This window comes from Lynx canadensis, chromosome C1 (genome assembly GCF_007474595.2).
Source record: "Lynx canadensis isolate LIC74 chromosome C1, mLynCan4.pri.v2, whole genome shotgun sequence".
In the NCBI taxonomy this organism is placed as follows: Eukaryota; Metazoa; Chordata; class Mammalia; order Carnivora; family Felidae; genus Lynx; species Lynx canadensis.
In genome coordinates this window covers 73,282,736-73,354,824 of record NC_044310.1, presented here as the reverse complement: position 1 = coordinate 73,354,824, position 72,089 = coordinate 73,282,736, and the positions used below count along the sequence as shown (strand labels likewise).

The 72,089-nt window shown below is 42.6% G+C and overlaps 1 long non-coding RNA gene across 2 annotated transcripts; it reads left to right on the top strand.

Annotated features, from left to right (window-relative positions):
• Positions 1–22,551: 22,551 nt before the first annotated feature.
• On the top strand, positions 22,552–28,686 carry LOC115521511. Of its 2 annotated transcripts, none has more exons than XR_003971085.1 (4): positions 22,552–22,816; positions 23,311–23,498; positions 25,531–25,620; positions 27,795–28,686. It is a non-coding gene; the product is annotated as an uncharacterized LOC115521511 (long non-coding RNA). The 2 variants fall into 2 exon arrangements; XR_003971084.1 differs by having other exon boundaries at positions 25,528–25,620.
• The last annotated feature ends 43,403 nt before the right edge of the window (positions 28,687–72,089 follow it).

Below are 72,089 nucleotides of genomic sequence, written 5' to 3'. Positions count from 1 at the left end.
GGGATTTTACTGTACGTTATTAATTAAAGCTGAAGGGAGTGAGGCACCAGGAGGAGGTGAGCCCATGTCTCCACAAAGCCACAGAACACTAAGGGTTGGCCACCAGGCAAGACTTGAAATCTGGAAAGACTTTCAAAATGAAAAGCATTAAAAAAATCTTTAAAGTTGTTGTCATTCCAGAACATGCTAGAATAACATAATGTCTCTGCCGGCTCCCCATTAGAACAATTACAAAATTCGAAACAGCTTAACTTTTTAAATTAGGTAAGTTCAGATTGATTGAGAGCAGAAGCAACATTTCTTTTCCTTTTCCACTGTCATTGGCTGTAACTATGTCTTTGTTTTCCTACCAGAATGAGCTTTTGTCTACCTAAAATATTATTACTACATTGCAGTTTGTTACTCCATTAGGTCTAACACTTCTTAAAAAACGTTTCAGAGATGACAAATGGAAAAGAGGAGAGGAATTGCATTTTAAATCAAGCAATTTTCTGAGTTTTATGTGGAAAACAAGCAAGCCTATCTTGAACCTCCCCTTTGATGAGGCCCCAAATATACTAAGGGATCAAACTCCATATAGACAAAAGGATTTTTTCCCTGACTTGGGAGTGATATCTTGTTACAGTAATGGCTCTTGCCAGCTATCATAGACCCTTCATTTACAATCTTCAGAAGTAGGGACGCAAGACTGCCATTTTAAACCTCAATGTATCCCAATCAGAAACATGCAAAGTTGCCTCTCAGAAGGAGACATGGACCAGAGCAAGAGAAAATAGAACCTTTTAGTGGAAGGGGAAGTCAAAAAATAGTATGTTTGATACGATCTCATTTTCATTTTTAAAAAACATAGTATCTGTGTATGTGTGTATCAGAAAGGGTAACAGACCAAGGTGTCAATGGGGGAGCCTTCTTTTCACTAACTATATGCAGTTATTTAGTCCTTTTCTATAATAAAAGATGAATTATGTTTATAATATGAAAAATATCTTTAAATATTTTTCAAGCGTGGAGATTTTCGAAATTAGTGACGTAACACTGTTCAGTTTCACCTCTGAAAATAATTCACTCAGGGATACAGCTCATTCATTCTAAAGGTTCTTGAACAGCATATAGAATAAAATCTCTTTGACATCAGTGCCGTTTGAATTCCTGTTTCACAGATAGGAAGACAGGACAAGTGAGACTCCCAACGGGGCCCTCCCTGGTGCCTCACGATAGTAAAAGGAGGCCATGCACAGACCAAGTCCTCTGTCTGCAGATATCATGTCCTTTATTTTATTTGGAGGAAGATCTGCATAACATTCACGAGGGCCACGGATTGGAGGGTCAGGATGGCATGTGAGTATCATTCACCCCACTACCTTCCCTCCTGAGTCAGAATTCCTAAATCAGAATCTTGGCTTCACCCCTTGCTAACTGGGTAAACTTAGGCATGCTATTTACACTTTCTCTGTCTCCATTTCTGCATCTGTAAAATGGAGATGAGAGTATCTCTATTTTACAGGGTTGTTTCAAGAATTAAATGGATTAAAATACATTAAATACCAGGGCACCTGCGTGGCTCAGCCAGGTAAGTGTCCAACACTTGATCTCTACTCAGGTCATGGTCTCATGGTTTGTGGGATCAAGCCCCACATCCGGCTCTGTGCAGACAGCACGGAGCCTGCTTAGGACTCTTTCTCTCCCTATCTCTCTACCCCTCCCCTGTGCACATGCACAAGCACGCTCTCTCTCTTTTTTTTCTTTTTTTTTTCTTTTATTTATTTATTTATTTTTTTTTTTTTTAATTTTTTTTTTAACGTTTTTTATTTTTGAGACAGAGAGAGGCAGAGCATGAACAGGGGAGGGGCAGAGAGAGAGGGAGACACAGAATCAGAAACAGGCTCCAGGCTCTGAGCCATCAGCCCAGAGCCCGACGCGGGGCTCGAACTCACAGACTGCAAGATCGTGACCTGGCTGAAGTCGGACGCTTAACCGACTGCGCCACCCAGGCGCCCCTCTCTCTCTTAAAATAAATAAGTAAATGAAATATGTTAGACACTAAAAACAGTTTCTGGTCCCTGGCAAACATTGGATGACTCTTGATCATTTTTATTCTTAACATAAGAGGACAATCTGTATCACTTACCTTAAATAAAAGGAATTTATTAATAAGTAAAAAAAAAATCATGTCATTAAATTATTGCTATATCCTGTTGTCAATTGCTATCTACTCTGGCAATGAGGCCTACTCTCTGTTAAAAAGAGAGACAATGAGAGGGGCGCCTGGGTGGCTCAGTCACTTAAGCATCCAACTTCAGCTCAGGTCATGATCCCACAGTTTGGGAGTTCGAGCCCTGCTTCAGGAGAGCTCCAGCCTCACTTCGGGCTCTGCGCTGATGTGCAAAGCCTGCTTGGGATGCTCTTTCTTTCCCTCTCTCTCTCTGCCTCTTGCTCACTTGCATCCTCTCTCTCTCAAAAAATAAATAATAAAAAGAAAATTAGACTTAAAAACCTTATAACCTACACCAGTCAGAATAGCTAGAATTCAACAAAGCAAGAAATAACAAGTGTTGGCGAGGATGTGGCAAAAAGGGAACCCTTGTACACTGTTGGTGGGAATTTACATTGCTGCGGCCATTTTGGGAAACAGTATGAGTTTCCTCAGAAAATTAAATATAGAAATACCATACAATTCGATAATTCCATTACTGGATATTTACCCAAAGAAAATAAAAGCACTAATTTGAAAAGAGAAATGCACCCCTATATTCATTGCAGCAGCATTTACAATAGCCAAGAGATAGAAGCAATCTAATTGCCCATTGATACACGAATGGATGAAGAAGATGTGGGAAACTCACACACACACACACACACACACACACACACACACACTGGAATATTACTCAGCCATAAAAATAATGAGATCCCACCATTTGCAACACTATGGATGGACCCAGAAAGTATTGTGGGAAGTGAAATAAGTCAGACAGTGAAAGACAAATACTATCTGATTTCACTTATATGGGAAATCTTAAAAACAAAACAAATGAACAAACAAATGAAAAGCAGACGCATCAATACAGAGAACAAACTGGTGGTTTCCAGAGAGGAGGTGGGCGGGGGGGGGGGGCTGGGTACAATAGGTGAAGGGGATTAAGAAGGACAAACTTCGAGTTATAAAATAAATAAATCACAGAGATGAAAAGTAAAGCATAGGGACTATAGTCAATGATATTATAATGTTGTATAGTGACAGATGGTGCTACATTTATCGTGGCAAGCAATGAGTAATGTATAGAAGTGTTGAATCATCATGTTGTACACCTTAAACTAATATAACATTGGATGTCAACTATACTTCAATAAACTTTTTTAAAAAATAAGAGAGACTAAGTTATTAAAAAGGTGTTAAAGACACACAGTATCAATTGAGACAGTCTGCTGAATTAATTAGAAGGATTGAAAGAGAATTTTAAATGGAATAATTTTCTCACTAAATGAAGCAATATACCTTGATACCTGTGTCCATGAACCACCCCAAATCACCTTAAATATACTGTCCTTCCCTCAGGATGTACTGATAAGCCGTCACGGCTAATATGAAACTGAACTAACGCGACAATATGTGGGTCATCTCAAGGACAGGAGCACTAGTTGATTAGACAGAGGATATTGGGTCGCACTTTTCTGGCTTCAAGGAGTTAAAAAGGCAGGTATTTGGGTAAGAGCTTATGCTCCGCAGCTGTGTTAAGGTGCGGTGCATGGGGGCGGCGAGCCCAGCCCTCCCTCTCCTTGTCCCTCTCCTGAAGTGTTCTCTCTGCTTCTGCGAGGCCTTCCAGGCACAGGGCTGATGCCCAGGACAAGGTGAGCCGCCTCCCTCCTCTGCACTGAGAGCGAGCTCACTTTGTCTCTCTGGCCTCCTTGTTATTGCCCACCGTGCAGGGGGTCAACCTTTGTAGCAACAGGACAGTAAGGCCCCGGCCCAGCTGCTGAGGGAGGAAGGGGCAAAGCCCTGAGCCAGCTGCAGTCTGAGGCTCCTTGGGCCTAGACAGATTAGAGGAGTCAGCCTTCCGTGTGGTCCAGCCCAGCAGTCCAGATTTTTTCAGGGCTAATTAAAACCACAGAGCTAGCTCATAATAAAACGAATGTTCCCATCCCATTTCCTCTTCTCTCTCTCTTTCTGTCTCTCTCACTTGCCTCAGAGTGAGGCTGAGTGGCCGACCAGGAAGATGCCCGGAGGGTCCCTGAATATAATATCATATGATACCATCCCATTCTCCCCCCAGCTTCAAACAACATGCTGGCACTTTGGGGGTCTCCGGAGCCAGTGGGAAGCCCCCCCACAGATCTGTCGCCGACGATGGGAACATCAGGCTGCCGGCAGGTTGCTGTAGCAAACCCTTGTGGCAGGCCACACTCCTGTGGGGTGGCTTCATTCCAGAGTATGGGCTTTTGGTACGCTTGGGGTGAAAGGCTTCCCGAGGATGCATTTGTGGTGGACTTTTTACTTTTGTTCCCCACTCTATGACTGGTGGAGGACAATCAAAGCCAGGACAGAGAATAGTCTGGAAGAAGAACCCTGGGCCTAGCCACATGCCTGGACGGTACCTGTCATCATTAGAGTGGCCTCTCTGAAAGTCTTTCTCAGTGACCAGAAACCAATTTGGTTTTTTAAAACAGTTTACAGAACTTTTTTTGTTTCTTTCGAAATGAAAATGGCTTTATTGAGTTCCATGGAAATGATACATATTTTCACAATCTAGATTGTGTACCAAGAATGTCAATGAAAGTATTGGAACTGCTTTTCGCCCACACATCCAGGCACATGTGACACTGATGTGTCTCTGTTGATTTAAAACATGTTCATGCCATCCCATCGTCCTTGGTGTGAAGACCCAAGCCACTGCCATGACATCCCTTCAGCCTTGTCTCTGCCCTCCCCACTGTGTTACTGCCTGAACTGAAGCTAGAATGAGTTCATTCCCTTCAAAGCAGCATCCGGGGGGCACTTCTCCATTTCCTGCTGTGTACTGGGTCAGTTGTTCTCTTGGGCCTCCTTTCCCAAGGTTGACAAGCTCTTCCAGTGGGCTGGGCAGGCAAGGGAGTCCTACTACCCAAAGAACCCATTTTCTGGAAGAATCTGCAGCCAGAGGACTCTTCTACCAGACAAGTGACCAGTGATTCTGGAAAGCTCCCTCCCTGTATTTTCCCTTCAAACCTCTTTGCTCCACCTGACCTGAAGTTAGGCCCAGCCATTAGAAAGCAGGAGGGCTGACTCTGCTTGAGAGGCAGCTTTGGGGCTCTCTGGGGACTTGGACGTCCACTCACCACCAAGCCTGTCTCTCTGCTCATCTGTGTTAGCTTCCAGATCAACAAAGACATGAAGACAAGAGCTGCCACCTGACATACTGTCCACATTCTCCCTAGAAACTTCTCTCCAGGATGAGCAAACAGAGCACCCCAAACCCTCACGCCCCCAAAATGGAACCCGATCAGTATCCCTAGTTTACCACAGGAGGGCTATTAAAAAATCATCCCCAGGGCCACCTGCCCAGGGTCTATCTCCCTTCAACCTTTTGCTATCCAACTGGTGGACTCAGACACCACGAGAAACCCCATCCCTGAAGTTTGAAAATCTAATTTGTGCTCCTGTTGTTAAATGCTGGTAAGTTACAACCACTGAATTGGAACTCATTAAAAGGGCGGCATTAAGGAGTTGCTGCTGCATTTGAAATCCATTTCTAGGGGGGAGTCTGCGTGCGGTCGGGCACTTTCTCATGGGGTCATTGAAGTCACTACCTTCAGAAAACAAAGTATTCTATTCAACACCTCAAGGTCTCTGCCTGCTTTCTTTTAGGTATTTAACAGAGGATTATATAAGCTCCAATAACTCAATTAATTAAGAGTAAAATGAAGACGGTGACTTCATATTTCGTTGGTCAGTGAAAATTTTAACATTCTCATAACCCTTTTCACTCCCTCTTCTCGTTGTGAATGCTAATAGAAAAATCCTTTCAAAATGGTATTTTGTTAGCAAGGGATGTGCCGACAATTCCGCCGTATCTTCCCACAGATCACTGCTCACATCATTCAGATGTTGAAAATTTTAAATGAAATCAATACTGGCCTATTCATGTCAACAGCACTATCCCTGGCAATGTAAAAATATATAGAGAAATTGCAACCCAAGCGACTTACCCAGCGCTCTTTTCATTACAGGTCGTCAATTAAATTATTTCTACAATATGGTATCTGTCCACAGAATGTTACGCAATATTCATGCACATTACTTCAGCTGCACAGAATTCTTGGGAAATAAATGCAGGCGGGCAGGAGAACTTCAGAAATCTAGTAGAAGAGGAAGGCATTTACGATAAGTCCAGTCACAATTGCCCCCAAGATGATGCTTTTATTGTCACTCAAGGAAGAGCAATGTCTTCATTCTTGTGGCTATGACTTATTCCATACTATGGGAGGGAGTATGCCCACAGAGATTCCTTGTAAGAGCTCAGGATGCAGGTTTGGAGGAACTTTGGACTTGGAGGTTGAGAGTCAAGTCTGCCTCTTTTGCAGTGGATCAAGCTGACGGGCCCGGCCTTCGGAACAGCCGGCCGCGTCACAATTTCCCTGGATTCAGTAGCTGCAGCTGGCTTGGGAACCGGAGTCCATTGCCAGCCCAGTCCTTGGTCTTCGTTGCTGACTCCCCAGGAGTTTCTGCAGCTCCAGTTGCCCTCGGCACCAAGTGGAGGAAGCCAGCGGACCGTGCCGAGGCTCGGCCCTAGAATCAGTGGTCTAGCCGAGATGCACCAGGGTAGGAGGATAAACGGATTGAATCAATAATTTCAATCACTCCCTGTCCCTGATAGGCACCAGGGAAGGCAGAGGAGCGGCGGGGGGGGGGGGGGGGGGGGGGGGGGGGGGGGGAGGGAAAATCCACAAGCCCAGAGCAGGGAGCTAAGTCCTGCCTGAGAAGAAAACAAGAAAAAATACCTACATAAGGCAAGGGTCAGAAGGAAGAAAAATGGGCTAAATTCATTTAAGTGCTAGGAATGGTCCTCACCCAGAGAGAGCCATCCTGCCAGCAACCTGTGGTCTGCAGGTCTCCTCCTCCTTCTGTGAGCCTTTAAGTCTGAGGATGGTGGTTGCTATGGGCCGGGAAGTGGCCCAACCCTTCCTCACAAAGCCTGCTGCTCCCTATGCCTCTGGCTTCCAGGGCCCTGGCCAAGGGCCATGAGGCACCAGGCGGAAGCCTAACTCTGGTGCCTCCCCGGCTATGTGGCCACGGCTAGACAGCTAAGTCTCCGGGACTAATCAGCTGACACTTGGGATCCGACCCTCCCAGGACTAACACCGGTGAGTTCTGCAGACCAGGGTCATGGCCAGCCTGCTCCTGATCACTGTCCCTCTGAGTGGTCTGGCGCTTTCCTCAGCGGACCCTGGGCACGGATGTTGGAAGCGGCTGGGGCTGCTTCTCTTCAGAAGCCTGGTTGTCTTTTCCTGAGGGCTTACCATCCAGGATCACCTATCAGCCTCCGAAGAGCTTCATGGGGCATTATTATTTATGTCCACAGTTTAAAGACAAGGAAAGTGAGGTGCAGAGGAGTTAACTAACTGTGCAGCATCCCTGAGAGAGTCCCCAGCGGAACCAAAATCGAAATCTGGTTCTGTGGGGCCCCAGAGTCAGATCTCTCAGCAGCCAGAATGCACTGCCTCTCTCCTCGCCCTTTAACGGAAGCAACACCGTGGGGATTAAGTTTCTTCTTTTTCAGGGTGGCCTTCAACCACCAGAAATCCAACAAGGGACGTCTCCCAGTTTATTGTAGACACAATCAGGAAGCAGAGGGCCCGGAGGACACATCTCCTCACCACCCACCTTCTCTATCTTCTGTTCTCTTATGATTGAGACCGCCTCGTCCCATCATCCATGTCCTGGCCCTCTTTGCCGACATGGTCTTCTCCCCACACGCCACCCACATGCCCACCCCCAGTCACAAGCTGCTCCTTCCAGGGCCCAAACCTCTGATCTAGCTCTCTCTCTGCCATGAGGGTTCCCAACAAGGCATGCCAAGGGGAACTGGGGTCATGGAGACAGCCTTTGTCAGTGTGTCCCATGATTCCATCAGTTTAGAACTTCGGAAGACGATGCTTTTAATCTAAAATTGTAGGTCAAAATTTCTGGGCCTCAGCGAAGGTCATTTGAAGGAGACCTGGGAGAGAAGCAAGTCTGGTACATCTGCCACCATCTGAGGCAATGACAGAGGACTCCTGCAATCACCCCCGGGACTCAGGCTCCCCAGCACTTCAGGCACACTGCAGCGAAGGGAACACGCCGAGGAAGGAAGGAAGCCTTCAATCAGGAAAGCTGTGGTTTGAGCAGCGGCGAGCAGAGAGCAGGGGTGGGAGTGGGGGGGACAGATGAAGCCAGAGGCGCCCTGGCTCCATTTCTAAATTGCCATCATGGGAGTGACCCCCAGCCTTCTGGGAGAGCCACCTGGCCATGCAGCTTGTTGTTAATGGAGCCCACTGCTCCGCCACATTGTTTTTTAATTCAATTCACCAAAACATTTTTAAGAATTTATATGCATTGAAGTCCTGGTCTTGCATCTGGAGACATGGAGATGAATCACACATAGTCTCTGACCCTGAGAACCTCGGAGTCTAGCGGGAGAGTCAGACACACACAGAAGCAACCACGATACAAAGCCAGCGGCGATTAGTGCTAAATAGAGATATATACACAGAGGGCTGGGGAAGCTCAGAGGCCAGCTGATTATACTGTCCACTGAAGGAATTTGCAGAGGAAGGGACCCGAACCGGGCTTTGAGGATAAGAGATGCAAAAGAACTTGTCACTCTTTGAAGACTTCATGCGTACCCAAATTTTGACATGCATCCCCCTAGAAAATCATCACAGCACCCCCACCTTACACCTGAGGAAGCCGAGCCTCAGAGACCATGAGCAGCCGAGCTTGGAACCACCCAGGCAGGAGCGCAAGAGCCCTTCACAGGTCATGAGAACAGCTGGAGAGAAGGCCCCGCAGCTGGCAAGTGCACCGTGGGTTTGGAGAAGGGAGGTGGTGGCGGGGGGGCGAGTTTGCTATGGCAGGAGTTCCCAGGGTGGGCAGCAGAGGTGGGAGTGGGCAGAGGGGGAAACAGTGTCACCTGGGGGAAGGGGCGACCCTGCAGCCCACTGCTTGGGTTGGTAACTCCCTTCCAGCTATGGAACCTCAAATAAGTTGCTTACCCTTTCTATGCCTCAGTTTCCTCATCTATAAAGGGGGGATATAAGAAATGGACCCCCCTCATGGAGTTACTATGAGAATACATGAGCTAACATCCATATTATCATAGGATAGTGCTGGGAGCATAGTAAGTGCTCTATGTGTTTGTTGCCGCTGCTATTGTTGTTGTTGCTGTTATTATGATTAAAAGAGGCAGTGTAGACTCTGGCTTAGAGCGCGCATTTTGGAGCCAGGCGGCCTGTTTCGAATCCCAGCTTTGCCACTTAGTGGCCGTGTAATCTTGGTCAATTCCTATCACGCTTCTGTGCCTCGGTTTGCTCATCTATAAAATAGGGACAATGGTGCTAATCTCACCCAGTTATTGTAAGGCCTCAAGGAGACGCCGTTTATAAAAACAGGAAGTCTGGCTCCATGTACCGAGTGATTTCCTAAATCATAATCTTACTGCTACACCTCTGGCTTGCCGGTTAGAGGCTACAAAGTTTCTTCGCAATAGTTGTGCAAGTATCCTCACGGGAGGTCAATAAAAAGTTCAGCAAAAGAACTGTAAATTCTTAATTGTGGGGGATTAATAAGGCTTTGTTATGGTAAATTTACCTCACACGTGATTTAATAGGTCAAAACTACATTTGTAATTAAAAACCTAAGAAATCATGCACGCCGAGGCTTATAACACACAAATTTTAGTCTGAAACAACTAACTCAGGAAACCATAAAAGACAAAGCAGTGTATATAAATCATGGCTTGGGAAGAAGCAAGGTTTTAAGAGGCAGGCGGCTCGATTTGGGGATTCATATCAAGCCCGTCAATATAGGTGCCCAACCCTTTGGCATTTGGACTGTTCGGCCAACTCCATTTTATAGATGACGGATCCAAGGCAAAAGGAGTTCTCCTCACATAAAATAGTGGCCCCACCGATGCTGACACACAGGCTCAGTTTCCACTTTGGTGCCCAGCCTCCTGCGTTCCTATCCACAGTCACTTGAAAGCAAAGCCTTCAAAACAGATGCTAACCCCACATGACTCCATTTGAGTCTGTAGATCTGGCATTAATCTGCATTTGAGCTATGGTTTCTTTTTGCTTATGTGGTAAGAAAGGAAAAACTGCGGTAAAGCTCTAGAAGATTCTCAGAGCATACCGCAATCAGAAGACAACATTGTGTAGCAGTTAGGTAGGCACTCCCCTGCTGGGTGGGACCTTGTGGCAGTGTGCGTAAGTTTCTTCTTCTGTAAAATGAAAATATTAATAGTTCCCCTCTCTTAGGGTTGTCTTGAGGGTAGTGTGGAGCACCCTGCCTGCCACACAGTAAGCACTTAATACGAATTATTGTTATTATTACTTATTTAGGCAAAAGGGTCAGGATGGGGATGGAGAAGGGGAAACCCTAAAACCTACACCACTCTTGCCCTGAACCATAGCGATATTTTCTTTCCTGAAAAAGAGATGCCTTTCTGAGTTAGAAAACAACAATTTAAACATTCAACAAGTTATTGGGGCGCCTGGGTGGCTCAGTCGGTTAAGCATCCCACTTCGGCTCATGATCTCACGGTCATGATCGGTCATGATCTCACGGTTCATGAGTTTGAGCCCCGCGTCGGGGTCTGTGCTGACAGCTTGGAGTCTGGAGCCTGCTTCCAATTCTGTTCTCCCTCTCTCTGCCCCTCCCCCACTCTCTCTCTCTCTCTCAAAATTAAATAAACATTAATTTTTTTTAATTCAACAAGTTATCTAATAAGTTTTGCTCTTTGGCATGAAGGTTGAAATTTCGCTTCATGTTGTGCCAGGCATTTCTTTTCAGAGTTAAGTAAATCGGGAAAGTTTGTATCAAAGCTATTTTAAAAAGAAAAACAAAGCAAGGGATTAATTGATTTGAATGCTTTGGTAGTAAAATACCTACAAGTTGAATTTGTAGTTGTTTCCATTTTAAATCACATTGAGAGGCAAATATTTATGCGAGTATGTGTATATACACTTTAGATATATTTATATATCTGGTCTGATGTCATAGAATTTAAAGTCCATTGTTCCTATGTGAACAAGAAGAGGACCTTCTCACACTGTGACTGCCCCGGGGCCAGGGCCATGAAGCCCTCCTGAGACCTTATGTTGTCCCCCTTGATTTCAGCCCTGGGAACAGCCATCTCTAGTGGTAGGGGGGTAAATAGGTCTCCATTTGTTTGACAAGGCTTCTAGCTGGGTGTCATCACCTGTCACTCACTGGAGCATTGCTGCCTCTCGTCCCCCGCCTCTCCCACCCTCCTCCTCCTGGCCCCCAGAAGGAGAGGTGGAAACCAGTCTCAGCTCGCTGTGGTTCTTCGTTCCCTGCTCTCATCCTCCGGCCGCAGTCCTGCCTGTCTGCAGGAGGGCAATTCTGCCACTGCCTCTGGTTCGTGTCCTCGGGAAGGTGTCCCGGTGTGTCCTCACCTTCTGCTCAGGTTTCTGGGTGGTGAGGAGTAGAGCGTACAGTTCATCGTGGGGAAGACAGCCCTTCTGCATTGCCAGCAGCACACCTTGTAAGAGTGAGAACTTCCATTCCAAGATAAACAGATATTTTCCCTCTTGGGTGTTCGGCAAGTGGTTCCATGAGACTGGCCCAAATGGGCTCCAGTCATGGCCTCAGTTTGGGGGTCTACCAGCCAGGAGTTAATGAAATCAGATTCATTAATAAGCTGGGAGACTCAGAAAGCTGAAACCTATAAATAGAAAAAAAAAAAAAGAATTGGGGGCTGAATGGGCTTCCTGCAGCAGTGTCCTTGCTAAAGAAATGCTAGGCTCATCTATTTTTCTCCCTGAAGAGTGGGAAAATGTTTTCAATAAAAGAGTGAGAAGGGAGTCCTTGTCACTAGAACCATCCATGAGGAGGTCTGTGTGCACTGAATGCTTCTATTTAAAATTCAGGCCTGAATACTACACAGGTGTTTCTTCCAGAATTGACAGTCTCCTGTCTGCCCCCACCACCCACCCCCTACCATGCGCCCCTCCTGGCCTTAAACATTCGCTTGAGTTTGGATTGGAATCCGGCTACTCTTTGGCATTGCCGTAATTATGTTGGTCAAGGCCTGTGTTCTTGACAAAGAAAACATTCCTCTAACTCAACCTGAGTAATCCTTAATGAGTCCTTGTATCTTGTGATAAATTTCATAATTATTCAGCCCCTACCACTAACACCGAAATTCATCAGTCAAAGCAAATTAGCCGAGATTCATTAGAATAAGACATCTAGTAGGCACATGTACTTTATTAGCCTCTTACACCAATAGTTTTAATTAGGTACATATTTCACAGCTCTCGAGCTACTCCAGTGAAGGGCTGCCTTTATCTCTTTTATTTACAGTAACAAGCTATCAAACAAACACCACCATAATTAAACTTGGATATAAAAAAAAAAACTTGTTTTATTAATGGCAGCGTATTCAAGCCTTGGATTTCTGAAACCTGCACCAGACAGATATTTTTATTAATTAAATAAGTACTATTCAATTAAACTGAAAAGATGAGGTGAAGCGCAGGGGGCCATGAGCTTGAGTTAGGAGTGAGATTCTCATCTTCCTTCCTGGCTGATGGTTTCCTCTATCTCACCTTCAGCAGAGGAAAAAAACATCCCTTCATCAGATATTTCAGTGATGAGAAAAGTGATTAAAATCCAGAACATTTTTAAATTATTAATAAGGAATTTAAATGATGTTATAAAAAAGGGAAATACAGGAGAAAATGTTACACATTCATGGAATTTTGGCTCATGCATAATAAACAGTCAAAAACACTTCACTTATAATACTACCCAAATTAAAGAGGCAAGAAGCCGTGCCTCATGCTTTCATACGCGGGTGTCAATGAATGATAAATGGCGCCATCTGCTGGCCTACACGTTAAACACTTGAGAGCCCAGTTGTTAGAGCCATCAGGTCTCAGGTTGTCAAAAAAAAGTATGATAAAACTCTGTGTCTATTGATACTTTCATAGGGGTAGACAAGGTACAACCCTGTAAGAAAGACAACGTTTGAGCTTAACTGTAAAAGCCTTATCCAGAAGCTTCAGACAAGATGATGTTTGGGGAGAGATTGCTACCCTTTCTGAGTCAACAGGAATGAGGTGCCCCGGTGGCTCAGTCGGTTAAGCGTCCGGCTTCAGCTCGGGTCATGATCTCACAGTTCGTGAGTTTGAGCCCCACATCAGGCTCTGTGCTAACAGCTCAGAGCCTGGAGACTGGTTTGGATTCTGCGTCTCCCTCTCTCTGCCCCTCTCCTTCTTGTGCTCTCTCTCTCTCTCAAAGAATAAATAAACATTAAAAAAAACAAAAAAATTTAAAAAAGAGTCAATAGGAGTGAGACATACACAGAAGGATCACAGCCAGATCCTCAAAAGGCAACAGGGTATGACAGAAAACTGCAAAGCGCACACTCAGTGGAAAGCCTGATATGGCCTAATGCCTTTGAACCCCGAGTTTCTCAACTATGAGACGAGGGAGACCCACTGAGTTCCAGGAAGGTACCACTTGCTCTCCCTTGCAGAGACTGTGACACCGTCTTCATCACTCACACGTCATTCCCTGGAATGTTTGTTTCTTTGCTTCCATTCCTACCCCTGCTCTTTCCTATTTGTGTCTCCCTGCATGGATATGAATTCCTCACTCTTTAGACTTCCCAGGGGCTGGTTTGACACCAATGAAATAACATCATTTTAATATAAATGAGCTATATTGATTAACTAAACCAGTTTATATAAATCACTGAACAAAAAAAAAAAATGTGCAAAACCTTTGAATATATCTTGATTAAAATTCAAATCCTCAAAAAGAGAAGATCTATGAACCCAACATTTGCAGAGTCTCCCTCTTTTTAAGTCTGACCAACTAAATCAGTCCTTCAGAGGCCATCAATACTTACCTGCACATTGAAAATCTACGTTGCCAGACACCACAGTCACTGGGACCTTTGTCCCTGGCCATGTTTTGGAGTAAAACGTGAAATTAGATCATTTTTAGATTCCTTTATTGTCGTTATAATATTGCTCTTAAGTAACAGATAGCAGAGAAGATAATTTACATTTTTATAGGATATCATTTAGAGGTTATTGCGAACAAAGATGTTATTAACAAAATTTGAGTAAACTTACATTGCTTCTGCTCTCTCTGGGACGTAGGACTCAGAAAGACTCTTCACATGGGACTGCTGTGAGTAAGGAGAGCCTAGCCATGCGCTGTCAGATTATAGTGTGGGTCACCCATATACTATGGAGCGATGGAGTGTGTGTGTGTGTGTGTGTGTGTGTGTGTGTGTGTGTGTGTGAATCTCCCCATGTCCATCTTCTGGGGGGCTTAAGTCTCCTGTGAAAACAGAAAACCTGACCTAGTCCTTATTATAGGTAAATAGGCCATTTTTTAAATCGAAGTATAATTGACATACATTATATTAGTTTCAGGTACAATATAATGATTCAATATTTGTATGCTTTGTGAAACGATCACCACGATCAGGCTAGGTAACATCTGTCACCATACATGGTTACAGAATTTGTTTCTCGTGTGATGAGAATTTCAAGCTCCACACTCAGCAATTTTCAAATATGCAACACAGTACGATCAAGTATGGTTGCCATGCTGCACATTCAACCCCGGGACTTATTTAGTTTATCATAGGAAGTTTGTAACTTTTGACTCTCTCGGCCCATTTTGCCCACGCTCTACCCACCCTGGCACATCGTTCATTTTGATTCCACAATTTTCCTGCCAGGGTTCCGCCTTCCTGAATGGCCTTCTGCCTTAGGTAAGGATCCATATATTGATGCGCAGGCGTGGCCCACTGTTTCGCCCTGGCTCTGGCCCTCATGCCCTCATGCTTTTCTCAGCTTACCCTTTGGAATCACATATCATTCACAGCTCTGGGAGCTCTGAATAGCCAGTGCCTCCCACCCTCAAACAACAAGATCCCCGCCCCCCTTTTCTCTCTTCCTTATATCTCTTACTGGTTACTGACCCCTCATACCTCATACCACCCTTAATCTAAATTCTTCCAGGGGCAAGAGGGTGGCTTAGGATCCAGCCTCTGCTCATGCATGTCAAGGTATCCCTGCCTAGTCTCAGACTGGCCTAGACAGGTGGGGGTCAGTGGGTGGCATTGATATGGCAGAAACAAGAAAGAAGGTTAAGAGGCTGACATGCATGGAATACCTGCTGTGAATCCAAAACATCACACTCTCATTCAAGGTAGGAAGAAAGATGGAGGGGCCATGCCAGCTATAGAAGAACTTTACCAGGGAAACAAAAGTATTCTTAGAAACTCTCAGCAGATTGCTGCTCACGTCATTGGCCACAATGGTCACGTGCCACTCCTGAGGCATCTGGGAAGGCAAGTATTTGACTGGACGCCTTTATTCATGAATTCAACGCATATTATCAACAAATATTGTCACTTCCTTGGTAAAACTGTGTGGGTAGAAAAGATACCTGTCACGTCCTCCAGCAAAACAGAACCCTGTAACTTCCATCCCAATTTTTCCATCTGCAACCTCCTCGAGATGGGCTAGGTCAACTTCACGTAATGAAGATACAGATGAGGGGAAGGAGGAGAGGAAGAGGAAAGTCAGTGAGGGTCTGAGAAGAAGAGAGTTTTCCAGGAACTGTGGAGAGCAGCTTCTGGAATAGCCAGCCATGAGAACAGAAATGACTAAAAGAGGAAAAGGAACGGTGTTCTTCTTTGAGTCTTTGCCAGGAGTTTTGAGAAATCTGAGTAAAGAAGTTGGGCTATTCACAAATTCCATGTAACAAAACATGGGTGGTGACACTGCCCTGATACTGAGCTACATGGGCCTAAACTTTATAAGGGTAATATATTTGCAGCTGATATTTGCAGTCATCATTTCCTGGTTTTGCATTGTGCGATCTCATAATCACCTCCAAGCCTCCCATTAATTCATGGCTGCATCACTCTCCCCTCCCGAAAACCCTCTGTCCTCATTCTCAAAGTTAGTCCTCCATCAGTTCTGCTCCACTTCCCAGGTTGTATATGCCACTTAACCCCTTGTAGCCCATCCAACCTTCTCCACCAGTCCCATCCCAGCATGGGCACTGTTCCCCCCATTCCTCCAACCTTTGGCTAGGAGAAATTCCATGGCCAGACAAGACAAAAGCAATAATCCACAGTCTATTTCTCAAAGTGTAAGTCTTTCAATCTTAAGCCCATGTCAGGGAACACTTCTCTAACTAAATCTTTTCCAGAAAAATCTTCTCTCTCTCTCTCTCTTTTTTTTTTTTTTTTTCAAAAACAGCAGCAAAAGATTCACCGGGTTTAAGCCACTAAGTAGAACATTCTGCGTCATCTACAGAGACTCCAGGTGGCTTCACAGTTTACTCCAAGGATAATGGGTGGAATTTGCCTTTTATTTGTGAGTCAAAAACCAATCTTAGCGAGTTTCCCAAAACAAAGAAAGTCAGAGAACCAGACAGCAAGCAAACAACACCCCTCTACCCATAGATGTATCTTTACTAAAATTATAAATAATATAAATACAACAAAGGGGACACCTGGATGGCTCAGTCAGTTGGGCATCCGACTTCAGCTCAGGTCATGATCTCCCAGTCTGTGAGTTCGAGCCCGCGTCAGGCTCTGTGCTGACAGCTCAGAGCCTGGAGCCTGCTTTGGATTCTGTGTCTCCCTCTCTCTCTGCTCCTCCCGTTTGCTCTCTGTCTGTCTCTCTCCTTCTCTCTCAAAAAATAATAAAAACATTTTTAAAAAGAATATAACACAATTACCCTTCTCTGGAAAACTAACTAGAAGATTCTGGTGTATTTTTTTAAAAATCAATTTTATTTCCTGGAGCCATCCCTTCCCTGTACATACACACACCCATGCAACACTGTATCAGTTGGGATTAGGTTCTTCCGGAAGTAGCAGAAAACTCAATTATGAGCCTTAAACAAGATAGATTTTTTTTTTTCTACCTCAGGTAACATACAGGCAAGCATGTCAGTCCAGGGTTTCTTTGGAGCTCCACAGTGTCAGGAACCAAGGCTTTTATCTTATTGCACCACCATGTGTGGTCTCCATTTCCAAGGTCATTTTCTTGTCCAAGATGGCTGCCACAACTCTAACTTCAATGCCACATTTCAGCAAATGCATTCAAGGAAAGAAACAAGTAGTACCTGTCACTCCTGTTCACATACCACCGGCTAGATTTAATCATATAGTCATACCTACTTGCAAGGTACTTTGGGAAATGTAGTCTTGCTCATGATAGCCATTTATGCAGCCAAGTACTTACTTGCTTTACTACTATAAAAGAAGGGAGCAACAAAATAAAGTAGTATTGGATTATAACCCATAGTGAAAACAAATATCCATCTGTCCATACAAATATAAATAAATGATTGACTAAGTAGTAGGAGAGAATGAAAAAAAATCTGATACTCCACTCTTAAGGAGGTCAAGCATAATTCTCCACTCCTTAAGTGTGGGCTACAGATAGTGAATTTCTTCCAAAGATGACAGTATGGAAAAGGAGGGGGAAAACAAAGAGTAACTCTACAGTGGAGAAACCTAACAAATATTACCTCCAGCCAGGTAATCAAGGTTAACATGAACAGTGATCAATCATGTTGATAGTCGATATGATGTGATAAGAATGGCACTTTACCTCTGTGGTCTTCCCCGAAACATGTAACCTTCAATCTAATCATGAGAAAAACATCAGACAAATCACAATTTAGGGACCTTCTACAAAATACCTGACTGGTCCTCCTAAAAACTGTCAAGGTCATCTAAAACAAGGAAAGTCTCAGAAACTGTCATATCCAAGAAAAGTCAAAGGATACATGACTAAGAAGTATAACGTGATATCCTAGGTGGGATCCTGGAATCAAAAAACTAACAAGCAAAAAAGATATTTGTAAAACAAAACAAAAACACCTGAGGAAATTTGAAAAAAAAAATGTGAACGTTAGTCAATAATAATGTATCAATATTGGTCTATTAATCATGACCAATGTACTATATTAAAATAAGGTATAGCAACAGAGGAAAGTAGGCTATATGGGAACTCTGTACTGTCTTTGCAACATTTTGTAAGTCTAACACTATTCTAGAATGAAGTTTATCTTAAAAAAGAAAGAGAGAGAGAGAGAGAGAGAGAGAGGAAACTAGGCATTGGAGGATAACTAGCAGTTTTTCCTCCAACCCCATACATGAGCCATCTCTTCTCTTTATATCCCCAAGTCCAGAGATGGTCACACCAGAAAGGGCCTTTGAGACCACGGCTTGTCCCACAAAATGAGGGAAGGAAAACGTAAAGAAATCTCCAAAGAGGGTTGGCCTGTTGTTACCCAGCCAACTGGTAGAAGGGCAAGAACCCCCCGACGTCTTGACAAGGGGCCAAGCACTCCCCCCACTTTCCCACCCTGGTGAGGGAGATACCTCAGCACAGTGGAAGCGGCTCTGCCATTAGCTGTCCTTGTAACAATGGCAAGTCACCCCATCTCTCTGAGCAATGGTTTCCTCACCTTTAAAATGGAGATAGTGCCAACTGCCCAGCTTATCTTCACAGCACTGTTGTGAGGAGTGAAACCCGTACAAACATCTGGCATTTCTATGTTGTAATAGTCCAGCGGGGACCTTTTGACGCACTGAAATTTGTGACACGGCCCAAGAGACTTGACCCAAACGTCACATGTGTCCATTCAAACACATAGGCGGTATCGCCTTCCAGAACCGGGATACAAAATCTGGTCACGGCACTTTTCTTTGTTTCTGATGAACTGCTGGAGGCTTGCTGTTAACAGGATCTTGTGGTGTCTCTCTCACACCTCCCTGCTCCCCGATCAGCCGTCCAGGAAGCCTGGATTCCCACACAGCCCCGCCAGAAAATACAGGAGGCCACTCAGGCCACCACCCTCTGCTTCTCCTAGCAACACGCTGTCAGTCCTGTGGGCTCTGGCGGATGGTACCGATTCCTTGGGGAACACTGCCTTGCAGATCCAGATCTCTGCGCAGGTCTGCCAGGCTTCTCCGAGGGGGGACAGTGCCGTTTCCTCAGTGCTGACCCCAGCGAAATCTCCCACACCTGTGCCCCTACCATGCAGCGACTCTTGCCCAGCTCTTTCCATTCACATTTTTTGGGCACTGGTTAGCCTCCGAGGCACTGAGCTGGTTTTGGTTCCAGTGTCTACTACCTCAGGGGTTCAGAACGCCATTCTTCTTTCCCTCCACAGCTCCGCCTTTGGAGTTCAATTGCTTTGCTTTTTATCTTAAACCCTCAACACTCAAAATATTCTACCCCCTTTCCTAGATATTGGAGCTACTCATTCACTCTCCCTTATAATAAGCTGAGTTGGGTACCTCCGGGGTACCTTACATCCACTCTTTGGAGGGAAATCCTTTGGGGGATGTGATGCCACTCTCAGGGATGCAAGGAGACTTTTTAGCATCCGTGACTGAAAGTATAAACCCCTCAATGGGAGAGAGAGAGAGAGAGGAAATTGTATTATCTGGCAAGGCATTTTACCACGAACAAACAAAAACTAAACTTGAGTGCCTAAAATTTCCCAAGCATTGGGACACTGGGAATCGAGAAATTGACCAGTGTTCCTGCCTCAAGAAGGTTAGAGCCAGGAGGGGAAACAGATGATTGCCACGCAGTTCGCAAGTATCCTAAGTGGCTCTTTACTAGAGGATATCACGCTGACACGAAGGAGGGGCCCCAACCAGTCTTGCAGAAAACAGTGTCCCGCCATCACTCTAGGTCCGAGAGGGTCTCCCCGTGGAGATGGCTCTCTGGGCCTGGGAGATGGTCACACTGAGCTCTGGGTTTCATGTGGAGGAGAGAAGGACAAAGTGTGGGGTCTCCTCAGAACTAACATTATGAAAAATAAGCTCAATATGACATCGGGTGAAAACAAGAAAAAGGAGCATTTCTTGAATGAGTCTAAACTCTCTTGGTTGAAAGTGACAGAACTTGAGTCCAACTGATTCGGGCCAAACAGAGAATTAGAAAGATACAGGACCACAATCAGGAATAAGGGCAGGGGCCCAGGAAAAATCTGAAATTGGGGTTTGACCACCACATGGCTCTGTTCCTCTCTGAGAGAGGCTTCCTTTTCTTTCACAGATTGACTGCCTTCACATGCTGGGGACCACAGCTCAGAGAGCTCCTGGGGTTGGCATCCAGGGGCCACCTCCTCCACAAAGAGGTACACAATATTCTCTCGTTTCCAGTTTAGAAAACCCCAGGGGAAGATGCTGCTTGACGTGGTTTGGGTCAGTGTTCACACTCAGACCCATAAACCAGAGCCAAAACTGAGTGAGGAGAGAGTCATGCTACCCAAAAAAAGCCCTTGGGGACTTGTTGGTGTCAGTCTGAGAGGAGAGAAAACTGTGAGCCAAGAACCACCCCAACAGTCGCCTCCTGCTGATTCAATGCTCAGAACACCCAGGACCACAAGGTGGATTTGACTAAGAAATTGCATCCATTTTTATCACTCCGAAGTCAAACCCCTAACCACGCTCTGAAATACTGCCTCAGACAGGCGAAATCTCTGTAATTACAAGCATACGGTAATATTCTCTTCTAGCCACCAGGAAGTTGACTGGAGTAAATAAACAGGAGCTGTTTGCATCTAGCTAGCATTTTGCTGAGGAGACATTGAGGGGATGGGCGGGGGACTAGAGACCGGAAGAGACAAGGTTCGGCAGCTGCCCTCAAGGACCTTCCGGCTCCTGGAGTTACCGTGGATCTCAAGTGGATCTGGAGTAGGTTCCTGGGAGGCCACCTGAGAAGGGGGCTGGGAACCAGGGTGGTGGTGGTGGAGGATGAGCCCTAGGAAGCCGAGCTCCTGGCCTCCTGCTTCTAGAGCATCGCCTGCCTCAAGGGCTCTGTACATCGGATCTCACGTAAAATCATGTTTGTAAAAAAGGTTCTTACATCTTTGAAGATGTGTGAACACTTACAGCTATAGTCCAGCTGCCTTGTTCTGCTCCTGGAGACCCCGGGGTCCAGGAGATCTGCTTATTACATGCATTTAATCCTCACAACCATTCCAAGATCTCTCTGGTGAAGGCAAAAATGAATGTGGAGCCTTTCCTCCTGACCCCCAGGCTACCAGCCCTTGCTTCAAGTGCATAAAACTGCCAGATAAAACCACAGCTGAGAGTCCACATGTGGAAATTCAGAGAAGAGAGACCATTCTCTTGAATTGTTGTCTAATGGCGTATCGACTAGCCCGTCGTGTAGACTGCGGGAGAGGCAGACGCGAGGATGAGAGGAGGGGAGAAGAGAGCTAGCATGGACGGGACAGCGCCCCAAGAATGGTGCAGGCGAATGATGTGCGGAGGAGCAGGGCCGAGAAGTGGGCAAGGAGAAGAGAAGGAAGGATTGCAAAGGAGAAGGGAGAGGGAGGAGAGGAAAGAGGGGAGGGAGATACAGAGGCCAGACCTGCCCGGAAGTCCCAAGAAGTACGCTTACGCTTACAACAGCTGAGTGTCTCCCCTTGCCTTCATGCCACAGATTGAAGTCCTGAAGTCGCCGATGCAACATTTGCTCGGGAACTCGTCATCAGATGCTTTCACGTAGGTTAACGTGACCGCAAAGGCACACGGAGAGTTTCCGCGTGCTGGGCACTGACTGAGCTCGGGGCCAGACAGAATGTGGGGAGCCCGAAGGGACTCACGTGGTGTCCCCGCAAGCCAATATCCTATTGACCGTCATTTGCTGAGAAGGGGAAAAACCGATTTGCGACGAATATAATTCACGTATGTCTTTCTCGATGTTAAAAACAAGAGAACTATCGCATGCACTGAAACATTTTAACTTGATCATAGAGTTGCCTTCCATTTCACTTATTTTAGTCCAAGAACCGAATAGTATTTCTTTCAAAGCACAGAGATAACTTATATTGATAGAGTTACAAAACCTTGTTCAAATTTTGCTTAAAAACCTAATTTCTCTGACTTTCATGCTGCCAGAATGCTTCCCATGTTTTTGTTCTTGTATTCTCGCAAGATTCTCTAAGTCAAACAACTGCCTGGGAAGCCTGGTATCGGGACTCTGATTTAGATAATGGCATAATTCTCCAGAATACAGCCACAGGCCTGGCATTATTTTCAGCTGCCCACAACTGCTGTTCTCAGGGTGGGTGATGGCAGCTGGAAACGCAGCAACACTGGCAAATAGGGATTTTTTTTTTGTTCTCTCTCTGAAGGATGCTATCTATTCTAGCAGGATAGGATCAATTCCATGTAGCCGGATATATCAGGAGCATGCGCAGAAGGCACCTTACTGGCACCACGCTTATCGTTTACTCCAGGGGTGTCTGGTGTCCCTTCCCCACACCACGCCCTTCCCCACGGGCAGCTGCCTTGATGGCCCAGCTCTTAATCTGGCTTTGGCTGCTCCAACTGTTCACAAGTATTTAATGCTCCCAACAATGCTAAGAAAATAAGTCATATTATTATACCCATTTTACAGATGAAGAAAATGAGACTTAGATTAAGCAACTTGCCCGAGGACAAACCGACCGGAAAGCAAAGGAGCCATGGTTAGACCAGAACTTCCAAGCCTGTGTTCTTATGTACGTCGTTGTCTACTGACTCCTCTAGAAAAGGTAAGCACACCTTTCACTTACATTCGTGTTTTCGAGTTTCCGCCAAAATGGCTATTTTTGACCTGAGACCTACAAACTCAGAAGCACTGACTGTGGGTCAATCATCCCACGGAAGCAGTGTGTGGGTGGCAGGAAGAACACTGGTCTAGAAGACCTGCTCTGTGCATCATGGTACCTGACACATAGTAGGTGCTCATCAAACACTCGTGAAATTGAGAACCACAAGTCAGTATGTACGTTTGGCCATGCCTTTCTCCTGGATGTTCAAGAGGGCACTCTAATTAAAGACCCCACGGTTCACGCCAGCATCTCAGGGGCTGCAAAACAGCTCAGTGTAGCATCAGAACTTCCCACCATTTACTGAAAACCCATTAAACTTCCTTCCGGTATAGAATTTTGGGGACAAGGATAACGTAGGAGCCTTTTGCTCAAAGTAGCCTCTGCCTTTAACTGCTATTTTGCTCAATTTGTCTTAACTTCTAACTTTGTCCCAGAAAAATCCCAAAGGAAATGAAATTAAGCTGTTTCCCAGATTCGCTTTTCAAAATTAGTCCTGGGCTGGCCTTCAATACTGCAAACACATTCTGTGTGGCCACAAGGGAGGACTGCATAGAATTCTTGGACCAACTACGAAGCTTTGGGGGCCTGACAAGCTGAGAAAGTGCGAGAAAAAATGACACAGGTGGGTGTTTTGCGCTAATTACTGCCTGTCTTGCTGGTCTGTCCAGGGACCGCCACCTCTTTCCCTTGCCCTTTGGTTTGTCCTCGCCCTTTCCTGCTCTTGGAAATAATGTCTATTTGCTGCCTCTGCTTGGATTTGGGGCTGGGTAAAGTTATCCACAATTACTAAATCAGGCCAAAGTTTTGCACAAGTGCCCAGGGACCATCGTCAAAGTCCCTGCAGTTTCCCAGTCCACATGGTCCCTCTCCATGGAGGTGGGAGGTGGCAAAGTTTTTACTTGACACTGTGGCCGCCTGCTGGGGTGAGTCATCCCTTTGGAGAGCCCATCTGTAAATGCTAGACTTCGGCAAGGACTTGGTTTTATCGTTTTCTTGGGAACAGAGGCGTTCAATTTTAAATCTGCATATTCATCATTCTGGAGAAATAAACACAGTATGAAACTAACTAAAAGATTTAATAGTCAACATTTAATAATTCCCCAGTCATATGCGGGACAAGATTTTGTTCTGAGGAGCTTTAACACGCCTAGGTACATAATTGTGCAGGCAACATTCAAGAAGGCTATCTTTCTTTCCCACAATAGATTTTCTTTCATTCTATGTAGGTTTTCAACAGATTACCCCCAAGAGGAAAATCCTGCCTACTCTGTCTTTTCCTTATAGTGCTGCAGTCATGGTGTTTTAAGCATTGCTGGGAATTTCATTTGTATCTGAGTCTGTCTTATCTTTTCATCCTTACAGTCATCTTTTCAATGACGTTCTCTCTTTAAAAAATTTTAATGTAAACTAGAAGAACTACACCAGACGTGAGTCTTCATCTCGAGGCAGCCCTCTGTTTTGTTTCTTAGCCACACAAAGATTGCTTGGGCCCTGGGAAAATGTAGTCTACTGGTTTCAATAGAGACATTGAGAGAGGAAATTTTAGGAGTCAAACATCCTGAAACTTCCTGCCAATAAAAACGTGGATTTCACCAAGGCTTTAAAAAAAATGTTGAAAATTGGCGGACTTGGAGGCACTGTCCATGACCAAATTACATAGGTGCTAGTCACGAATGCCACTTCTTTTCCATTATACAAGAAATTAGCACACTCTAAAGCAATCCCTCCTGCATAGACATTATTCAGTAGTAACAAGTCCCAATGTGAAGATCCAGGTTTCCTTCTGTCTAATCATATGGCCATTTTCCCAACTGTTTCACACATGCTAATGGAGTGTGGCAAGTAAAACACATTTGGCTCCATATATGCGGTCCAACATGAAATGGCTTTGCAACCACGAGGCCCTAATCATTTTTCTCCTAATCTACCACTGCTCTAGGGGGCTAGTGTCTTCCCTGTCATGAGCGATTTCAGTGCGCTGATCAGGCTGGACTTGACAGATTCTTTATCAATGTCAAGTGTCTTTTGTGGTTAAGTCCAGTAACGCTAAAACAAAACGCCTCATAGATATTAGATATATGGTGGCATTACAGAGTTCTCTTGCAGGCAATATTTTTTGGTCAACCTATGAAAAGAAAAATGGAGTGAGGGCTAAAATCAAAGGAAGAGGCAGCAAAAGTCTTGGCAGTTATTTCTGTGAAAGTCAGACAATGTGACTGACATGGGGCCAATCACTCTCCCCTCCTCCACCCAAGTTAGAATAGAACAAAGAGAAATTGCCAACAAAGAAAGCAATGATCTAGGGGGAGGGGACTGAATCTCAATAGGTTTTTAATTTCGGGAAAAAGAGAAATATTGCAGAAAAACATGGGACCCCTGCACAGGCACACACATACATCCATAAGTACATGCCTAGCTTTATCAGTTAAAATCATCTATTTTCCCCATGAATTTTTCTTCTGACTTGTGAAGTTAATCTGTGAGGCATCACTGACATCACCAAGTTGCCCAATATCTCACATTAGTGCAAACTGGCTTAGAAAAAAAAATACAATCCAAGCATCTCTGAGTACAATAGAGACTCTGATCCTGGTGACGCTTGCTTTTGGTAAAAAGAGTTTACAGTGCTGTCTATATTGTGTCTTCTCCAGCAGTCTAGCTGTGACAACTTCATGATGAAGAATGTTCGCTTTCTCAGTTCGTAACAGCGGCTATTCTACAAGCAAATTTTGAAAGACCCTCTCGTAAGTGTACAAAGTGAGGCCTGCCAATCCCCTCTCCCCCCACATAAAGAAAATGTCCCAACCACTTGCTAAATCTGGGGTGAATTGTGTTAATCGGATGTTTCAGAATACCACCGTCCGGAATAACATGGGCTACAAAAAGCCTCACTGTCTTTTAGAAACCTGCAAGCCAAGAATAATGACATTCTCATCAAAGATGCAAATGGACGGTAGAAAGGGCTGCTCCGAGTGTTGTGGGTGCTAACCTGGAATTGTTATCTGTTACGCGAGCAAATCCGGAAGTTAGTGCAAATGAACTCGACAGACTGCACACCCCAACTCCTCAGCCATCGGCTGCTCTTCTGAATTACACAGTTAGAGGCTAAAGCCATTTCAATACTTTATCTGATTCTTTTTCTTTTTGCACTAATTTAGAAAGTTGGTTCTTTAATGTAATTGAACTCACTGAAGCTAAAAATGTCCAGACCTTTTTAATAAGGTACCCTTCAATATTAAACTTTGGGGTCTGTTCTCTGCCCAAGGAGCACTTAACTCCCATTAGCACTAATGGCAGTTGTACAAACATTGAGTAGAAAATATATATCTCTTTGTCTCTTTGTACTGGGCTCCAAGTCGGGGAGGGGGGTAGGAGGGAAGAAGAGGAAAAACAACTTCGAGACTGAATAAAAGAGGTAACGTTGTTGGTTCATTTACAGAGATGAAATTAGTGCTGGGCACCCCCAAATTCCAGGGAACAGAGACTATTAATAAGTGAGATGAGAAAATTTCTAAATCATTTTGAATAATACCCAAACCATCTTTCCCCGAGAAATCTGTTTTCCCTCCATCCCCAGCACATACATTAGACCCATTTTGCACTTGTTATGTACATAATGATTCTAGACAACATAAGACAATTTCATGATTTTTTTCTTATCATTTTTACTTATCTACCAGCGAGCCAATTTATGCAGCTTAAACCATTGCTAAAGAAGATGCATCAAAAATTGTCTGTAATCATTACGAATAATAGCGCAAAATGTTCACAAGAAGCTGTTTTCTTATCATATTTTCATTAAAACATCTTTTCACCTGCTTTGCTTTTCCCACGTCTGAAACCTGCATTGTAATCAGTCTTATTAACTGAGAACATAAATATGATTTATTATGGTCTGATAATGGAAGCTACGTGGACCCAGAGAAGGGCTATATTGTCCTTTGATAAAATGGCTCTTTTCTCTCAAATGGAGAGCTCTATCATGAGAACATGCAGAATGTAGTGAGTGATTATTTCCTCAGGGTGAGTGATGGCAAAACCCGACAGAAAATCTTCTTGTTGACCATGACAGCCTCAGAGGGTCCCCAAACCTCCCCGAGTTTGACAACCTGCAGACACTTTTGATGAACTGTATTCTTCTGTCAGAGACAGCCTGTCTGGGAGGAGAAAAGAGACCTTTATTGTCTGATCGGCTATTATTGTCTTGATCTTTTATAAGCAATCTCTAATGCACATGAATATAATATCCTTTCACACAAGTGCCAAGCATAATAGAAATGTAGTTATAGGACCCTCCCCCTGGTTATGTAAATGTCCTTACACCATAATTAAGAGAGATGGTTGGTGACTGATAGGGGAAAGAAAGAGTGATCAAACTGTTTTCGCATTTCTCCCTATTTTAAAGACCTCAACCCAGGGTAAACAGCATTACTGGTAGATGCAGGGAACCAGGTTATTTCGAAGTCTTAGCCTAAAAGGAAAAATAGTTTTGAATTTGGTATTGGTGTTATATTTTTATTAAACATGCAAATGGCAGCTGGTTTTCAGCCAAAGTGATTACTATGCTGATATGACTTAGAAGAAAATGAGTATGTCTCTCAAAATACCTGGCTGAGGGTTACAGCAGGAACAAAGACCTATTAATAAGGAATGTACTTGCACAAATGGGTCCTCCAGTCCAAATAAAGTTCTCTAATAAATTTCCCTCTTATCCATTTCCAGGAGCCCAAATATGGCAAAAAAAAATTTTTTTTTTCAATTAACAAATATATTTGCAGGCACAACTCTTGCAATTATTGGGCAATTAAATCTACTTCTTAATGTGGCCCTTGGGAGCCATCTCTATTTCTGAACTGTGAAGGATAGTTCTAGATGGTGTTTGTGTGGATTTGGTGACAAAGGTTTTCTGATCTTCCAGATCAAATCCGACCAGACTTGCCGCAAGCAGGCCAGCCCATGGAAGCCAGTGGCTTGATGCTCAACTTCAGCTGCTGGCAGAAAGGAGAAAAAGACATCACCCATCCGAAAAATTTTAATCCCCCAGCAAAATACAATACTCAATTTTTCATTAACCTTCTGACACCTGGACTCACAGAGTATCCCCACACTAATCACTAATGGGTTTTGCATTACCAATTAGTGTAGCAAATTATCCAGCATTGGTGCCAAAGGGTTAATCATTAGTTTCACACCACTGGGTGGTCAGAGTTAGAAGAGCAGCCCCTGAACCCAAAAGAGTGGAGAGTGAGGGGCTGGGGGGTGGAGAGAGCTCTCATTATCAAGAAGAAACATGCAGCTCATAGGCATTGACCTCCGTATCTCTCTCCTGGCATCTTGCCTCAAGGTGGATTTAAGTATTATACAAGTATGCACGTGTGCACACACATGCATACATGTTTAGACACAGTTCTGGGCCCAGAACAAATCACCAACCTAGCCAGTTTCTATTGAGTCTGTCCCATCAAAGGTAGATCAGGCCAGAGGAATTCTCTCTCTCTCTCTCTCTCTCTCTCTCAGCACCTCTGTCTATTTGCTTCTCTAAGCAATGACTTTCCCATGGGAATGAAAAAATTTGCCATTTCAGAGGGAGCTGGGTTTTGAGAAGTGTTTGATCTCTCTTAAGAGATACTTCTCTGAAGTTCTGCCAACCCTCGATTATCTGTACAAATGAGGCTTACAGAAAGTATGGAAAGATTCGATTCACAGATAATCTTCAAACTCCGGTTTGGTCTATATTTTAGTTTCTTTCTGAACAAATTGTACCAGAGCAATTAACAAACAAAACTGATTGGATGTTTCCTTTCTCCTTTTATGGTCAATTTTGTGGATGTCAGCAGCATGAGGAAATTGTCAAAACACTGGCAAAGAGGAGAGAGGAAAGGGAAGAAACAAAATACCCAGATAGTCTGCAAGCTAGATAATCTGCTCCTGAATAATTGAGAAGAATCTAATTTCAAAGATAATAAAAGAAGGCTCAGAGAGCAATTCCATCTTGAAAATGCACAACCCCTTCCCCCTAACCCCAAAATAGCCGGTAGGAAAACAAATAAGTAAACAAGAAAACCGCAAGAAAAATTTGAACCTACTGTCCCCATCCACATTTTCCCTGATCTAATCTACATGTGTTCTAAGTTAAATTATATTCTAAAGAGGGGCAGGGCGGGGAGGAAGAGAAGGAAACACAGAAGACACTTCTCACTTGTGTCCCGTCTAGCTGTCTTGCTTTGTCGTCAGGTACTGAAAGCTAACACAGTTGCTTTCAAAACTATATGGTCTAAAACTTCTGAAAGTGACCCACTTCCACACTTCTCTCTCCTCTCTCTCTCTCTCTCTCTCCCCCCCCCCTTTTTTTTTAGAAAACCCAACATTCAAAAAAAAGAACAGCAATGACTCAGCACTTTATTATTTATTTTTTAGTCCCAAAGTTTTGACTCCTTACACACACACACACACACACACACACACACACACACACACACACAATGCTTATGCGCATTTGAACCTGAAATGGGAAACTTTGCCACACTCGATTCTCCACGGTGCTTCCACTCAAAGCCAGAATTTAAAACTTTTCAGTTAAGGGAAGAAAGACTCTTAATGAGCCTAATCATGCACATTATTTTGGCTGGAATCATTGACTGACTGCACTTACTTAGTTCTGCTTTAGAAATGAAAATCTAATAAAGTAACTGGCAGTTTAAATGTCACAGAAATTTTCTCCAACATCCCAACTGGAATTGTGAAAACAGGCTCAAATTCCTCTAATCTCTCTCTCTTTCACCTTCAAATGCCACTCTTCTAAACCAAACCATTTCCTAAGAAATAGCAGAACTCGGCTGGGTTCAGAGGTCGGGGCAAGGGTGGGGAGGAGGAAGACTCTTTCTTCAAGTTGGAAGGGATTTGCTTTTTTCCACACACTAAGGCAAGAAGGACCGGAATCTTGAGGCTGGGAGTGTTCTGCCTCTTGCAAGGGAATTCAAAGGAGTCATTGTATTTGATACTTTGCTTCCCAATTGGCCTCTGACAGCAACATCAGAAGCAACAGATACTTCAGTTCTACATCTGGAAAGAGGCATTTCTTTTTACAAAGAAAAAGAAAAAAACCCACTCCTAAAGACATTGAAGCCTAATTACTCTATATCCCATAATCTTAAAGATTGAGATCTCTCTGATACTATGTGATAACCCCTTGAGGAATGGGAGCAGCTCCATTAGGACTTGAACAGATAGCATCTCTATACTTTCCCCTCTATAAAACTAATATTCAAAATAAATATACTGGCTGGATGCTTTCGTTTCCCCTGCCACTGAATTGTAATGATCTTTGTGCAGGGTACAATACCATTTATTAAGGTATCAAGTAGACAATAAACTCTTCACTAAAATGTAACAGCAATTTTTGTACAGGACTAAATGTTCAAGGAATCAGTTTAGGCTAATCACTGGGCCACTTGCTTTTCAAGAAGATGTATGCACCAAATCCTCATATTTATGATGGAGCCTTTAGAGTTCTGAATGGTGCCGAATAGTGCTTTAGAGTTCTGAACGGTCTATGGTGTAGACCATACCATCATAAATTCATGCTAAGGAACAGAAAGTATTCTGAGCATCATGGTTACTACAGTCATGGTGGTTGGGACCACTACATAATATGCCCTGGAAGAAATATCCCCCATTTCTAGGGCTGCTGTGACCCAGAGATGAGCTAAAGAAAGGAAAAAAAAAAAAAAAAAGAGAGAGAGAGAAAAAGGATGGTAGTAGCAATCTGGGAAGCACTGAGGGAGGTACAGGAGAGAGGGTGAAGCAGGAGAGAGGGCAGTAGTTGGTTTATGAAACCATTAGCAAGCATCATAAGAGAACAACAGACAACCACTGCGAAAGCATCCATTCCCAAATTTTAGTTATACGTGAAGACCCCTAGGTAATTTTGGTTGTTCTGTCAGCCAAGTCAAACCAGGCCTCTCAGAAGCCAATGGAAACGTCTCAGGTTTTCTCATTCTGCTATTCTGATGGAAATTAAACTTGTAAATCAATAACAAGACAGAACCAACTCTGTGTAAAAGCACTACTCCTTTATCCTCTATTCTCCAGCATTCTTGCCCAAATGATTTAAGATTCCCAAAGGCAAGTGAAAAGATTTAAGTTTGAGACTTGTTTGTAAAATTTCAGCTTAAGTCTCCTATCGAAAGAACATTGTAAAGTAGACATGGAGGAAAAAAAATGTATGGCACTCATACACTCATGGGCTAGTCCTCAAAAACTTTTGAAGTGACTGACATGGGCATCCCAGGGGAATCTCGGATTATACACATGACAAACATCAACAGACTTCTCCAATTTGCCCTTGTTCATCCTTTGCTGGCTCTCCTCCACCTCTGCCCTTCTCCTGGGCGTCTTTTTTCCTTTTTTTTTTAATGTATGTCATCTGCTATTCTTTCCTCTAGATTTACCATCTGTTATTCAGCTTTATTTTTTCCTATTGTATATTTCTGTCACAACTTCTTTATTTTTATTATCCCACGATAAGCACTGCATTCCTCTAGACCACATGCACAACACTAAAGAAGTCCTCCAACTAACGATATTGATTCCCATTATGGAGACAGCCACTTTCCCCGGCTCTCAGTTGTCTTTCTCACTCTACCAGTTAAGACTTTCCACATCTTGAGCAAGATTAAGAAACGTGTGCTCATTGCTGGCCCCTTGCTGGTGCAGAAATGATGATGTTTGCTGAGAAATCTTGAAAAAAACACCAAGCAAAATGAGAGTATGACATTCCCAGCTAAGATCAGAACCCATACTTGGGAAGAGTGTCATCCAATCCCTGATTCTTGAACCTCAATCCTGAGACCCCAGGAGCACCCAGTGCATCCATGTTTCTCAAAAGACTTCAGTCTGGCTCTTGATTCTTAACTCCATACCTCTGCTTACTGAAAAATTAGACTGAAACCTAATTTGGGGCAATCTCATTTCCTAGTGACTTTGCAGTCACTTACTCTTTTGAACACTTTTTTTGGGCTTTGCCAAAATCCTGCATTTTCATTCACTCCATTGTAAAGGCTTCTTTTCAGCTATAAAGACTTATGTCAACAAAGAAATGGAAAAACATTCCATGCTCATGGATTGGAAGAACAAACATTGTTAAAATGTCTATACTACCCAAAGCAATCTACACATTTAATGCAACTCTTATCAAAATGCCGCAAGCATTTTTCACAGAGCTAGAGAAAACAATCCTAAGATTTGTATGGAACCACAAAAGACCCCAAATAGCCAAAGCAACTCTGAAAAAGAAAAGCAAAGCTGGAGGCATCATGATTCCAGACTTCAACTATATTACAAAGCTGTGGTCATCAAGACAGTATGGTACTGCAACAAAAACAGACACTCAGATCAATGGAACAGAATAGAAAACCCAGAAACGGAACCACAACTATATGGTCAACTAATCTTTGAAAGAGCAGGAAAGAATATCCAATGTAAAAAAAAGACAGTCTGTTTTCAACAAATGATGTTGGGAAAACTGGATGGCAACATGCAGAAGAATGAAACTGGACCACTTTCTTACACCATACACAAAAATAAGTTCAAAATGGATGAAAGACCGAAATGTAAGACAGGAAACCATCAAAATCCTAGAGGAGAACACAGCAACCTTTTTGACCTCGGCTGTAGCAGCTTCTTACTAGACGTGTCACTGCAGGCAAGGGAAATAAAAGCAAAAATGAACTATTAGGACTTCATCAAGATAAAAAGCTTCTGCACAGTGAAGGAAACAATCAACAAAATTAAAAGGCAACCTACAGAATGGGAGAATATATTTGCAAGTGATATATCTGATAAAGGGTTAGTATCCAAAATCTATAAAGAACTTATCAAACTCAACACCCCCAAACCAAATAATCCAGTGAAGAAATGGGCAGAAGACATGAACAGATATTTTTCCATAGAAGACATCCAGATTCCTAACAGACATGTGAAAAGATGCTCAACATCACTCATCATCAGGGAAATACAAATCAAGACCATGATGAGATACCACCTCACACCTATCAGAATGGCTAAAATTAACAACACACAAGAAACAACAGGTGTTGGCCAAGGTGTGGAGAAAGAAAAAGAGTTCTGCACTGTTGGTGGGAATGCAAACTGGTGCAGCCACTGTGGAAAACAATATGGAGGTTCCTCAAAAAGTTAAAAATAGAACAACCCACGATCCATCAATTGCACTACTAGGTATCTACCCAAAGGATACAAAAATACAGATTCGAAGGGATACTTGCACTGTGATGTTTATCATTATCAACAATAGCCAAACTATGGAGAGAGCCCAAATGTCCATTGACTGCTGAATGATAAAGGAGATGCGGTATACACACACACACACACACACACACACACACACACACAAAATGGAATATTACTCAGCCATCAAAAAAATGAAATCTTGCCATTTGCAATGATGTGGATGGAGCTAGAGTGTGTTATGCCAAGTGGAATAAGTCAGAGAAAGACAAACACCATATGATTTCACTCATATGTGGAATTTAAGATGAACACATGGGAGGGGGAAAAGAAGAAGAGAGAGGGAAACAAACCATAAGAGGCTCTTAATGATAGAGAACAAACTGAGGGGTGATAGAGGGAGATGGGTCAAGGGTTGGGCTAGAAAGGTGATGGGTATTAGGAGGACAGTTGTTATGATGAGCACTGTATATAAGTGATGAACCACAGCATTCTACTCCTAAAACCGATATTGCACTGTATGCTAACTCACTAGAATTTAAATAAAATTTCAAAGGAAACAAAATACAAAAACTTCTAGGAGGGTGATGTCATTAGAGTGATAAAGAAAAGAACAAAGGCAGAGATTGTATCTGCTTGGTTTACTGATGTACATCCAGTACCTAGAGCAGGAACTAGATCATAGTAAGCTAAATCAGTACCTGTTTAATGAACATGCACGAGTTGTTCATGAGCGCGAGGGACAAGACCAGTCTTAAAGGAGGAAAGGATTCATGTTTGTTGAGAGGGTAAATAAACTTCCATCCCCCCCTCACCTGAGGATTTAATTTTTCTTTAAGATATAACTGATAAACCATAAAATTCACCCTTTTAAAGACTATAAATCAGTGGTTTTTAGTAAATTCACAGAGTTGTGCTACCATCCCCACTAATTCCAGAATATTTTCATCATTTCAGAAGGAAATCCCACACTCATCAGCAGTCATTTCCTATTCCTCCTTACCCTCAGCCCCTGGCCACCATACCCTACTCTTGGTCCTCATGGATTTGCCTATTCTGGATATTTCAAATAAATGGAATCATACAATTAAAAAAAAGACCTACATCAATTAAAACTATATTTCTCATCTTCTTGGAGGCTTCGCACTGGCAATTGACTGTGTGATTCCATCTGCCATGGTGAGTGATCTCTCAGCCATAATCACAGCCTCAGGAGCACATCATTCCCAGCACCACATTTTTTTTTTTTTACAAGTGTGAAAATATTAAAGCAAAATGTTCTGCAACAGAGTATCTTCATGTGCTAATCATCCAGTTTAAAGTTAAAAAGGTACAAACCTCATTCATGTGACAAAGATTTTAAAAAGGAATGAAATCAAAAGTATGGGGAGGAACATTCTGTCCTGGGACTGTCATTCAGGTGCGGTCAGACAACTCTTGTTGATTCCTGCTCATGGAGGGAGCATTAGCCAGAAAAAGCCAAACCTTTAGATTCCACTCTTACACAATCTTTTCTGGGACTACTGACAGCAGAATCCAACCAGTGAGAGATCATCTGTCCCAATACACAAATGCACGTCATCTGATGGACACACTAAGGAAGCCTCACAAAATGAGGTGGACGGACAGTAGAGAAAAAGAAAAATCACAAGTCGAGTACCCCACACTGGGGAGTCCAACAGTCATGATGACATGAAACTCAATTCAAACCACATAAACATAAAATGGCAATCTCTTGCCCATGTAACTGGGAAGCCAAGATGAAGTCTAGCTTCAGATGTGGCTCACCCAGGTGCTCAGACAGTGTGGTCAGAAATCGATTTCTTTTTCATGATCTCTTACCTCTACCTTATTCTGTGTTAGTTTTAGTTTCAGACAAGATTTTTTCTACCTGGTGGTAAAGAAAGTCATCAGTAGCTCCAAGCTTACACTGACCTTTACCAAGCCATCCTAGGAAAAAATACATATACATGTCTATTTCCCAGAAATTATATCAAATCCACCAAAGGACTCTTAAGAGTGCTACTTGGGTCACTTGCTGATTGAGAAGCCTGACCATTTGACTGGCAGCCTTACCAGAGTCATGAGCAATGTGGGTAGGGTAGAGCTCAAGGAAAAAAGGCTTTTATCAGAAGAAAGAAGAATGGAGGCTGAGTAGTCCAAGGCAGATGTCCTTCAAGCAATGCTTTTCCTGTCACTTTGAAGCTAAATCACTTGTGAGAGCCTTTGGCTCTCATTAGCCTCCCCCGGTCAATGGGAAAGTAGTGCCTCACCTTGCTCCAAGTTGCTGCAGCTTTTTTTTGTTTTGTTTTACTTTGCTTTGCTTTGCTTTGTTTTTGTCTGAGAACAGACTTCAGCACCTTATGAGCCCCAACTACATGGATGAATAAGATCTACTCAGCAGCTTGCAATGATTCCTTTATTGCCATTACCGACCATCATGTAAATAAGCAGTTACTGGCTTAAGAACTCACCATTTACTCAATAACCCTTGATGGGAACTATGATCCCTTTACACACTGTTATAGAAGTACATAATTATAGACTTTTCAAATGGGTATTTCTTTTAGGCATTTGCCTGTAATAGCTTCTTCAAAGCTGTTAAACTTTTTTCATGTGAAGACCCAATGAGAAAATATTTAGTTCACTCCTCATTGACCTAATAGAGAACAAACTCATCTTTAAGATGGTGTTAGCTTCCTGCCAAGAACACATGGACAGCCTTGTAAAAAAAAAGGTCTGGCTTGGGCTATCTGGGAAATCACATTGCTATTAGGTCATACTCACCTCGTTTAGTAATTAAATATTGACACTAACTCATCATTGGTCATTGTTTCTACAGTCCTTTTTAAAGGAAACCTTGTCACATCCACTTGTCCTGACTTTATTAATATCTAGTGAGGGTCCTATAAAAGTAAAAATCCAGGTAGATCCCCTGACTTCAACCTATTTATTCCATTACTGAAACACAGAGCATAATTCTTTTTTTGTGTGGAGTTATTGCTATTAATGTCAATTTATTTTCTCAGAGGTTGTTGGGGTACAGTGACCACCACACTATACAAGTGCCAATGTTCTACTAAAGAAACAAAGAAAGATCATAGCTAGGAAAAGGATAAGCTGGGACCTATTCAATGGTGTTGAGGTTGCTTTCCGCATGAGAGGGTGATTGGGCAGTAATGGTGGCCCAAACAGGAAGCAGCTGTGCTGTAGGGAAGGCTCTAGACTTCATGGGGACTCTAGAGCCTTGGGAAAGAGCAAGGTCTCAGGAGCCTCACCGACATTGTTGACATCTCAGAGAAGACGAGAATGGACCTCAGATTTAGAAGAAATAGGCATTACTCTACACAAATTGATTTAACACCTCCCACAGTCTCTAGAACAGGAATAACTTGAGATTTCCAGAGCCATGCCCAGTGCCAACAGGTCCAAGTCACATTTGTCCCATAGCCCCCAGTGCATAAAGGAGCAGAGGGCTCACCTGCTTCTTCTAGTTCAGAGCATAATTCCTAATTAATGGACAGTAAGTTTTTTAGGTGTATTAAATAAATTGGTCCTACCAAGGAAACCACAGAGATCATTGAGAGATACCTGCTGAGGTCGTGAGCTCAATAAAATTCTGTGATATATGTTGTAGTGCAACCCACACGTCTAACGCGATCACGATATGTAATCTCTATCACATACAAAAATTATTGGCAAACCAGGGTGCCCGGGTGGCTTAGCTGACTAAGCATCTGACTTTGGCTCAGGGCATGATCTCACAGTTCGTGTATTTGAGCCGCACACCGGGCTCGGTGCTGACAGTGCGGAGCCTGGAGCCTGCTTCGGATTCTGTGCCTCCCTCTCTCTTTCTGCCCCTCCCTGCTCATGCTCTGTCTCACTCTCTCAAAAATAAATGAACTTAAAAAAAATAGAAAAACTTATTGGTATATCATGTTCATTCAAGTGGGTCTTAAGGATATAATAGTGAAGTTTAACTTGCTTAGTTCAAATCAAGACACTGCCAAGTGTTCACAACTCTAGGTAGTGCTAGGTGCTAGGCTAAGTGAGGGAGATACAAAGGTAAAGTTTATTTTCTTGCTTGCTTACTTACATCAGGATTTTATGTTTACTAGCCCCATGTCCTAGCATTCTCACTCTCTCCTGTCTTCACCACTTAAAACTTCTCCCTCAGTCTCAGATACATGCAGCTCCTTTTTCAGCTTTCTACCTATGCATAAACAGCTTCTTCTGATTAGAATCCCCCTCCTTTCTTCCACCTAGACCTTACTAAAATGCCATATCCTCAAAGAAACTTCCCTAATTCATCTAGGCAGAACTAGCCACATCCTATCTCTGTTTCTGAAGCACATTCTACAAACACCCATTTGTACCATATGCATTTGTTTATATGTTTTCTCCCTAGTATACTTGTGAACTCTGTAAGGGTCAAGGTTATGTCTGATTCACAGCTGTCTCTTTAGGACCCTTGCAGAGCACAAGGTACAAACAAGCCTCTAGTAAAATGCTGAGTGATGGTCATTTATTTGACTGCATTCCTTCTGCAGAGAAAAGCAATGTTGCGCCCACTGAATTTCTGCTGTTTGGGTCTCATAGGCTACTGGGAAAAGAGATATAGAAGCATAAACAGGATTAGATGAACTCAGTCAAGGCTGATAGAGAGTCAAGAACAAGCAACGGGTGGGAGGGGACTTGGAGGTATGAGGGAAAGAGGAAGGAAGAGTGGGAGAGAGGGAGAGAGAAGTGGAGAGAGCAAATGAGAAAGATGGAGTGAGGCATTACAGAAGCAGAAGGATGGCATTAGCTGAAGGGAAGATGAATGGAGTGTGAGGGAAGGAGAAATACTGGAACTTTGAGGGGAAGGAGCTTGGGGGTGGTGTGAACTGCAAGGGTTAAGACACAATGACGCCATGTCAGAAAGGGAGGCTGGAGTAGGACCGAGAGTTTGGATTGCCAGGATGAGCAATCTGCATTTTGGACTCGGCAACGGTGCAGAGCTGAGGAGAAGAGAGAGTGACATGGAAGCCTCTGGTTCCACCTGGGCTTTGGTAGACCAATGAGGAAGCTATCAAGACTTGGTCTCCAATGCTGCAGAACCAAAAACTCACAACACACTCTGCAAGAATCTAATCTCTCAGTTAATTTTAGTGAAACACAGGTCATCCTGGATGCACCCGATGGGAGAACAACTTGCTGGAGATCAGTCCTGGCATTCAGTTGTCTCCAGATCCTCAAGCATGCCAGGCACTTGCTGAATCCTCTGCCTGGGACTCACTTATCCCTGGGCATTCTCATGGCATTCCCTTCCACCATTAAGGTCCCTGCTCAAATATCATCTTCACAGAGAGGCTTTTCCTAAGTGTCATGTCAAAACAGCGCCCCATCACTCTACCCTTTTGTCCTGCTTTATTTTTCCTCAAAGCGCTATTGACCACCTGACATCATATTATATGTCTATTTGTCTATGCCCTTATTGCCTATATTCTCCAATATAGGGATTGTCAAAGTTTCTATAAAGAGCTAGATAGTAAATATTTTAGAATTTGTAGGGCATGTTGTCTCTGTAGTAACTACTCAATGCTGCCATTGTAGCATGCAACTAGTCATAAATAACTCATAAATAAATGAACATGGTTATGTCCCAAATATCTCAACTTTTAAAAATAGGCTGTGGCCACATTTGCCCATGAGTCATAATTTGCCAATCCCTGCTTCACTAGAAAGTTCCATGAGGTCAGTAATACTGTTGATCTTGCTTACTTGTGGATTTCCAGAACTTGGCACATAGTAGGCACTCAGTAAGTGATCTTTAACGAATACATGAATGAACGGAGTCCTATGGAAAACAGAAGTGTAGGAATACTACACTTGTGTGAATGTATATATATTCCCTTTGTGATGGTTAATTTTATATATCAACTTGGTTGGGCCATAGTGTCTAGAAATATAATCAAACATCATTCTGGATGATTCTGTGAGAGTATTTTGCAATGAAATTAACATTTAAATCAGTGGACTCTGACTAAAGCAAATTGCCCTCCATAATGGAGTTGGCCTTACCCAATCAGTTGAGGAACTGAAGAGAACAAAAGAATAACCTCTCTCGATCAAGAAGGAATTCTGCCTGCAAATGGCCATTAGACTTGAACTGCTGTATCAATTCTTCCTTGGTCTCCAGCCTGCTGGTCCATCCTGCAGATTTTGGACTTGCCAGCCTCCGTTATCATGGATTACGCAAACCAGTCCCTTAAAATACACACGCATGCGCGCGCACACGCACACACACACACACACACACACAGATACACACAGACTCATCCTATTGGATCCATGTCTTTGGCTAATAAACATAAATATACAGCATATTTACCCCATTGGCAAAGTAGGGAACCAGTTGGTTCTGTAGAACTGGAAGACTTCAGCTCAAATCATTGTCATATCAGAGCTTTCAGGGATGCCCTATGGTCTTCAGGAAAACATTCCTCAGGACTAAAGAACTTTCTGAGCCTGGTTTCCACTCATCTCTACTTCTACATCCAGTCAATTTGGGTGTGCACTGTACATGAGAGCCATATAACACTACTCACAGCTCCCTGGAGGTCAAGCTCTGTCAAGTTTCTAAGCCTTTGCATATGCCATGCCCTCTGTCTGAAATGCCATCCCACTACATTTTCACCTGGCTAATTCCTATCCGTTCTTCCACAGTTCCCCTTGAAGCCCCCATAGGAAAGGGGTAGGTGCCTCTCCATGTTGATTTGCTTCTTTCCCCCTAACTGGCGTGAGCTCCAACCTCCTTGAAGGCAGAGACTCCCTGCTCATCTCTCTACTTACCTCTTCCCACTGTCAGTCTGTATCTGGCATGCAAGGAGGACACTGATTGGCAAAGATCAAGAAACAAAATATTTTAAGAAATTAAACCAAGAATAAGACAGTGTTGCTTACTTGTGATCTGTGAAAATACAGCTTAGTATCACCCAAGGGAGATGCAAAGCCAAATTCTAGGGGTATTAAGTATCTGTTCTGGGGGGAGGGAGGAGCTCTGGCTGAGCAGAACTCCTGGTGACTTAAAGGAAGATTGCTCAGAGTGAACACCAAAGGGGATAAAATACTGCATTGTCCTCTCAGCTCCATACCATCTTTCTTCCCAACTTCTCAAAACACTAATGAGGTGGGAGTGGGGTGGGAGGTGGAGTGATTAAAAATAGCCAAGCCTGAGTAACCACTTTTAGCTCTCTCCCATGTCAAAAATGTTGAACTCTAACTATGGGAGTAATTTGGGGGCCCTTGTCTTTTCACAAGACATGAATAGAAACATGGGATTTACTTTATAGCAGTGAACAGGCAACTTAGCCGAAACACATCTGATCCATGAAGGCAAGTTCGTCTGGTTGACAGGAGCTCTCATTAGCATGAGTGTCCTTAGTAGACGGCTGCTAACTTGATTGAATTTAGTTCCATCAGATTATAAGGCCTCCCTATTCTATCACTGACCTGCTCTAGAACTTTCACGCTTCTGCTTCGTGCTTGTATTTCTCACTACCTCAGTTTCTGCATCTGTAAAACAGGGAGAATAATTCTTGCCACCTGCCACACAGGAGGGTAATGCAAATAAACAAGGCAGCATCTGCAAAGCACTTTGCATTTCCATTACTTCCTCTTTATGAATCTGAAGGAGGATTATTATTACTGAAAATGTCAGCTATCATCTGAAAGGCTTATTTCAATCAAAAGTCTTTCTTGAGGAACATTTCATAAAGGAAAAGTGAAAGCATGCACATTCTCCTTGGAACTATCATAATTAGTCCCAGTAACAGTTGGGCCATTTTTTCTTTCAGTTCATTTATAGTCAGATTCTACAAAATTGAAAACATCCAACATCTGGGCTGAAAAACTTGTACAAAGCCAGAAAGCCCCCCCCAAATGGGCATGTGTGGGCTTCAGTGACATAGGAGCCAGATGTACTTTTTGCCTCAACTACTCTTTTCAACCTTTAGGAAAAAAAGTTACAACTGAATTTTCACACTTACAAAACCCTTGGTTTTCCTCTCTATTTTTTAAAAGTATCTTTTCTGATTAGTCATGCATTTAAGACTCTCCCCAAATAATCAGAAATCTCTAGAAAAGGAATCTTCTAATGAATGTATAAAAGCATCTGGGGCTCCAGTTTTAACATGCAAACTTTTACAGGGACAAATAATAGTTAACATTTATTGTCCCTACATTTTGGGCAGGGCCTGTTTTAAGCACTGAGCAGGTATCATCTCATTTAATCACTGCATCCACTCCATAAAGTAGGTACTATCGTCTTCCTCATTTCATAGGTAAAGAATCCAAGAAACAGGTAGATTAAGTAACTTGCCCAAAGCACCATTGGTACAGAAAAAAGCAAGGTATTTTGGTCATTTCTTGATGTTTCAAAGAAAACTTTACTTACTTCTACCTAAATACAGCAAGAATCTAAGACAATATTTGATATAATAAATTTTCCACAACCAGATTAAACCACACTCATTCCTGGGAGGGGCTGCTCAGAGCCTATCATACAGCTCCCGGAGGTCAGATGGTTTGGGCTCCAACAAACAATGCCAATGGAGAATGTGCCCCTGTTTCTGCCATCTTTTTTGATATTCTAGGGGAAGAAAACCACATACGCGCGCGCGCACACACACACACACACACACACACACACATACAGTAACTTATTTTAGCTATTTGCTGAAGGAAAGCAGTCTTCAATTCCTGTTGTTTGCAGCATGCCACCCAACAGCATCTAGAAGCTTCCTTAGGGAAGCAGGGGAATTTGCTGGGTTGCCAAACAGCCTTAGAAAATCTGCTGGGAGACTCCATCAAAGGGCTTTGTGAACAAAGATAAAGAGAGCACATTAGCGTTGCCTTGTTTCACGAAAAAAGGAACACACACAACAAAACTTGATTACAAAATCTCATTTTACAAACTCAAGGTAATATGCACCTCCCTGGGGCCATGGCCCACCCCCCCATAGGGTTCTTCCACCATGTGCTCTCTAAGTAAAGACCTGAGTCGACTCCAAGGGTTGGGTTAGATAAAACCAGAAGGGTTTATGTGCACAGCATTTAACTTTAAACATTTCTTCATGGAAATTTACAATGCACATAATTTACATATTCAATACCAGTGACAATTTACTTCTCCCATCTGAACAGGGCTTTCAACTATGCCACTTGAACTAAATTAATAAACAGTAATTACAGAATGTTGTGTGAGCTAGCTGTTGATGTTGAGCAGATTCTAATCAACACCTTCTTTTAAGGGCCAATTAAAGCTGAATGTATGCAATATAAACATCTTCGAGTATTTAGACATGAACCGCAGAACAAGGTAACAAAAAAATTAAAATGTGAACAATTAGACTAGGGATGAGCCAGTCAAACCTTGAGAGATGGACCCTTTTCAGCCAGTCTCTAAAGTCATGTTAATTTCTTCAAATGATGAGAATTTTGTGAAATGGGGAGGGGCTCCGAGGACTCCTTAGGCCAAACCCCATCCGTTTTGAGATTTCTTCAACATCTTGTATTATTTTCCATATGCTTTAAGTTTCATGGCATTTCTTTTTAAATTGCCTCAAACACTTTTCTCCTTAATTCATGTGCATCTCAGCGAAAACTTAATCTCCATATTTCTGACTCATTTATGTATAAATCATCTATGTGTTATTTGGTATCTAAGAAACCTCTCCCAAGGCCCCTTCCTTGGCCATCCAGGAGCTACACAAAACAGAGTATGCCCCAGGCCCCTCTGTGGGGGATTTCATCCCAGATAAATAGAACATATACAAATTACTGAGGAAAGGGATTAGGAGCCATGCGGAGGAGGAATCAGACAGCATTTCAATCATCAATTGTCCTCGGAATCAGTTGCCTCTGCTTCCTAAGATGGCAGCATCTGGGGCTGGCTTCATGGCTTTGGGAAAGAGAGTAAAGGGAAGACGTTCTAGTAATGGTAAAAAGTTCCGGATAATGTACAGAACTCCAATAGTGACCAATCTATGTGGTAGTGTATGGGTTTCTCCAATAGCTGGGAGAAAATGGTAAACTTGCTTCTTCCAAAATAATCATTTCAAGGGCTGGAAAGGGAGCAAATCACCCATAGATGCCACTTTATATAGAAAAGATGGCATCCCTGTGAAAAGTCTAGGATGAGCCTAGTCTGAGTGGATGCATGACAATGCAATTATGGGCTTTCTGACCTGTAACTCTTCGTTTGCTTTCTAACTTAGCCTTCAAGGCTATTCCTCGCCAGTGCCCTGCTTCCCTTGGGCTAATTGGCTTTTAAAACACACCTGGGCTATCTGTCCTTTTTCTTTTCTACTCAGATTCCCCTTTTCTTTCTGCTGGAATTGCCTTATCTCTGACTATCTAAACCAAACCCAATCTCAAGGCTACCTTCAGGCTTCTTGACTGTGGTTAGTCACCCACTCCATTGAAAGATATGCTTATCATCCCCTCTTAATAGATTACAAACTGCCCGAGGATGAGATTTTGTACTTACCTGGCTTCTCCATTGCACCTAGCATAGGACTATTTATGTGAGCAAGTGTTAAATGAATACTTGTAGATGAATATGAATGAAGCTTTTTTTAAAGTCAACAACATGAAAGTCTCTTTTGGCTCCAAATATTTCCCAATAAAATTTGGAAGTATAATGATAGACTCTGTGCCAAAAATCAACATTTCAAGATAGTTCTTATTCACTAGTTACATATTAAATTGGAGGATTATGGAGCCATGGAGCTGGGAAGGACCACAGGAAATCATGTTATCCCATATTCCTGCCTCGGAAGAGGACTGTACTAAATATACCCTTGAAAAATAGTTGCTGATTTTTGCTCCATGCAGAATCATAACCACAGTAATAATAATAGTGATCATTTATTGAGTGCTCACTACAGGAAGAAAAGGACCCCTTGCTATTGTCACTCAAGCCTGTCTGAGGCCTGGGAGCCAAATTTCTGCGGGTACAAGCCAGCTGGGCCGATGAACTGATGCCACCAGGGAAGATGCCCCAGACTCTTCCACCTTTCATCTTTGATCCATTTGAGCAATTCATTTTTTGTCCTCCCTCTCTTCACACTCCATATGGTTCCATGGGCAATCTCAGCTGTTTCCCAAGGCATAACCCAACATCTTAGCTCAAGAATAGAAAAGAAGACAGTCTTACGGTGGTCTTAAGTCCTTGTGTCTCTCCTGAGCTTTGCTCCCATATGTCTAACCTCGCAGAGGTCATCTTCACTGGTGTCATCACAGCTACTTCAAAAGAGCTGGTTAAAACCAGCTCTTTTTTTCTCTTCTTATAAATGGTATCAGTACTCATTTTCTCACCTGTACCCAAAATTTGAGCTTTATCTTTAACAATATGGTGTGGAGGAAAGAGTAGGAGCTTTGTGGTCTAAAAGGACTGAATTTGAAACTGCCTTAACTGTTGACTAACACCTCTGTGGCTTCGGATAAACTTGTCTGAATATGTTTTCTCACCTGAAAATAGAAACATATTAACAGGGCTATCACATGTTAGACCTTCAAAAAATGTTTATTTCCTTTTCTTTCTTCCTTTTTCTCTTCCGTTCTTCTCTACCTCCCTCTGGTCTCTCCCTCTCTCTCCTCCATAACAAATCAATCATCAGTCCTATCACATATGCCTCCTGTTTAACTGCCCTCTTTTCTCCATCCCTACTCTCATTATCTTACCTGCAATAGCTCCCAATCCATGCCTTCTGCTGTTGTTTCCTTCTTCTCTAATCTGTCCTGCTCTGTGCTACCAGTTATATGAACACCTAACTCCTTTACATAAAATCATTTGTTCACAGTTGCTTCCAGGATAAAAACTCCTTGACAATACATACAAGGCCCTTATACCCCCAACTTACTTTTCCAGTCTTTTCTCCAGCTAGTTCCCAAAGCTCCCCCTGGGTTTCATCTGGGCTTTTGCCATTCCTTGACTATGCCATGTTCTTTAGCACTACTAGGTCTTCATGCATGATATTCCCTCTAGACTCTTTCCTACCTCACCCAACACACACACGATCTGGCAAACTCATACAGACATTTCCTGACACTGATTAAATGTGAGTTTCTTGTAAAAACCATCCCTGAACCACACAGGCTAGTTAGGTTGCTTCCTCTGAGCTTTCAAAGGCTCTAATTAATTGTGGTGTCTTGTCATCTTTCCATTCTGACTGTCCCCTGGGTCTTGACATTGCTTTATTTAGTTTCACATCCCTACAGATTGTATCCACCCTGACTCCAAATGTCTTCCATCCTGGCACTCCCTGCCTATATAAACCCATACCACAGCCATCCCTCCTGGGAAAGCAGAGGATTTATTAGCTTTCTAGCCTGAGCTTTGGTATCAGACAATCCAAGTTTCCAGCCTTAGCTTCACTACATAGTAACTGCATGATCTTCAACAAAATGCCCAAAGTCCCTGAGCCTTAGTAGTACCTTCTTCATATAACTGTTATAAAGATTAAATGATGGCATAAAAATAGACATTTAGGTCAATGGAATTGCATTGAGAGTCCAGAAATAAACCCTTACAATTTTATAGTCAATTGACTTTCTACAAGGATGCCAAGACAATTCAACAGGAAAGAATAATCTTTCAACAAATGGGGCTGAGACAACTGAATATACACATCCAAAAAAAAAAAAAAAATGAAGCTGAACCCCTACCTCACATCATATATAAAAATTAACTCAAAATGGACCCTAGACCTAAATATAAGAGCTAAGCTGTAAAACTCTTAGGAGAAAACATAGGAGTAAATCTTCATGAGCTTGGATTAGAAAACAGTTTTTTGATGTGATCTCAAAAACACAAGAGATTAGGGGCGCCTGGGTGGCGCAGTCGGTTAAGCGTCCGACTTCAGCCAGGTCACGATCTCGCGGTCCGTGAGTTCGAGCCCCGCGTCAGGCTCTGGGCTGATGGCTCAGAGCCTGGAGCCTGTTTCCCATTCTGTGTCTCCCTCTCTCTCTGGCCCTCCCCTGTTCATGCTCTGTCTCTCTCTCTCTGTCCCAAAAATAAATAAACGTTGAAAAAAAAAAAAAACACAAGAGATGAAATAATAAACAAATTGGACTTCATAAAAATTAAAGAATTAGAGGCTCCAAAGGACATCATCAAAGTGAAAACACCACCACAGAATAGTAGAAAATATTTGTAAATCATATATCTGATAAGGAATTTGTATCCAGAATATATAAATATATAAAACTAAACAATGAAAGAGATCATAACAACCCAATTAAAAAATAGGCAAATGATCTGAATAGGTATATCTCCAAAGAAAATATACAGATGGCCAACAAGCACATGAAAAGATGCTCAACATCATTAGTTATTACAGAAATGCAAATCAAAATCACAAGATACCACTTTACACCCACAAGAGTGGCTAAAATAAAAAATACAGACAATAATAATTCAGCAGTTTCTCAAAAAGTTAAACATAGAGTTTCCATATGACCCACTAATTCCACTCTTATGTAAATACCTAGGAATATTATACACCAATGTTCATAATAGCTTATTTTATTTTTTATTTATTTTTATTTTTCATTTTAACTTTTTTAAAATTTACACCCAAATTAGTTAGCATATAGTGCAACAATGATTTCAGGAGTAGATTCCTTAATGCCCCTTACCCATTTAGCCCATCCCCCCTCCCACACCTCCTCTAGTAACCCTCTCATAATAGTTTAAAAAATAGGAGCAACTCATATGTCTATCAATTGGTAAAGAGACAAAATATGACATATCCGTACAATGGAATAGTATTTGGTAATAAAAAAAATAGATGATAAATGCTACAACATGGATGAACCCTGAAAACTATGCTCAGTGAAATACGCCAGGCCCAAAAGGTCATATATTGAATTATTCCAATTATACAAAAAGTTCTAAATAAGCAAATCCATAGAGATAAAAAGTAGATTAGTAATCACCAGGGGCTAGGGAGATGAGGGGCATAGAAAGTAACTGCTGATGAGTAGGTCTCATTTCTATTTGGAGTGATCTAATGCTCTGGAATTAGATGCTGGGGAATAGTTGCACAACTCTGTGAGTATACCAAAAGCACTGAATTATATACTTTAAAGAGATGGGTTTTGTGATGTGTGAAATATATCTCAAGAAAGATGTTATAAAAAGTAATTAAAATTAAAAATTTTGGGGCGCCTGGGTGGCGCAGTCGGTTAAGCGTCCGACTTCAGCCAGGTCACGATCTCGCGGTCCATGAGTTCGAGCCCCGCGTTGGGCTCTGGGCTGATGGCTCAGAGCCTGGAGCATGTTTCCGATTCTGTGTCTCCCTCTCTCTCTCTGCCCCTCCCCTGTTCATGCTCTGTCTCTCTCTGTCCCAAAAAATAAACGTTGAAAAAAAAAAAAATTAAAAAAAAAAAATTAAAAATTTTGAGAAGATTAGAGGAGACACTTGGCGCATGGTAACTGCACAATAAATGCTAGTTAGGATTATAACGTGTACCTCTGTTGCCGTGTTGTTTTTATCCTGATGTAATATCCAGATCGATTTCTGGACACTAGAACACAAGCTCATTGAAGATAGGGACTATGACTTGCTTAGAACTTTTGCCTTGTTTATTTCTGTCTCCTGAGTCCCTGGAGAGATGTTTGGCAAAGACAAAGCTGTATATAACATACGTCACATAGGATAACTGTAGGTAAATTAAAATGAATAAGTGAAATTTTCACAGACAGGTGCAGCACTCCTATGTTATACTGGGCTTGAGCTTAGGCAATTCAGGAAAATACAGACCAATGTATAGGGATGCTAATAGTTCCAGGGACTCTTCACAGTTACTTGCAGCCCTGAGTGTGGAAGGAGAGAAGGGAGAAAACAGAGATGGCTGAATCCTAGTGATAATCCCTTAGGGTTTCATTTGGCCTGACCATTTCACTGTCTGTTCTCCTAAGTTAAAGTTCTTCAGAAATTAATAAATTCAAAACTCAAAACAGAAAAACTCAGAGCTAAACAAAAGCCAAGGTTTTTCATTACTTTTATTCGGAATCACAATTTTCTCACAAAAAGCTGCCAGTGACTCTTTCTGAGCTCTACTAAGATAGCATACGTTGTGATTTTGTAATTCCAGTCCCATTTTACACAGGATTCCACTCTCCCTTCCTGGCCCTATGAGAGACTGGCAATCAGTTACAATGTATTTCCTACCAAACCGACATATGGCCTAAAAATTCTCTCAACATAGTACTCCAAGAAACCACTACGAACCTGTTTCACTTGCCTACTGCAGCATAACAAATCACCTTAAAACTCAATGACTTAACATAACAACCACTTTATTATCTCTCACATTTTTGTGTGTTGTCTGGGCCCAGATAGATGGTTCTTTGGCCCCATGTAACTGGGCTGCAGTTATCAGAAAGCTTAACTAAGATCAAATGTCCATGTTGGCTCATGCATATGACTGACAGCTGGTGCTCACTTTCAGCTGGGAGTTAAGATGGAGCCATCAACTGGAGAACCTCGGTTCTTCTCTATCTGATTTCTCTGTCTTCCTTGGGCTTAACACAGCATGGCAGATAGGCTTCCTGAGTGGAAGCTGCCCATTCCCAAAACATCACTTCACCACATTCTTCTGGTCAAAATCAGTCATAGTATCATCCACCATTCAAGAGAATGAGAAAAAGAAGTAATCTCCACCTCTTTATGGGAAGAGCAGTTTGTACATACTTCCAGGGGAGGAATTGTTGGGAGCCAGCTTTTGAGAGCTACCATGGTCTGCTCTCTGACCACAGAAATTCAGGTTCCTCTCACATGCAGGAGGAACGTGATCCCTACCTAGATCTCCAAAAGTCTCATCTTATCATGGCTATAGTGTCAACTCAAAGTCTGAAATTTCATTATCTAAATTAGGTATAGCTGCAGATGTGTGGTCCCCTCTGTACAGATACTCAGGTATGGTTCCTCAAATGCAAGGACGTGTGAATTAAAAAGGTAAGTTTTCCACCTCCATACACCCAGCATATAGCAGTGAGAAAGGGACAGGATAACCACAGTAGACACTCCCATTCATAAGTGGGAGAGGGATATGGGAGGCACATAGAAGTCACTGGTCCATAGCAATTCTGAAATTCTCTACTGTAAATCCTCAACTCTAAAGTCAGAGAATGTTCCTGGCAAAGGGTTCAGTTCTGCCCCCTAAAGTAGTTTTCTGTGACTCTTGGTTCTGCCTACTGAGTCGTTCTTTCTTCTCCATTAGAAATGCTTTATGTTTGTTCAGAATAGCTTTCTCAATCTGCTTTCTGACCGACCATTAGAGGTTAGGGTCTCAGAGGCTACTTTTGATTTTTAACCATTTTGTCCCTTTTAGCCCATGCTGATATAATTAAGTTTTTGTAGGCTTCCCATATCAAGTTATAATTTAATCCATTAAAAACACTCACACTCATAAATCCCTCCAAAACAAGTTCCACTCTGCCTTGGGCTGAGAGTCAGGGTGCTATGGGAAAATGCCATGAAGACTCTTACAAACTCTTTTGTCAGGCTGAGACAGTATGGGAAACAGGGCCTTACGATTCTTAAAACCCTGCTGCCCTTCTTAGAAGGTCTACAAAATACAACCTTAAATCTTTCCGAGGTTTTCACAAAGGGTCTTGTAACCACACCTTTGATCCAGTTTTGACCTCCAAGGCAGTGTCATGGAATTAATCTCTGCTTCCAGATTTTTATTTACTTTAAGAATTTTTTTTATAGGCTGGAGAGTTTGGGAATGAGAAACTTTTATTTTCCAGCTCAGCAGATTCTGGGTTGGGAATGTTTCCTTGTGATTCTGCTTGAAAATTAAATGGTTCCTTCTCTAATTTCTCTCTCTCTATCTGTGCCTTATCAGGCACCACTAAAAGCAGTCATTTGGCCCTTCCAACATTCTGCCTGATCATCTCCTCAGGAAAATCCACAAGTTCATTAGATATATATTTTCTGTCTTCCACGTGATTACAGTGCCACTTGCTGCCATTACATAATTCAGGTCAACTTTTCTCTAGCCTCCAATACAATTTTCTTATTGTTATTTGCATATCATTAACATTCTTCTCAAGGCTCTTCTGGATTTTACTCACTGTCTGGCCCCCAAACCAATGCCACGGGTTTATGTTTTTGTTATAACAATGCCCCATTTCTAGGTAAAAATTAATGTTTTTGTGCTCTATTGTTTTTTTTAAGTTATTCCAAAATTTAGTTGCTTAAAATAAACATCGCTAATGTTTCTCAGAATTCTGCGGGTCAGGAACTTGGATAGGGCACAGCAGAAATGGCTTATCTCTGCTTCTCATATCTTCTGCTGGGACAAGAACATCTAAACTGGCTTCTTCACTTATGTGTCTGATGCTTCAGCTAGAATGGCTCAAAAAGAGCTGGGGGTAGCTGGAATGACTTGCCTGGGGTCATATGGCTGGAGCCTCAGTTGTTGGCTGCAGTCTCCTTCATGGAGTCTCAGGGTCCCTCCTCTCTCCACATGGCCTCTCCACATGGTCTATCTAGCAGGGCAAACAGACTTCTCACATGGCAGCTTAGGGCTCCCAAGAGCAAAAAGCAGACACGTCCAGGTCTTCTCAAGGTTTCAGCCAAAACTGGTACAACCACACTTCTGTCACATTTCACTGGTTAAAGTCAGTCAGAGGAGCGGCCTCAATCTGAGGGGAGGTGGTTACACAATGATGTGAATACCAGGAGGAGTGATTCACTGGGGGGAACGAATATAACCGACTATCACACAATCTACTGGAACTGCCAAGGAAGATGAATTCTGTTTGCCATTCCTGACCTTTTGCTAGATCTATTTGTTCTAGTCTGAGGCATATCACAGCTTGAAAACAGATGTGTGACATCACATAGTAACATTGCCCCATGCTGGCTCTGAGGCATCTCACACTGATGCATGGCCTCTTCTTCCCCTCCCTTTACCACTAATCCCCACATATCCCTTGACAGACTCATGTAAACCATTAGTGTTTGGTTTGTCTCCTTCACTCATGTTGCCCGTAGAGCATTTTGGAGAAAACTGTTTCAGATTGCCTCAGCCAAACATCAGCTATTAATAGCAGTTCCCATTTCTGGAAGACCAACTGTTTGCACCAAAAATACAGAAAAGACACCAGATCACCCCTACCCACAGACGGAGAGCACTTGTGTCTCATCTGCTCTGGGGTTAAATGGCAGCTGAAAGCCCAAATCTGGGATAAGAGGTAAGGAACATGGAGAATTTATCTACCAAAGGGCTCTTGCCACAGAGTCCATAGATGGGCTGCAGGAGTCTGTGTCCTTCCAAAATCACATGCAAAATTTTGGATGGTTGTGTATTTTTCTGGGGAAAAGACCCATTTGTTTTTCATCAGATTATTGAAAGGGACCCTAGGACCCAGGAAAGGCTGAGAAGCTGGTCTCACGTAGAATTACATGATACACTTTTTCTGTCACTCAAGGGCTAACTTGCAACACGTCTTAAACCACACTTTCCCCTCCTCAGTATGTAGGAGTACAGGCTTGATCATTTATACATATCAAAGATAAGAACAATGTAGCCTTATTATACTCCACTGCATGAGCATTTTGTTCCTCGTTTCTGTCTTCTTATCCTTATTTTCTTTCCCTCTTTATATCCTTCCATCCCAACTCATCTCCTGAGTATTCTGTTTCTAAAATATTCTAGCTGTATATGTCGTCATGACTTTACCTATTTCTAACACTAACTAGCCTGTAATAGACAGGACCTTATAGCTGGAAGAAATTGTATCCCTTATACTCATGGAATAAGTTAATCTGAGATGAGAACAAGTAGATTATAACGAAACACTGGTGCACGCTTCTGAATGCCCTTTGTCTCATTCAGAGATATGCTTTCAATAGTCTCTAAGGATAGAGTTGACTTACACTATTCTGGTTAAATTATTCTAGTGATTTTGAATAACATCATGTGTGAAAGTGCAGAAAATTTCCCTTTTTATTTACCGTTTTCTGATCCTTATTGTGTATGTCCCAAATGAGACAGAGGGCAGAGAAAGAACTGATTGCCCCACTATCATGAAGAAGTGCAGTTTCTGTATACGGATACATCCACTCACAGGTACCATCAACTATTCTTGCCAGTTCAATTCATTGAACATCAAATGAACCAGGCACCCAGCTAGGTCCAGTGGTGAAAACAGAGAGGGATAAAACATTATCCGCCCTCAAGTTGGGTATGGTCTAGTGGGAGAGACAAATATATATACAAATAGGAACAGGCGCTGGAGAATCAGACCAGAGGTCTAACCTTTTCGGAGCAAAAAAAAAAAAAGGAACAAGGAATTTAGTCTTCTTTTTTTTCTTATTTTTTTAATGTTCACTTATTTTTGAGAGAAAGAGAGAGACAGAGTGCAAGCAGGGGAAGGATAGAGAGAGGGGGAGACACAGAATCCGAAGCAGGTTCCAGGCTCTCTGCTGTCAGCACAGAGCCCCACGCGGGGCTCAAATTCATGGACTGTGAGATCATTACCTGAGCCAAAGTCAGGCTGTTAACTGACTGAGCCACCCAGACCCCCAGGAATTTAGTCTTTCTCCCACCTCTGCCTTCAAATCCTTCTAGAACTCTCTGCTCTTGATATTTCTCCCTTGTTGCTTTTCTTAAAGAAATCAAAAGAGGACAAGTGGAAAGTGGGAGAAGAACCTCTCACTCCAGCTTCTTGTCTTCTCTCCCTTTTTCCTTCCAAGTACTTGTCTTCCTCTTTCTGTTCTGCTTTGGTGCCCCCCCCCCGCTCTGTTTGTGCTCCAGCCCCATCTCCTCTGCCAGGACTTCACCCCGTAGGTCCCCTTCCCCCCAAGAATGTGTGTAGATCTGCTAACACAGCCATGCTCTGCACTAGGCTCTAGAGACATAAAAATGAATCCAATCACTGTCTAGAGAAAGCTTGTTTACAAAACTCTCCATCTCCTAGGGACCTCCCTCACTTCCATATTATGTTCCTTTTTTATTTCTCCCACTCTCTCTCCTCAAACTATTTTTATTTCCATCTCAACTGCTGTTAGAGGCCTCCTATGAGAAGGAAATTATCTATAATGGAACAGGAACATTAAAAGCCTCAGTTTCCTTAGAAATTATTGAACTCATGAGGGGTTCGTGTTAGGTTTTGAATTTTGAGAACTAAGTTACGAGAAACTTTGCTTTTCTAACCAGATTATTTTAACACTTGCCCTTTCTGGCTCTTCTTTAGATATTGGTTTTTTGAATGTCTGGCTGTTAGAATTTTCTATAGGCTTCCACTGATGCCAGATGATGAAGGAATGCCTATCCAAATTGCTAAACCTGAATTAAATATGTCCAAGATAGGAGGCCCAGAAGCAGTTGACATCCACCTCTCTGCAGGGGCAAGCCTGGATGTGCATATGGAACAAGACGCTGTGGAGAGGACTCAGCTAGCCTGTGTGATCTGCTGGCGTGCAGCCCAAGTTCAAGGTAACATTAATAATAGTTATCAGTTCTTGATCGTTCTTTTGTCTATTCGTTTATTCACATAAATATATTCTGTGCACCTACTATGTAGTAGGCACCAAGCTGGTTGTTGGATTCCGCCCATGAACAAGACAGACATATTACCCGCTTCAGTGGAACTTTCAGTCTAAGCTAGGAACATGGACAAACTAATGTGCTCAGTGATTCTAAGAAAGTGCCCCATGTGTTATGATAGCACCCTCTATGCGCCAGACTCTGGGCTAGATGTTCCTAACACTCTGTGAGCTAAGTACTAGTACTCTCCTCAGTTTACATGTAAGGAAACTAAGACAAACTCATCCAAAATTACAGAACTCTGAACTCAGGTCTGTCTGACTCCATAATCAGAGTTCTTATCCACCACACTACACTGTCTCACACAAAATGGGAAGACGGCACCGTGCTTGACATCATAAACTGACTGTTGTTGGACTGGGAAAGAACAAAATGAAGCAACGTTAACAGTGTCTCAAGCTACTCATCTGCAGGGAGCTCTCTTATGAGAATTAGGAATAAGATAACAACATGCTTTAAAAAGGTCATTCTCTATGACCCAGACCATTTTCTAATTCTAGAAGTGAAAGGAATCTCTGCAAAATGAATAAAAGTGATAAAAGAATTGTTTTCTAAAGAAGATTCTCACTCATTTTCACAAAGGCTGTATTCATATTTCCCCGGCTTTGTCAGAAACTCACGACTAAAAAGAAAAAATGATATAAAGACTCACTCCCCTTCTTCAGAGGAAAAAAGAGAGATAGAGACAGAAGAGACTATACATAAAAGCACAGTTAAAAAATTCTGTCTCCGGCCAAGGTCAGCAGACTGCCCAGATCCAGACAACCCCAACTGGACCCCAAAGTTTGTAAATGCCCCACCTCTCATTCCCTGGGATGTGATGGGACATATTTCTACAGCTGCTATTACCATTTGGCGGGTCAGAGAAAAGCAGCTATTCTTTGACTTTTCCTGGGAAGATTTTCTTTTACCAGCAAAAAAGGATAAAACTTAATTCTTGCAAAAAGAAGAGGTCTCAAGAAGGTGGATTTAAAAAATAATCCACTTTGGCAAGGCTTGTTTCATAAAGAATTGTCTGCTACACGCTTATTTGCAGTCTGTACGTGATATCTTAAGACAGCTAGTGTATGGACTGCTTGTTGGCATGTTCAGGTTCTCGTTCTAGGTTTGGAATAACTAAAAGGGTGAATTTTTCCAAGTCATTTTACTTCCCTGGGACTCAGTTTCCTTTTCTAGAAAATGAGAGTATTTGGACTTTATACTTCTCTTTCCAGCTCTAATCATCTGTGATTATATTTCATGAGCCAAAACTGGATAGTAACTTATCCTTATCATCTTACCAACAGATGCATCCCGATACGAAACCAGGAAGCCATATTTATATCTGAGTGTGCAGGCCTCCCAGCTTTGATGACCTTCCTCATGCCAGGAGGGGCTTAAGATGGGGCAAAACTCAAGAGAAAATTAAAGATGGCTTGTATAACTTCCTGACCTGGGAAAACAACGAGGTTCATACCAACTAGAGGGAAGGAAACTATGTATTATGATCTGTGTCATGAGGATAATATTTTTAATATAACATCCTCATTATACCTTTTACCTCTTCTTCTAACTTAGGTCTCATAGTAGCCACTCTACATCCTGAGCACGAAGGAAGTAGAGAGAGTGAACTTCAGGCAGGAGGAAACGATGATGTGTGTATAGATGGGGACAGAGGGAGGGGTGCTCCCCTAGACTGAAGAGGAAAGTTAAATCTGTCCTTCTAGCCCCCAGAGGACTGTGTGAAGTGTAAGAGGGCAGAGGTAGGAAAGAAATGAGGGGACACGAATGCTGTGAATGATTCCTCTCAGCCAAAGTTCTTGAGAGTTAATCATTGCTGAAAAACAAGTTACCACAAACTTAGCACCTTAAAATAACATGTATGTATTATCTCACAGGTCCTCTGCTTAGCATCTTGCAAGGGCAGCCATCAATATGTCAACCAGCCTGTGTTCTCATCTGCATGTGTGGCAGGAAAGAACCCACTTCCAAACTTAGATTTTCGGCAGTCTTCATTTCCTTCTGGTTGTATAACTCGAGGCCCTTGCTTATTGGCTGATGTCTGCGGGCCCCACAGACCCTGGAGGTCACCCACAGTTTCTAGAGTTCATCCACAGTTCTTGCCACATGGACTTTACCAACATGGCTACTTCATCAAGTCAGCAAGGAAAGTCTATAGAGTGAGTCTCCTAGCAAGATGGAGTCTTCTACAATGTAATATAATCACATGACTGTTACTGCTTGCCTTTGCCATATTCTACTAGGTAGAAGCCATCACAGGACCCACCCATATGCAAGGGGCAGAGATTAAACAAGGGAATGAAAACCAGGAAGTAGGGAACACAAGGGGTTACCCTTAAGTCTGTCAGCCCCAAATACCAAGAGCAAAGAGGCCTCTATCCTTGTCTGAGTCTCTGGGGAAATACTGTCTTGCAGAGCATTGGCCCTACCCCCATCCTCAGCATGTGGTAGTCATATCATAGCTAAGTCATGGTTAGGTTGAGAGAGAGCTTGAGCTAATCTCCTGAAGTCTCCTTCTTGTATGGAAAGTTTCAGAAGTTCCTGGATGCTCTAGAGAAAGAATTGGAAAGTAACTGACTTGCTGGATAGTCAGCTTACCAGAAGGGTCATCACAGTAGAGCAAAATGACCCTGCCGCCAAGGACAGTCTGGGCCAGCAAGCATATGGGGGAGTCACAGCCAGACCTCAGAAGGCTACCTAGCCCCAGCTGGGTCAAAAGAGAGGTCCACCAGGCCATCACCAACCTGAGAGAAAAGAGGTCTCAAGTCTCCTGAAGCAGATGCCAGCTGTGCAAGCACTAATAATACAGAGAAAGGACAAAATCCAGCAGGACCAGTAAGAACTCAGAGAGCATCCAAGAGCCTGATGAAGACTTCTGGGGCCACTCCCAATTGCCATGGTGACAGAGCAAACTCCCCCATCTACCACCTTGAGGGCAAGGATTCCAAAAGCCTGATCATCTACCTGAAAAAGATGGTTTTAAACCAAAAGGAGACTGACATATTGTTAATTGGCTCATTTAAAGTTCACATTTGTTTCCCTACTACCTCAGGGCTGAAGGATCTTGAAGAAAATTTAGTCAGTTAGAGAGAAATAAAGAAATTACATTTTCTTTGCACAATTGGATTTTGTGAGTAAATCTGTAATCTTCCTACACCTGCTATGTAACAGACACTATACACATATGTTTTTATAGAGTACTGCCATAATCCTATGAAGTAAGTGTTATTATATTCCCATTTCACAAGTGAAGTTGAAACTCTGAGAGGCTAAGTAATTGGTGCAAGGTCACACAGCTGGTAAATGGAAAAGTTGGTATAGAACCTAGCGTTGTCTGGTTGTAATTCTTATGCTCGATTCACTGTACCTCTGTATTAGTCAGAGTAGGCTAACTCCTATAACAAGCATTCCCCAAATCTTGGTGGCTTTGCACAATGAAGTTTTGATTCTCACTGTCACAGTCCAGGAGGGTTTGCTTTACATAGTAATTGAGAAACTCACCCTCTTTCCACCTTCTGACTCCACCCTCCTCTAAATACTCATCCTCTCCACTCAACCAGAAAATACAGGAGGAGACACCAGGAAGGCCTGTGTAGGGTGATTTTGTGGGCCAGCCTAGAAATGGTACACGTCACTTTTGCCAACATCTATAGGCCAGAACTAAGTGACACGGTGCCACCTAATTGCAAAGACGGCTTGGAAATGTAGTCTAGGTGTGTGCCTAAAAGACAAAGGAGTGGTATTTGGTGGACACGTACTATTCTTTGGCACACCCCGTATACCCATACCCTGAAAGATGTATATGGCATCTTTCCCACTTTCCTCATTCCAGAAGAGTACGATTTCCCTGTCATTATAGCTGAATGTCAAAATTCAGAAGATCAATCTGATAATAAAATGGTAAAGATAATAGATGCAGCCAGGAAACTTAAATTTGGTTTCATGATACTCTACATCTCACCATGAGTTATCTATCTATGATAAATCTGCCTTCATATAAAGGAAACCAGCAGCTGAGGGCCATGCCTGGCATATTCTCTGGGTTGTCTGGAGGAAGAAAGTGAACTATGATTGATGCTAGTTGCTTAGTAAAATCATTGAGTGACCACTGTTTTTGATGTGTCCATGGCTTGGATGTTGATGTTCCTGTGGGAGGAAAAATCCAAGACAGCTCACTTTGTTACTGTAGTCCTAGAGTGGCCTTAACTGCCTGTGCTTAAATGAGTCAGAAAACAGAGAAAATAATAGTTACATTATAATGTAGAGTACAAGTTACCATGTCATATTGAATTTTGTATTCTCAAGACTAGCAGGCACTAGAGGAATGCTTATTGATTCGATCTTACAAAAAAATTTCTTTTAGTGGTCACCATACGAAGATAGGTTTAATATGTACCTCTGGCTGAGATAAGCACAATACTTTTCTTTTGGAGACCATTGATATCTTGGAATAAGGTTATGCTTGATAAATACATAAATGGGATAAATAACTTTCCACTTAGGGATGGTTGCCATGTGTACCTAACTTAGGATGAAATCAGTGATATTCCAGCTGTACTTTTTGGTGTCCTTCAAAATTTGATAGGGGGGCTGAAGAAACCGTGGCTTATAGGCGGTAGGCACAAAAAGGGCATTGATCCCCTACTCTTAATTCAAGCATAGTAGCTTTGTCTCGATCTCTTGAACATACTGGTTTACCACATAAAATCTGAAGAAAGGATACTAAGCTTAAAATCATTGGTAAACCAATGGACTAAACCACTATATATGCTTAGGCATCATGTGTGGCATAAATAATTCTGCCTATCTCTCTGCCTGAGAAAGGTACAATTAGGCAGGTAATGGTGGGCAACTCAAAGTCTATCTTTCTCAAAGGCAACTTAGAGAAAGGAAAGAGTGTGGGCTCGGGAAGCAGACAGACCTGAGATCAAAATATGTATCTTAGTAGTTTATGTACAATAAATCACCTGACCTTGAAGGATGGTTATGAAGAATATGCATGACTACAGATTTAAAGGGGAGACTATATGTCATAGTGATTAAGAGTATAAGGTAGGGAGTTGAATTGCCTGATTCTGTCCTCTGCCTCTTACTAGCTGGGTAACCATGGGCAAGTTAGTTAACTTCACAGGCCCTCAGTCTCCTCATCTAGGAAATGGATTTAATAATAATAATAATAATAATTTCACAAGCTTGTTACAAGGATTCAGTGAACCAACATCTGTAAAGCATGTAGCCCGGTGCCTGGCATATAGTAAGTATACAGTGACGACTATTAAAAATTGTTAATAAAGCTCCAAGCATAGATCCAGATACATAATGGCATTCAATAAACCATAGCTATAACAATTTTAAGACCAGATCTCTCCTCAAAAAAGGTAAAATTAAAGTGAAGGAAAAAAGGGGGCACGGGTTGCTAATACAGAGTGAAAGAGTAATTCCTTTTTTGAAGAGTTGAAGATGGGTAGAAATATTAAACAAGTAGCTAAGCAAAAGAGTGGAGTCATTCATGAGCTTAGGGACCATGGATAGACACACCTAGGACCAACTTCATGCTCAGACACAGGTATTACCATGTAAGAGGAAAAGCTAAGAAGACTGGAATGACTCAATGGGCCTTATTCCAAAAAAGGAACAGGCTCAATAAAATACACACTTAATCAGCTTTATTTACCCATACTTTGTGTCCTGTGGGGACGACCATTCAGCTCAGAGTCAGATGCAGGCAGGCGGCTGCAATGAAACCCAAGTAAGGAGGGATGGTTAGCCCAGATAGGGGTCAACTCTCTAGTTCGGACTTTGACTTTTCAAATCAGCTCCTATATATCCTTTAACCAGAAAGTTTATAGTGTCCAGTTTTCCTGCATTAAATAATAGACAAAGAGAATAGCATATATGTAGCTCCTGCCCTCAGGCACCTCAGGATCCAAGACTCATCAGAAAATCCTTTTCCCAGGCATCCCACCAGGCAATAAGATCAGATGTTAACTTTGCAAACTCATGTTTTATTTTCTTCATATAAAAGCCAATTCCCTCAAATTATCCATTAGAGGCAAAAGAAGAGAAAGAAAAAAGAAAATGACCCTACAGTAACTTCTAAAATCCAAACTGATTCATTTCTCAAGTGAATCATTTAAATCTTAGACATGAAATCATTTGGAAAAGAGCTTCTACTTTAAGTAATTTCACTCTGTACCTTTCAACACCAAGGGATGCCACAATTTCACAAAACCTACCGCTTGTCCCATCTGCAACAAGACTTCGAGACAACCAGTCAAAGGGGCAAAGCTGAGACTAAAGGCAGGGCGGGGTTCTCATCCAATTCTGAAGAGGAAAGGGTGAACTGTAGCCAGGCGCATCCCTTCGACCTAAGCGAATAGATCCTTATGGGTGAATGGTCAGGAACTGAGTTATCAATCTAGAAGCGTTATCTGGAGACTAGATGGACTACTCACCTTCAGAGCACTTGAGTACAATAAGATGCATCTTAGTGATTACATTTTAATCTGTCTCTAGTGATCAAGGTCATCATAATAAGTGTAAATTGCCATTATGTGGTAGTTGTATGGGAACACATTCAATAACAGGCATGTCAGATGCATGTACAACATAGAAGGTAGGATCATGGGTTCGTATCCGACCATTTATTACCTGTGTGACCTTGACTCATCTCTGCACCTCAGGTTACTAATCTACTAAATGGGAATAATAAGCTCACTTACCTCAGAGTGTTGAAGTGAGGATTAAACGGTTGATGTAATCCAGGTATATAAATCAATACAGCATCTGAGCCATAGTCAGCACTCTTTCTCCGTCGTTATTGTCAGACAACGCAGCATGGGGTTGCTTTAAAAAGCACCGTTTTCTTCCTCACATTTCACCTTTATGGTTCTCTTCAGACCCTTGAGATATAAAACAGAAAAGTTTTCTGCGTGTGCTGCTACGAGTTCTTTCTCTAAGATCTTGGAATCTAGAATCCACTAGACTTGATAGTAAGTCCTAGTTGTGCCCATTACTTGCTGCATGACCTTGGGCAAGGTGCTCAACCTTCTTTTTTTTTTTTTTTAATTTTTTTTTTAACGTTTATTCGTTTTTGAGAGACAGAGAGAGACAGAGGATGAGTGGGGAAGACACAGAATCTGAAACAGGCTCCAGGCTCTGAGCTGTCAGCCAGAGGCCGACGCTGGGGCTGGAACTCACAAACTGCGAGATCCCGACCTGAGCCGAAGTCAGACGCTCAACCGACTGAGCGACCCAAGCACCCCTAAGGTACTCAACCTTCTTAAGTCTCAGTTTACTCATCTGTGAGGTAGGGATAATAGTTACAGCTTTTTAGAAAGAATTTGTGAAAATTAAATGAATTTCTACACTTAACTCATTCAGTACAGTCAGTTCTATTATTATTAATATTATAAAAGTAACAAGCTTCACCTGTCTGGCTTCAGGATCTTTTCTCTAAAACAAAGGAATTCGACTACATTAATTCTAAGATCCTTGTCAGCAGTAACACTTTTTAAACTTCTTCATCTATTGCCACTTTACAAATGCAAAAACTGAGTCACCATTCACAGATAACAAATGAAATGGTTTCCTAGACCATTACTCTCCCAACTAGACTCTAAATAGTTGATCCTGCTTTAATTTACAGGCCTACCAAGAGCCTAGGCCTTTTGAATGTTCAGCTGGAATGTTAATTATGGGAAATTCCAGAATCCGTGGCCTAGAGACAAATTCTCATTTACCCCGTTCCCTGGCACTGGGAACCTCCTTGCCTTGCCTTCAGAACACGACTTGCTTTCCAAAGCCCACGAAACTGGAGCCAGATGGCAGTGTCACCTGGTCCAGGATGCCTGGGGCCCTCCCAACCCTGCCAGTCCTCAGCTCCCTCCCTGGGTCTCCACTTCCTAATCCTCCTCACCCCAACCCCAGGTCTCAAAGGTGGCTCTACAGAAAGCCTTGTTGTATACAACTTCCAGAAACACATTCTAAACACTTTTCTGGGCCCGTGCCACTATTAAACAGGAAGAACTACAGGTTCACTTGTTCCTTATCAGATGCAAACACCGTCCGTTTGTTCGGAAAAAATCATTTCTTTGTTCACCAATGTTTTACTTTGGTTTTGCTTGTTTTAATGGTGGGGGCATTTCATACACTGTAATGGAACGTTTTACCAGCTGACTCACCCCTGTGCTTGACTCCACTCCCCCTTATGGGGCAGCATGGCGTTTCCGGGGGGGAGGGGGGTGGAGATCACAAAGCCCAGGGCTCCTGGAGTCACTAGCTGAGTGGTTTTTCCTGCTCTGCCACCTGACTTCACAACTCCATAGGTGAGCAGGGTAAGGCCACACTGCTCCATGAGGGGAGGCTCTATACATGTGCTCAGTGGCGGAAGTTTGGGAAGACGGAGGTGCTGGGTATTCAGAGGAGGGCGTAGGTACAAAGGATCTTAAAAATCCTCAGAGCAGTCAGAAGATAGAAGAGCAAATCAAAACAACCTCAGTATTTCAACCCCCTGACCGACCCCCCCAAAATTTTTCTAGGCAATGATCTTCATGCTCCAAGGGTAATCCTGAGGTGTAGAGTCATTTTGAGGGCAGAGGCACTAATGAACTCTTGTGGGTGGATCACTGGGAGACCAGAATTAGTCAGGTCTTGCTCAGTTACTCCAAGTGAAGAGAGGATAAGGAGGCAGATGAGTGCATGGTTCTTGGCCCTGAATCGTACATGACGTGGACAGCGAAGGACTTCCACAAATGCTTTCAACTTACCCTCAGTTTACAGGGGGAAAAATGTGGGCATTCATGGATCAAAGGAGTTTCTTTAGCATATGTGGCCAATTTGGCACAAGAATGAATAGGATGGTTGGCTCCTGACCCAGACCCAGATTCTCTTCCCAGGGGGTCACTGTGCCTGCTTTGTGCAGGACAAGAATCATCAGGGTTTATGGCATTGGCCTGGCCTGCTCAGGTGGGCCTGCCTTCCCTTCCTTCCTGCAGGAAACCAGCCATCTTGACAAGGGAAAATGAAATTTGCTAGGACACTAGTCAAGAGTCTTGGAAACCTTCATTTTTCTCCTGCAAGTACTCAACTCCCAGAGAGCCAAGCAATCTGCCTAGTGTAGCAGGAAACCATGTCCATTTTTATTTGGAGCTATTTAATACATATTAGCAACATGCCAAGCACTGTTCCATGATCCCCAAGAGACTTCCTCCCCACTATGGACAGATTTATGCTGAAACAATTACACACCCCAGAGTTTCACTCCAACGCCTGCTGTGAAGGCCACCCCGTGGGACTCTGTGATAAGTTTAAGTGTTAGAGCAGCATCTTCTTGGCACTTCTAAGGTTAAGCGCCTCAGGTGAACCCTAAGACAGATCAGCCTTACACCAAGCGTGCAGGACACACATGCGGTCTGGTTAAGGTTTCAGTGTACTGTGGGAAGAGGTGCTCGTAGAACCCTAGAAGCTCTCTCACCCCAGACTAGCCAGCTGCTCGGTTCACAGACACTCTCTTGTCCCTCTGGGGCATGCACTGACTGAGGACCTCAGCGTTTGAACACAGGAATGGCTCTAGTTACCTGCAGGTTTCTACTCCTACAGTCTGAATTGTGTGCCGATCAAGAGTCAGTTGTTGTTGTTGTTGTTGTTGTTGTTGTTTAGACTCCTTATTCCAAATTCCTTTGAGATTATAATTACATAATTTTGGTCAATATCATGTAACCTGATGAAATAGGAGCTCCAGGAACAAAAAAGAAATGAAAACTAAACTAGAATAATCTGGAAACACTTGGTAAAAGCAGTTGCTAAAAACAAAAAATGCTGTCCAATGAGATGTGGACAAAACAACTGTAAATATTTGGGGCAAGATAGTAAAAATTCAAAATGGCCCTGCATTCGGATTGCTTTCAGTTTGTTTCCTACATTAAGAGAAACCAAGCTGGAAATCATAGGCATTGGGTTATAATGTGTCTATGCAAAACTACTGGGGAAGCTTCAATCAGTGGACCCCTACTCAAAGAAAAGGCCTTGGCTCTATATTAAGAGAGAGAAAGAGAGAGAGAGAGAGAGCAAGCAAGAGAGCTAGTAAGTAAAAGTTCATTTATGTATGTTAAGATAAAATAAAAATATTTAAGGCCATAAGTGCACAGTTTTCTATAATACTCCTTTTAACTGATTTTTTTTTCGGGTAACCAACCACCAGTCTGGAAAGGGAGATTCTACTGTATTAGAGATAAATATACCAACTTACAAAGTACTCCGAGAGTGAATTAGACAAAAGAATGCGCTGCCATAAACCTGAAGGCTTTGTCCTCCTTTATGGCTCCTCTGGTCTTTGTTCTTTCACTTGCTCATTTATTGAGTTTATCAATAACCGGAAGCACCTCCTTTGAATGGCACTGGGCCAGGGACGGGGATTTGGCAAGAAGCAAGGTGGATGGCAGCACCCCGGGAGGTTCATTTGCCAGAGCCCCATCCTGTGGCCTGAATACCCGCTTTCCCTCCCACTTACCAGCCCAGCCTGACTGCACCCCACCCCACCCCACCTTAGCCCCATATCACTGGGACCCCCTTGACTTGTCTTCTGTTATCTCCTTTGCCTGGGATCCCCAACCTCCATTCTCAGTCTGCCCAAAGCCTTCCCATCCCATATGCCACCTCCTCCTCAGAGTCTGCCCTGGTCTCCACAGGCAAAGATGACCCCTTCCCACTTTTACTCCCACAGGATTTTGTATGTTGCTCCTTTGTGGAATTTACAGGTTTCTGCCTTAGAGTTAATCCCCTTCCTAATTTGCAAGGCCACCTCAGTCAATGGTCTCCACACTGCCTGGTCTAGGGCTTGTTCATGAATTCTAAAGGCAGCTTTGGTTACTAAAGTACTACATATAAAGATGAACTAAGCACAGGAGATGATCAAGAAAAATACCTGTTGATAGATTATGAATGCATCTGCTCATCCCTAAGAAATATTTTTAATTGACTATGCAAACTTCAAAGCATCTTTTATTCACCAGCTAGTTTGCAAGTAATACAACGAGATCTGCTAAAAGGAAAATTCTTTTGGAAGTTTTATTTGTTTGGGAATCTTACATTCTATGGAGATTTTCTTTCCTGCTGGAAAACATCTGGATATAAAATGAAAGAAATTAAGTTTTTCCTCATATTTCTAGAAATATTATTCTTCTAGGGATTTTGTTTATTCTCACAAGCCCAGATGGAGAGGTAAGGGACTATGAAGCACATGATACCTCTTTGGAAATTTCAGAATTCTAAAAGCATTATTCTCCCAATTGCATTATAAGGGATGTGAATCTGCCTTGTCATAACCTAGGCAACTGTAAATGAAAATGACCTAAGGAATTACCCAAGATGGTCATGATTCCAAATCATTATAGCAGTTAGCCTTATGAACCAAACACATTCATAGGTGCCCAAAATTGCAAGTCTCTGAAACACAATCATCTCCAAAGAAAATAATCACATTCAATAATGCTCTTTATGTTGTTAATGAGAGTTAGTTGGTCACCATGCTGATCCAGACTGTGTCTGCACAGCTTTGGCTGATGTCCATTGCTTAGCATGCCACAGAAGTAGATTATACCTGGGAGGAAATCCGTTTCTGGCCTTGGAGGAAAGTAGGATCTCATAGTAGAGAGATCACCAGCCAGGGGGCCCAATGTCCCAGGCTAACATCTGGCTCTGCTCCTTATGAGTCACAGGACTTAAACTGGCAGAGCCTTAGTGTCCTCATCTGCTAAATATACTTAGCAGGGTTGTGGTGAGAAATAGGTGAAACACCATAGGTAAAATGGCTTGTACCTAGATTACTATGGATGTACTAGTGAGTTCCTTACTTTGCTTCATGCCTGTTGCTCATAAAGTATTTGCATACTCCCCTTATTTGAGTCTCTTAAACTCCCCATGAGACATGCAAGGCAAAGTCTATGGGTTGAATTGTCTGAAATGGCTAAGATTTAAATATTTTGATCTATTAAAAAAGACTATGGATCCATCTAATATTACCCCATCTTATAGATAAGGCAACTGCAAAACCTAGTAGTTCTCTCTGTTGGCCAATGTGTGGTGTTCCACCAAATGGTGTATCACAAAAGACTCCTTCAAAGTAGAAAAGACAATAACAGCAAAAGAAACACAGGCAGAGCCAATGAGCAGATACTCTGCAGAAGAAACACAAATAGCCAATAAATGGAAAGAAAATGGACAGACTGACCAGTGATCAAGGTATATAAATTAAAACAAAAATGAGATGCTTTCTTTCCCCCATGAAATCAGCAATTTTTAAATGTTACTACTCAGTGTTGAAGAGAATACAGGGAAATGTATACGCTCGTGCATTCTCGGTAGGTGCATTAATTTTCTGAAATTAACTCCAACTATGTGCAAAAATCCTAAAAACAGTTCAGGAGTCAATGTCCAGGAATTTGTATAAAAACACAAAGATTTGAAAAATCAAAGATGCATATTACAGTATTATTTACAATATAAAACTGTAAACAACCAAAATAACCAAAATAGAGAAAATTAAGTAAGTTTAGCAATAGCCATATATATGGACTCTGAACATTAAAAATCATATTTTAGAAGAATATTTAGTGATACAAGAAATATTAAGTTATATTAAGCAGATGAGTAGGTTTAAATGATGTATATAGAGAATTTTGTAATTATACACACATATAGACATATTCCTGCATTAAGAAAATCTAGCAAGAAATATAAAACAATTTTAATAATTATTCTCACCAGGGTAAGCAAATATCCATTTTTTTTTCCTGTTTCATATTCCTTTATATTTTCTAGATTTTCTTCAATTAACATATATTATCTGAAAAAAAATTTTTACAAAATATTAATAGTTCTAAATCAAAAGATTTAGCAAAAGAAACAATTTTCAAAAAAAACAAAGTACTAACCATAATCCTCATTCATCATCTTACCACACAAAACACTACTTTGGTGTTCTGACATATCAAAAAATTATGCTAAACAGTATACCAAAAACAGAGGTGCTAACCCTGTCACATCCAAGACATGACTGATTCTGACCCAGGGATCAGCAATGGGATGTGGCAGATAAGGAAAAACAAGGATGTAGGATTTCAATCACCCATCAAGCCAATGATCACTGTTATCAGGGTATTGAACATATGGTTCTTGGGTTCAGTGATTAGAAATCTAGAAATTGATGAAATGAGGAAAGCCAGGTAGTTGAGAAGATTCAAGTAAGGGACAGAATGGCCATCTATTGAACGTATATTTGTGGAGCAAAAAGGGCGGAAGTTCTTTGTTCTACTTAGTCTGATAGCTTTTTTTGAATGCTTCTGTTGTGAATCTTCATTATTTATTCCTCTTTTATCCTTCACCCATTCTATAATAATATGGCTCAACCCACGCAGCTTAGTTTGGGCCAGCATGTCCATAAATTGTCCTCCCCACAACACAGGGCCTTGTGTAAACCTAATCCTAGTTGATAGAATCCTCCAGCCCCATAGACTCAGTGATGACCTCAGAGGTGGGCATATGACTCAGTCAGACCAATCGCTCTTTCATGGTATAATTCTTGAGAAATACAATTATTTGGGGCTACCAGCAGCCATCTTGGCTATTCATGGAGAGAAACTTCCTGAGAATTAAGCCAAGCGTAGGCATGCAGAGAAGAGAAATGATAAACATTATTGAAGTGCTAGGTCCAACTACTCCTGAAGCTAGCTATTGCTCATGAACTTATTGTGTACTTTTGAAATAATGTACAGATATCAAATCATTATGTCGTACACCTTAAACTTAGTATTATATGTTGCTATCTCAACAAAGCTGGGGGTGGGGGACAACTAAGTGTATACTCACTCATTCACACACTGCCAAGCACTGAGGAGACACTGGAACCACAAAGAAGAGGAAGACAGTCTATTCCTCTGTAATAAAGTGACACACAAGGTGGTCTGGGAGCCCAGCAAAGGCCTGAAATTCCCAGGAAACCATCACAAAAGAGAGCTTATTTGTGCCGACCCTTGAGTAGAAGTCCACATTGGACAAGGGAAACTTTGCGGACAAGCTTTCAGGGGGAAGGATCAACAGCAGAACTCTGGAGGCACAGAAGAGCTTGGCATATGCAATCAATGGCCAGAATGTCTGTGTGACTGGAACATAAGTTAATCTCATGGAGTGGTGGAGAGGAAGGACTGTGGTTTGTATGAGAAACGGCAGGTTTTCATTATATGAATAGTGTAGGAAATTCAGCCAGAAATACAGGAAGAGAGAATATCTACATGGATAGCACCGGCAGTCAGCCTCTACCAAATTTCTTGAGCTCCTGCTCTGTGCCAGGTACTCTTCCAGGTGCTTGGAATGCATCAGTGAACAAATCTAAGATGCCTGCCCTTAAGGAGCTTACACCCTAATGCAGAGGCAGGCAAGTAACAATAAACCTAATAAAGAAGCAAACTATATAAGAAGATAGATAATAAGCCAAAACAAAAACAAAAACAGAGCAGGGCAGAATAAGGAGGATCAGGAGTGCAGAGGTTGGGCAGACAGAATTTGTGGTTTTAACGAGGATGGTCAGGGAAGACCCCCCTGAGAAGTGAGATCTGAGCAAAGACTTGAAGCAGATAGGGGAGGAGCCAAGCAGACTTGGAGAAGAGCTTCCGGACAGGGAAGGAAGCCTCAGACCCTGAGGTTGGAGGACCAGCAAGGAGTTCAGGGAGTGTGGTATAAAGTAAGCGAGGAGAGAGACATAGGAGATGTGGTCAGAGAGCTGATGGGGAGTCAGATTATGGCCACACAGGCCACTGTAAGGATTCTGTCTTTTCCTATGAGTGAATTAGGAGCCATGCTGATGGGAATACCCCAGTGGAGAGTCAGATATCGAAGATGTGGGAGGGAAAGGAGAGATGCTAGAGCAGTACCCTTGAGTAGATGACCAGGACAGGATAAGGAGCACAGGCAGAGGGACTGGCTGCAGATGGGAGCACAGGTAGCTCATCTGCAGGAACAGCCTGCAAGGCTAAGTCTGTGGGCATAGATGGCAGTAAGTGGGTGGAGGTGGGGTGGGAACCTGTGGACTTTCTCCTTGGATGGCTTCAATTTTTTCAGTGATGTCGGAAGCAAGGCCATTAGCTGAGAGTGAGTGTGGGGTGAGGAAATTAGTTAACCGAGAGAACAAAAGGACCAGGAACTAAGCATTAAGGACCCACTAAAGGTTCATGGTCATGAATTTAAAGTGAAACCTGTCTGCATGGCTGTGTGTTTCTCCAGTCATATTCGGCTGCATGGAAGAGAATTGATTTTAACCAATATTGTGGTTTTACCAAATGAGTTTGAGGAAATGAGAGAGGGGAAAGGGGTCAACAGTATGTGGCAGGATGTTAATTATGATGATTGAGCATGGAATTTAAGGCCAGTAAGAAGAATGAGGACATCAAAGAAGTGAGGGACAGTGAAACTGTGGAAGAATCAATAGAGTATGGTCCTGGTGGCCAAGGGATTGTTCAGGCGGGGGTGCTACAGAAAATGAGCTGGAAAGACAGGAGGTGGGGACCAAAAGCAAGCACATTATTTTGAGATTATAGAAGAGCTCTCATTTTGGCAATGACCAGGCACAGGAATAAGTAGCTGAGGGGGTGTTGGATAGCTGGAGACATCATGTCCGGGCTACCAAAGGCCAGAGGTAAAGATTCATGGGTTATGGGTGTTTGAGGCCATGTTGAAACTGAGAATCCCAGAGAGAACTCAACCGAAGAGCGACAGACCTGAGCTCAGGGTCCCGGGGAAGTGTGACACTGGACAGAGGGGAGGGCAAGCAAGAAAATGTGGTGTCCTAGAAGCCAACAGAGAAACAGTCTGGAGAAGAGAAACTTTGCGGGCAGAGTCAGAGTCCTCAGAAAGGTCAAAGTGAGGACCATTGCCCATCAGACTTGGCAGTAATTCCTCATCAGTGAATTTAGCAGCAGCAGATGGAGTGAGGAAGAGGAGAAACATTGAGGCAGCAAGTGTGGACCCCAGTCTCTACGAAGAATCTCAGGAGCAAATCAAGCCAGTTGTTAGACCACCTCTGATCTGATAGTCCCCCATGGCAATAAGCCTAGCCTACTGACAGGCCCTTCCCTGGAAACGCAAAATGAAAAGAGAAAATACAAAATGACTTCATTGCTTTAAATCATGCAGATCAGCGTGCGCACATCTGTAAAACACTGTTGTCAAGACAACTGACAAAGCCTCACAAGCCCATCCCTCACTTCATTCATCTCTCACCTCGTTCTATGCCTGTGGGCGCCTGCCTTCTTTCTGATGCGGGTACATAACCTTAATCTAGGTGGGGACACAGTGAAACCATTATTATTTTTGGAGTGGACTATTGCCCATTTGAGGAAGTGGTAATGAAGAGGGCCTGAAGCAGGAGATGCAGGGATGATCATGACCTAACATGCCAGGCAGCCCACTGACAGTCCCAGTTGGGCCACAGATGGTCTAAAGAATTCAGCCCTTCGTCTCCATACATATACCTTTGAAGGGCCTACTACCTGCCTATTTGAAAAACAATGAGAATGAGAAAGTATAAGACACCTGTTTCGGAGGGATCTGGAGAATATATTGTTAGTAACTACAAAGTATGCTAAGAGAAAACAAGGCATTATAAATGATATTCCAGCTATTCTAGCTCTTTTGATATTTCACCTAAGTTACTGACAAAGGTATCTGATAATAGGGTGACTTCAAAATGTTCAATGGAATTCATCTCTAAATGTTACATGAAACATAATCACTAATATCAGGCCTATGTCTGGGGTATGTGAGAAACCCTAGCAATTCAATAGATGAAAGCTACCTCAGTATCCTAGATGAGCTCTGCATTATCTCTATTTGATAGATCAGAAGGTAATATAAATGACCCAGTATCACATACCTGTAAGTGCCAGAACCAGGATCAGAACATAGGTCTATTTAACTCCAGTACTGGGAGGGAGTAAAATCTGGAGGCAATCTCCATGTGAGTCATGCTCTCTCCAACTACCGCTCCAGACATCAGCATTGGGGTATTGATACATCCCCAGTGACTTGAGTTAACCAACCCAGGTGAAGAACTAGAACCCCAGACAGGAATGTCTTCTAGTCCCAAATGTCTTTTTTTCCTAGTCCAGAATGTCTTAAATACTCGGCCTCTTCTTCTTCTCAAATGTGTTCAGTTCGTACAACTACATTTGTTACATGATTTTTTTCTCTCTAACCTTGGACACTGTAGTTGTATGTCATGGTATGGACATCCTTAGGTTCATCTTGTTTTAAACTCTCTGTGCTTCTTGAACTTGAATGTCTATTTCCTTCCCCAGGTTAGGGAACTTTTCAATTATTATTTCTTCATATAAGTTTTCTGCCCCTTTCTCTCTCTTTTCTCCTTTAGGATCTTTATAATGAGAATGTTTGTTTGCTTGATGTTGTCCAAAAGATCTCTTAACCTATCTTCATTTTTAAAATTATTTTTCCTTTTTGCTGTTCAGCTTGGGTGCTTTCCATAACTTGTCTTCCAGTTTGCTGATTCATTCTTTTGCATCCACTAACCTAATATTGATCAGCCTTAGTGTATTTTTCATTTTAGTTATTGTATTTTTCAACTCTCATTGGTTCCCTTTTATATTCTCTCTCTTTTGAAGTTCTCACTGATTTCTTCTACTCTTCTCTCCCGCCTGGTGAGCATCTTTACAATCACTGAACTCTTTAGCAGGTGTATTGTTTATCTCTGTTCCGTTTAGCTCTTCTTTTGAGGTTTTCGTCTTGTTCTTTCATTTGAAGCATATTCCTCTGTCTCTCCATCTTGCTTGACTTTCTGTGCTTGTGTCTAAGAATTAAGCAGAGCAGTTTCTTCTAAATTTGAAGGCATCATCTTGGGTATGGTCATCTCCTGTGTAGACTATGTGTGTCTGTTGACTTTGGCAAGCTGACTGGAGCTGTGGCTGGCATGGGCTGGGGGTCCCGGAGTACTCTGTGCGGGGGCTGCCCTGGTGCAATGGCCAGAGTTGAAGTAGGCGTGGGCCAGGGATTCCTGGGGCTCTCCACACAGAGAGCACACTGGCAGGATAGCTGAGGCTGAAGTGAGTCCACGCCAGGTGTCCAGGGCTTTCTGTACGAGGTCGGGGCAGGGGGAGAGGCATGCTGGCAGGGTGGCTGGAGCTCAGCAGGTGAGAGCCAGGAGGTCCCGAGTGCTCTGTTCTGGGGTGCCCTAGCAAGCCATCTGGAGCTGAAGTGGTGCAGGCCTGGAGTGTTCTGGGGTGCCTGTGCCCCTGTGACCTAATTTGACAGCTGGAGCTGTAGTGGGCACTGACCAGCGGTATCCCCGTAT